A 72,089-nucleotide genomic window follows, 5' to 3' on the forward strand; every position below is an offset into this window, starting at 1 on the left:
AATTTTATAGGATGTTGTCTTTGGAGAAAAATGACATCCTACATCATGGAACTACTCCGAAAATTTATTGGTCTAGTTATTGTCAATACACTTGAGGAGGATTCCATTCATATCTTTTCTGAACAAAAGACCATCAAGTAATACATAAGGTACAAGTTGTAACTTTAAATACCTTTTCTTGGCTCTATCAAGCAATGTAGGACATTCCCTAGTTTGTAGAAAATGAATAATCTCTTGTAGTCAACTCTCTGATTGGTCTTGTTTAGGGTTATATTGATTAGCAAGGACAATTTTTGCTAAATCATCTATAGTTTGAGCTTTCTCATTCTCTATTTGTTCACATAAGCCTTTTCTTTTGATAAGCTTGGCCACCTAAATATCTACATCATATTCCATAACTCAGGTTATCTAACCAACCTTTTTCTCATTGAGATCCTTGCTTAACAAAAATTCCTTTACACTAGGATGAGCTACAATAAGATGAACCTTGTTAGAAATTAGATGTGTAATATTTTTTAGGATTTTTACCATAACAAGTACATGTTTTCAATGAAACTCTATATTTGTTCATACCTCTCTAAACCTCTATTGAAGAAAGCGATGGGTTGTTCTAAACATCGATCATTTTTTTGAACTAGTATTGCAGAAATTATATCTATACTACCATATGGATACAATATGAAGTCTTTTCAAAATTTAGAATTTACCAATGAGAAGCTAATAATGCCTCTTTTATTGCTCCAAAACTACATTTGGCTTCTTTTGACCAGTTGAATAAAATATTTTTCTTAAGAATTAATGTTAATGGTTTCAGTAACTTAGCAATATCTAGAATAAAATGTCTTACAAAATTGATTCTCCCAATGAAAATCTATAGTCCCCTCTTATGATGTAGTAAAGGCAACTCTAGGATGGTTGGAACACTTTTAGGATCAATAGTAATGCTTTGCTTGGATACAACATATACCAATAATTTACCCTCATGGACAAAAAACACAAATTTCTTTCGATTGAGAGATATACCAAATTCTTTACACCTTTCTAAGATTTTCATAAGATGTTCATTGTGATCTAGAGCATGCTTGGAGAAAATTGTGATATCATCCAGATAGACCAGCACAAATTTGTACATCAAAATATTGAAAACCATTTCCATGGTCTTTTGAAAAGTTTCCCCTATATTGGATAAGCCAAAAGGAATCCTTTTATATGCCATAGTACCCCATTTCATGATGAATGCAATTTTGAATTGATCTCCCTCCTTAACTAAAACTTGATTATAGCTAGAGTATCCATCAATAAGTGTAAACCTCTCAGAACTTGAAACATATTGGAGCATTCATTCCATAGATGGAAAAGAGTGGAAATCTATCAATGACACCTTATTAAGGTCTCTAAATTCAATGCATAATCTTTGCTACCCCTTTTTCTGATGGGAACCAGATTTGACACCCAACTGGTGTGCTTGATAGGGAATATTATACCACTCTTAATGAGCTTTAAAACCTCATTTTTCATTAAGGGTTCAAACTTTGGGTTAACCAACCTTTGTTTCTATCTTATGGGTTTGGAATTGGGTTCTAACTCAATAGTGTGTTGTGCAAGGTGTGGATCAAAACCCTTAAGATCTACATATTCCCAAGAAAAAACATCATTGAACTCTTGGAAAAGATGAATGTAAGATTGCCTTTCTTTAACAAGAATTGCCTTACCAAATTTTAAATTATTTCTCTTTGAAATCTCATGGTCTTCATAATGATCTTGTTGAACCAACAAGCTCATTTTATTTCTTTTGACTTGGTCATCTATGTTAAAGATGAATTCTAGAGTAACCAATCCCTCGGGTACTTTATTGGAATTCAGCTATATAATCTTATAACAATATTGTTGAAACACTTTATGTTGATTAGAGGTTGAGAGCATATCTTCTTCCAACAGAAAACTCAAAATTAGTTCATTAGTGTAAAAAACCTACCAATTAACATAATTTTTTGGTAGAGGGTTTGACCACAAGTTTCATATGCTTATATATATCTTCCTTGTTAATATTTTCAACTATATCAAATTGTGCTCCTACAACAGCTAATCTATTATCATGTTGATTTAATCTTCTAGGGATGATGACCATATTAAAAGCATTAAAATCTTCAATTATATCCCAAACTCTTAGTTTGTAGCATTTTAATTTGTCATTTTTGGTCATGTACAACCCTCTCACCTGGTTGACAACTAACTTGCTATCCTCAAATAATTCTATGCATTTGACACCCCTCATTTTAGCTCATTCCAAACCTTGAATTAGCCCATCACATTTACATGTATTGTTTGTGCATGCAAAACTAAAATGGAAAGCTGCATAATATTTATCTCCATGAGGAGAGATCAAAATTTCTCCCCCACCTAAACCATTTTTTCTCCTAGGGATATGAAAGTATAATTCCCAAACATCATTTTGCTGCTCAAAATGATCAGTTGTATCTTTGACAAGGTTTGGCATTACTAATCCAACCTCTTGGAAGACATAATTTCCTAGACCGACATTTGTAATATTCTTGGTCCCATCTGTTAAGGTGTTTTCTATTACCCACTCATCTAACAAGACATCTAGAATACTATCAACTTGAGTATTTGCAACTTGAACAACCAAGGTCTCCTTCTTGATCAAGTGCAATACAATTGACATTGATCACACTGGGTGTGTAAGGCTCAATGTGCTCTTTTGCAAGTAACTTAGACCTAATTGTTACTTTGATTCCATATCTAGTCCTAAATAACATGTGTGACTAATCTATAGATAAGTAGCCTCCTACCTTGGCTATGAATTCTCTTGACAAACAAAGGGAAAAAACATGGAGGCAAATCTATTACAAAGATATCTTGGGGAACAAAAAAGGTGGGACATGTATGGAGTGTCAAGCTTGCATTCTTTATGAGATTAACTATGCTAGCACATGAACCATCCAACTAGACTACACCTTTCTCTAAGGGTTCATACTTTAGACCTAGCTAGTCTGCTATCTTCTTGGGCATAACAGAGCTTGTGGCACCACTATCTACCATGCAATTATGAACCAACTTATTCCCCATAATCAATGAAACTTAAAATGGTGGAGGTTTTATGTCCTTACCTTGGATCTGATTTCCCTTCTTGATACTATCTTGAGTAAGAGCTCCTTGGTTTGTGAATATAGCCCTATGGGGTTCATCAGGAACTTGGTTTGGAATATCTATTGCCAAGGCCTCCTTTAACAAGTCACTTTGTCTTGGGATAGCTAAAGAATCCTACATAGACATTATGATACTCATCATTTTCATGTTTTCTACAATATTAAATGGTACAATAACGTGCACCATTGATTGGACCTTAGGAACATTGAGTTGTATTTGTTGTTGTGGATGTTCTTGACTAGAAATAAAATGGCTTCCTTGTTTCTCTCTCTATCCTTGAAGTGTGGATGGCTTCTTGATTGATATATCCTTGTCACCATTTCATTTCCTAGGGCCCTCTTCTTTAATCTAGTACATACACCACTTAAAGAATTATTTCTATTTACAACACAATGTTCTTCCTCTAGCTAGTTCATGAATGTAGCATCTACATGAGGAACTTGTTGTTGTTTCTTAGCTTCAACATCAGATGTAATTCATGTACTAGAAGCACCTTGAACCATTACATATTGATTCATTTACCCCATTGGAGCATGTAACTTGATTTTGCTATTGATTATAAGGGTAACACCAATCATAGTCTACTTCTATGTTATTTTGAGAATGAATATTATCTCTAATGGTATTTGAAGGAGGAGCAGTATTCAAAGGGGAAGGGTTAAAAGGCCTAAAATGTCTTTGGTTAAAACTATTTCTATTTGGTGGAAATTGACCTTAAAACTGTTGTTGGGTAGGTTGATTTGAAATCTAATTTTGAGATTGAGATGGCTACCTAGCCTGGAGTTGTTGCTTCTTACTTTTTACCATCTCATTGGAAAAATTATGCATGAGGTTTTCCATCTTAAGCTGACCATTTCTTATCTCTTCTAGTTCTTGTGAAGGGTTTATAGCTATGACTTCTTGGCTTGGAATAGCTAGCAATGGATTAAAAGGTGGTACAACCATAGGTACATTAGGATGAATATATATGGATATATGGACATTCGAGGCCTAGGGAAAATTTTACCCACTTGAATAAGACTATTCTTAGCTCTTATAGCAATGTCATAACCTTGTGGTAATGAAAAACCTCCTATATATTGTATCATAACAAAAATATCACTATTTAAGATTCTAAAATAATAAAGAAAAGCATGGTCTACTAAAGGCCTAACTGGATTTTGTATTTTGCTCCATGTTCTTTGAGATCTATAATTGCAATCCATCATCTTCTCATGAAGAGTGCATTTGATGGTTGTGAGCTGCTCAACGAGGGACACATAATCTTATCTTTGAAATACCTTTTCAAGACATCTCCCAATGATTCCCAAGAATTAATTGAACAAAAATAACAAGGCTTTGGAGCCATTGTAGAGATTTTTCCTTGAGTGAGGTTGCAAGAAGTTTCATAGAAACATCTTCCTCAATGATGTGATGCACATTACATAGTGTCTCAACATCTTTGATATGCTTGAAAGTTATCATTTGGCCTTCTACAGTGAAATCTAGAAATATTTTCAAAGCAACTAGAGGAATATCATGATGTTGAGAAAAAATTAGTTGAGTTCCTTGATTGAAAGGGATGAATGCAAATTGCCTTGCCATTGGTGCTTGGAAAATTCTTCTCCTTGAGATAGTGACTTGTTTTGCAATAGCAACAAGTCTTGCTAGTGGAGCAATGGATCTGATCCTCCTTGTATGAACAATAGTCTCTTGGACTCTATCAGATGTTCTACCTCTCCTTTTAGGGGGGAAAGTTTTCTATATTAAAAATTGCAAAACTACTTGTTTGCAATCTTCTCATAAGTCATATGCACTAATCTTTCTTTCTACATCTTAGAGGTGCTAGATGTGTATATTATTTTTACCTCTAAATAGGTTAATATATTGTCATACACACAAACAATAGCAAGGAAAATATAGAGAAAAGACTAAAAACCACTATTCTCAGACCCACTAAGTGTGCCAGAATTGTTATCTTTGAAAGCTTCACCTTGAATGTATCCTAAGATTCAGTCACTTCATGTGACATGGAAACATTCCTTAGGTAGTGAGTGTACCAAAGGTAGGAGTGAATCTCTAGGTTATAGGCCAGTTCCTTATGATGCTTCACCTATTTTCTCTTCAAACATGAAATTAAACTTGGGAGGGAAAATGATAGAAAGAGTATTGAAAAGAAAACCTAAGGCTACTATGATGCACCAAACATTAAGATGAAAACTCTATTGAGATGACACAAGGGAGCTTTCCTAAATAGTTAAGGGTGGCACAATATTGATCTTAGAAGACATTCACACATAAATATTTCAGAAGAAGGAAATTTTTTAGACAAGATAGTAAAGGGAATGATAGAATTCACAATTTGAAAACTTGAAAAAAAGCAAAAGTGTCACAACTCACAACTTGTATGAAGATTCCAAACCTCCCTTTCATATAAAGACTAAGACACAAACTTAGGGACTTAAAAATAAATCACAAGAGTATATTAGATCAATAGCTTACACTATACAAATAAACATAATAAGGGCCTTGAAAAATTCCTTTATTCAAGCTTCCAAGATAGTTCGAGAACATTCAATTTAGTGGTTACAAGTAAGCTATAGAAACATATGAAAGACTCCTAAGAGATCACAATACGATTACTTTTTGAAAAAGGTTTGAACATTTTCTATAGATTTACAATCGCCTTTTATAGAATTTAAGCATAACTCAAATATTACATTGAGTTCAAACTCTAACTAGGTAGAGTTGAGATTGTAGAGGAGCAATAACTGCTAAGTAGAAGAGATCATGATCAGATGAACATTCCCATGCTGGAAGATTTGACCTTTTATGTGCAAATCTAGTTCTGAATGATAGAAATAATGGCCATTACCATTATGATTTGGTAGATAGAGAAGCATAGCCATGGGAGAATATAACCACATTCTACAAGCATGGAGAACACAAAAAGAGTAGCTGTAGATGATCGAAGAGATTGATTTCCATTAAAGAGTTGTATCAGATCATGTTTTTGATGCCAAATAAGCCATGTTAGATGGTCAACTTGAAATGACCGTCAAACCTCACCATGTGGCCCTGTGACCTTAAAGTATCTTGCCACTTTGCCTAGTCTCCTATTTTCTTGTTGACATGTGGATAGCCAGTGTTTCATAGCTTCATAATTGATTTCCCTTATTAGATGTTTAATCATGCAGAACCATGAAGCCATGTCTTTCTATTTGATTACTACTTCATAGCTTGTCTTCATCTTTACGAACCTATGACCCTTGAGAAATAGTCATTTTGCACCATTGCATTCTATTATCACTTAAACCCCTTAGCTATTGTGACCTTGCACCTAACATGAAGTTGGCCCTTTGCACCATAGTCATAGTTTGGGGTTTATCATCTTTATCTTTTATGATTTTATGAATGCTTGAGAACATAACTATTTTATGTTGATCATAACCTTGCAATTGTTTGAATTAAATCATCCTCCAACCCTTCAAACAAAAGATCAAAGCATTTGCATCATTGCCACCCTAACCCTGAGTCAAGCTTAAGTCTTTGCAAGGATGCAATGTCCGTTACACTTTAACTTTAGATGCTTTCATGGCTTTTCAACTTGAAGTTGAGTGTAACATGAAATGTGTGCAACCTTGTGACATTACAGACTTGACCACTAATGTAGCCTTGCAATCCTCTTGATAGTTAAGCCATAACAACATGTGAAGATGATAAACTCTGAACTTTGACTAAGATATTAAATTCATAACTTCAAAACTTGACTCTAAAGCTTATTTCAATGGAATGATGTCAATTGAATTGACTAGTTTTTACTCGGTGCAGATATTTGGTCCTTGCAATAATGTGAAAAAGAATCCTTCGTGAACCTAGCCCATCATGACACACATCTCATGCTAGTATTCACACAGTGGCTAAAGTTTGAGCATTTTCAAAATGCAGGGATACACCAGACAGATCTACTGAGATCTGATGGTAGCAATATAGCTAAAGAATCAAAGCATTATTAGCACTTTTGATCAATCAGGTATCACGAATTTGTCAACCCTTTGACACATCCTTCATTTGTAGACCCCTACTAAGTTTTGTCCCACCCTACCCACATAGAAAATGCTTGCTTCCCTACTTTGATTAAAGTTTGAGCAACTTTGAAAAGTTTAAATATGTGAGCTATTGGTTATGGAAGATTTGATGGTCATGAAAAATGTTGGCTCTCTGCTAAGTTCAATCCCACCTTACCCACATGGAAAATGCTTGCTTCCTTTCTTTTATTAAAGTTTGAGAAACTTCAAAAAGAATGAATAAGCCATCCATCAATCTCAGAAGATGGTCATGAAAAATGTGGGCCCTTGCAACCATCTTAAGGCAGAACTTGACTTGTGACTGTGCAAACAAGGAAAATCACTCTATTAGAACCGCTTATTGATCTTCACTATTAACTGATGTGAAAAAGGAAAACCATTAGATTTAACCAACATCACACCATCACAGCTTAAAATCTTAACCTTACTATTAACTCTATGATGATGCACTCCAAATGTATCCCTACTTCATAACCTTAACCAAGGGTCTCATTCAACTCATTATGAGCATGTGACAAGACATTCTTTGTTCATTGTTTGCCTTTCATTCGCATGATTGGAACTTAAATTCTTACAAGCCTTCACTATCTTGCGATCATGCACACACCTCAGACTTCCTATCATGTGTCACTTCATCATATTTTCACTTTGGCTAAAAAGCTTGTAACTTATATTGTGAGAATATGATCATCATTTATCTATAAGATCTGATAGTGGGGAAGATTGTGGGCCCTTTTGTTATTGATTCAAATCTCGACCTATGATCATGCACTGACTGTTAGAGATAACTGTATCACACATTTGCAGTCTATGTGAAGGTTAAGCCATAACTGCTTGTGATCATGCAAACAAGGACATGATCACAAGACCACAACTTGAAATATTCATAAGACGTAACATGCAATATGAAGAGATTTGAAGACCTAGGGATGTAAAGAGTATGACCAATTTTTTATGTACCCTATCAAGTTTGCATGGCAAGTAGAAGAATATAATGGATGTGGACATGGCTATCATCCTGATTGTTTGAGACTGGTCAACCTTTCTACCAATTTGCATAGTGATAAAAATTGGTAACAAGAATATTTATGAATGGGAAAAAATAACAGTGAGACAAGATTTAAAAAAATCCCTCCACCAAAGCCCATATGATAGGGTAAGAACCAAGAATCCACAACACAACCATCATCATTGTACCCACCATCACCTTCTCAATTCTCTACCTCCTATATAACCTCCCCTCTATCAAAAACCCTAACACCACTCATCTTGCTCATCATTTTATTTAATTATATTATTATACTATAAATACAACTATTTTTAAACTATTGAATTAATATTCATTTAATATAAGTAGAATTTAGTGTCATTAGAAAATTAAATATAATACAAATAAAATAATGATAAATTAATATAAATTATTTATATATTTATTGAATTTAATAATGATTAAACAAGTTCTAATTATTTGATATAAGTAAGCTGTATGAAAGTCATATTCTTAGAGACAAGGGACTGTGTTACATTAAAACTTTTTTATTGTACATATCTATTAAAACTCCAATTAATATTAAACAACATTTATGTTAATGTATTTAATTTATAATCAAAATCAAGCCATGTGTGAGAAATCATTCTATTCTACTATACAAGAATAGTTGAAAAATGATCAAGGGGAATCTCTGAGCCGGAGAGAGCAAGGGAGAGACAGTGTGTTTGAAAGTTTTGAATATTGTCAAAAATGAAATGGTACAATATAAAATTATAAATTGGTATAACTTATTCTCATTGAATTTTCTCCACTTTTACAGCATTTTAGAGACTGATGATGAAAGTTAAATCAGTGCAAATTGTATTTTTCATACAACTGTGTACAATAATACCATTGTGTGAAGAATAGCTACGTCTGTGTTTAAGTGAGAAAAAATATGATAATAAGACGACAAGATGGCCAAATGCGATGGTTTTGAGTCATGGTTACGTAGTAACAGAGAGTATTTTATGTAAGAATAACGTTTTCAGTGACAAATTTAGATTGTGGGCTTACCGTTAGTTTTGGGTGGATCTGAATAAATAACCCCACAAAAAACAGTTGGGTCTATGTTGGAGTATTAAACTGTGGGGACCCAAATGTGAATTTTGAGTTACATGGGATGTCTTGAGTAGATTTGGCAGAGAGAAAGGCAGTCCGTATGTTATGTCTCTACACACACAATTATGTTACTGATGACAAGCTCTGCAACGCACCCACTGCTTGACAGTTCAGGAAATATCCAAGTGTGGGGTTAAGGATAAGAAATCCTCTGAAACAATATCTACGGCAAATCCATGGACATAGAGCCAACCGGTTGTATTGGAATAGATATCAAAAGTAAAGATGCCTTGAGTTGAGAGCTTTTTTTGTCTGAGGGATGCTGCCATTCTTGTAATTTTCAAGAGTTTACCCTATTAGTCAAGTTAAACAATCATTACCTCATCTGGATTACTAGAAGTATGTACAAATTTCTAGTCTAATTTCTTAAAATATAATGGGTATAGCTTCTTACAAGCATTGTAAAGTTTTTCCTTTGGCCATTTCTTATAATCCTTTGGTTTCTCTCTGATATAATAATGAAAGAATATCAAGATACATATCATTTGGTTTTATTCGAATTAAATAATAAAAATCATCAACAAAGACATTAAATGGGATCAAAGAATAAATGAGAATTTTTAGGTAGAGTGATATGAAGAAGTTTCAATAAGAATATTCTTATTGTACACAAAATTGTATTGCATAGATTGGTTTATGATATACATAAAAATGTTGTTGTTGTGTAGAAAGTGGTATGGTATGGTTTGTTTTAGGAAATGTACAATGTAATCTTGTTTGTTTAAGGTTGTATATGTTGTTATTGATGTTGAATCTTAAACACACAATGGAGCCAATTTAAAAAAGAGATGAGCATATTTTCAAATTATCTTACTATTAGTCAAGCCATTAGATGATAAGTACATAAATATGATGATACAATGTCATTATCAGATACACCTTTTATATTTTGTGTATCATTAAGATATGATTTTAAGTTCTTATGGATTTTTTTCACTTTTCTATATAATTTAGTTTAGATGGTTCTACCTAGTGTAGGAGCATTCAATCTTATAAGAAATCTTGCTTCACAAAAAGAATGGTACTTTCTTTTCTTTAGGATGTGATGTGTTTTGTTAAAGATTATTTTTGATGCAGGAGCATCCAGAGGTATAAGGGCAATCATGTGTCATCCAAAAAAAAATGTACTTGAACTTAGTTTCTAGTTCATGTGTTTTCATTTCTGGATACCCATTTGGTCAAATAAAGGTTCCAACTTTCATAGTTCCACTATTAGTGTTCTGTGTTAGAGTTTTTAATCACCTTAGGATACATGTAAATGCTATAAAAATAGGAGTATGTAATTGAGCCATCATTCTGGTGAACTAGAAGGTGTAAATTGGTTGGATGATTATCATTGTAATTTAGAGCATTCCAGAAAAAGAATCAAGTCAAAAGGCCCCATGGTTTGAAAGTTATCGCAGCTTTCTGATTTTTGGAGACATCCTAAGAATACTTCAAAATTAGGTTAGGGGCATTAAATGACCTTGAATAGGGCCAAAAAATGGAAGATGAGTGAATCTGTCTATAGGGCTATAGAGCACTTCGAGAGCTTTCCAAAAATGTAAATGGTTCGTCAATCGGAGCTACACTTCAAAAGTTATGCCTTCCGAAAGTTTGGTTACCATTTCTGGATTCTTCTAATTTTGTACCAACTTCTAATGTGACTTCTAGAGCCTTCTATTTGGTCGGTGGATGCCAAATAACACTTTCTAGAATGTATTCCTAATCCTTAACCCTCCGGTGTCTATTTAAGAACATTTCTAGCATTGTAAAAGGCAGTTCGGAGTGGAGTTTGGGAGAAGGTACTAGGAGAAGAATTTATCTCTAGATTTATGCTATTGTAAGCCCATAGGGCATGTTTTGAAGTCTGTTTCTCTGCACTAAGTGTACTAGCATATTTTCAGAGTTAATAAAAATTTTCCCTTTCCTATTGTGTCCATTTTGTGTTCGGGTTTTGTCCCCATCAATTTCCTAGATAGTTGTACTATACGTAAAGTTGCATTATATGGATTGATCTAGAAAGCTACTTATGCAATAGCATCTTAGGTGTAACAGAAATATTGCATAACCCAAAAATAATTCATTTATATTTCTTGAATAAGGGTTGTCTTAGTGCAGAGTTGTTGTTTGTTGAGGCTTGCTACTTGGTGTCATACGAGTTTAGAATGTGTTAATTTTAGAAATGAAAGTTCATCTTGAATATATCAACCTACTAGTTGAGGCTCACTATCATATCATGAGTATTTGAGAAGTTATTGTGAATATTTGATATTAGATTTTGGTAGATAAATTTCAAGAAAGGTTTTGAAGGTCTTAGAGGCTCTAGATGGGCTCTAAATTGAGGTGAGCTAGAGCTTGCATTAGTTTGGCCTTCTAGATCAAAATATGAAGATTTTGAAATGGGATTATAATAGTTAATTAGATCAATGGTTCAAAAGTTATGCTCTCCCAAAGTTGGGCCAGCCAAAATTTCTAAAATAAATATCATAATTAATTTGAGCCAACTCTATACATAACTTTAGGGTTGGTTGGCCTCAAGGGTTAGGATTTGATGTCTAGAAAGTTCTTGGCTCGTGTTCAATTTCCTATATAAGGAAGGACCATAGATTTTCTATGACACCTTTGGGGATATTTCATAGCTCTCTCTTGCAAATTATTGTAAGGAAGGGGCCCATGTGGGTTTGCATATTGTATTTCAAAATTATGTAACTTTGCATTTGTGGTGATAATAAGAAGCTCATATTTTATTCTCACATATTATTGTTTTTTTTTTTTTTTTTTAAAGTGTTAATGGTATTAAAGGGTGCACACTTCTTCAAGTGGTGCCAGAGCATGAGTTCCTTAATGTGTAAATAGATTTCCAATTGTGAGGTAGTTTGCACTAGGACTATAGTTTGGGTTGCATGTGTAGACAAACTACCAATTGTGAGGAAATTTAACATAAGTTTTCAAATTTTTTTGTGAAAATTCCTCAAGGAAGACAATGTGGTGGAAGAGCCATAGGTTTTATACTTGAGGATTTTCAAGCCCTCTAGAGATGATGACAATAATTAGAAGAAAAAAATGTATAGAGGAATAATTTTTGTTGTAAGAGATGAAAATGAGAATGAAGGAAAAGAAGAGGAATTATGAACCCATAAGAAGTGAGGATTTTTAAGGCTATTTCTAAGATTGGAAAAAGACCTAAGTTTTAGGTTTTCGCATGTTTATAAAATTTGAACTTAGAGGATTTGATCGATTAGATCGACGAATTAGAAGAATACTTTGAGTATGAAGATATTGAAGATCCAGATATTATCAAATTTGTGAAGGCCAAAGTGAAGATTCATAAGAAGATCTTATGGCAAGAGATTCAATTGAATCAAAATAGAAGAGGGAAAGCTAACATTACAAGATGGTATTGGATAGTAGTTCATTCCTATGGATTATGAGCTTGATTTTTAGAAGAAAATACAAGAGTTGAAGTAAGTGGGAATATATATTCAAGAGTAAACTGAAGATTTCTCTTGAGTTCTTACCAAAACAAGCCATTAAAAAGCTTACAAGAAGAAAGTTTCATGTTATCTTTTAAATAGATTAAGGTAGGGAATTTAGGAGGAATTGAGTCTAGTTCAAGTGATTAGAATTGAAGAGGCATACCAAATTTCCCTAAGAGTTGAGAAAAGGATGAACAAGAAGTTTTCTAACAAGAATAATGGTAGAAATCATAGTGGAAGATTTGGAAAACAATCTTATTGAGGCTGAAATAAAGATCAGAAGAAGAATGAGGAAAATAGTAGCAGTCAAAATTAGAGTGAAAACAATTCCAATCATTTCCATGATTAGAATAATAGAGATCAGAGGGGAAGAGGAAGAGGGAAAGGATCTAGTAGAGGAGGTTTTCATGGAACCCATTTTCACTATGGAGAAGAAGGACATGGGTCATTTGAGTGTCATCAATGCCAAGGAAGGATATATAGTAGAACTGAAGGTCAAGCTAGATTTGTGCATGTTAATGAAGATACACAATCATCACATTCTGAAGATGTGGAAAGAGGAGAATTCCTAGTTAATAGAAGATTCCTACTAAGTAGTGAGAATGTATCTGATCAAAGGAAGAGCTTATTTCATACAAGGTAAAAATCTGAATATAAATTTTTTTTTTCCCTTATGACAAGAAATATTTTCAATTACTGACAAAATACTTAAGTCATTCAAGAAGGTTAGTTAATACTACAACCAAGCTTTCCTCTAGTCAACATACTTCAATGTAGCCCAAGAAGATTGAGAGTATCTAGTGTTAACCAAGAACTACCATACGGAACAAGTTTGTAGTGTGAACTAAGTTAGCAATGTGAACCAAGTCATCTATGTTCATCGAGTGTTCGGTATGAATTGAGAATCCAACATAAGAAATAAAATATGGAATACAAGAAGAAGGTATATCATATTGATTTATAGGCTACCAAGTAGTATAAAGGGCATAGAAGAGACATAGCTATCACAATCAGGTGATTATAATATTCAAAGGATCTACATCAAAAAATCAAGTTACAAATAAGGATTATCCTACTGATACATCCTAATAGTAGCATTAGCTGAATCCTCTAATAAGGTGGACCTAGTAGTCCTTTGTAAAATCTCTTAACAGAGTACATACATCATTGTATTGTAAAATCCTTTCACAAGGTGAACCTAATAGTCCCTCATATTCCTAACATAGTAGATCGCTAGAGGTGATCAATTGTAAACCCTAACAAATCAACTATATTGCTAGAATACTGAAGCATTGTGGGTGTCATCCCCATGCCATTTTTACCTCTCATTGGAGAGTTTTTGGGTTACCAAATATTTTGTCAAAGTATTATGGTATTGATTTCTTTATTGCTTTATGTTTATCGATGAAAAAAAGATTAGACAATCTAATAAAGAAAGGCTAAAGAAATCTAAGAGAAAAGTTTTAAGTGGTTCCTGATTCACCCCTCCCACTCCTTAGTCACATTTCTATCATTACATCATTACATTTCTAAAAATTGGTATCAGAGAAAGGTTCTCTTATCAGAGGTTTAACATCTTAAGAGTAAATATATGAGGAAATCAAAGTGTATAAGTTAGAGAAAGCTATTGGGAATGACTAACTAGATCTAAATATGGCTATGGAACAAGTCAAGAAACTCAAGGAGAAACTCACTCATTATCTAAAATTAAGAAAAGAGTTAGCTATGTAGATGAATGACAATCTATACATAGAAGAAAGAATAGAAGAACTCTATAGAGAAAGAAGTTCAGAAGAAGAAGATGCAACCATAGAAGCTCTACTAGGAAGGAATATAATTCTATAAGATGAAGTAAGGAAATTGAAAAGAGAGTAGAAAAGTTACTTGATTAGGATAGGTGAATTCATGGAATAGAAGAAAAACATAGTAAAGGATAAAGAAATGGAAGATGAAGATAAAAGATTCATTACAACAAGACTAGAAGAAAAGACCAATGAAATATAATAACTATCACAACATGAGGCAAGCATGGAAAATTAGCTACATGATCCAAGAATGAATGAAGAGCTGAAAATGAACTCAATGAATGAAGGTTAAAATCACATGAAAGTGTGAATCAATTGTATGAACCAAATATAAATAGACCTAAAGCCACTACTGGCTTAGGGTATATGTAATGCCCCACCCAGAGATCCTAGAAACAAGGATTCAATTCAAGGCAAGATATTTTTCTTTTTAAAAGTATGAATATACATGAAAATAATACAAGGATCACAAAGATTGCAATGAAAGACTTCACCAACAATCCAAGAAACCAATGAATATCCAAATGTTACTACCAAAAAAAATGACAAATCATGCAAGAATGCAAATTATTCCAAATCCAAAACATTCCAAATCCTAAATCCAATTCCAAGATATTCAAGAACTTCAAAGAGGGTAGTTAAAAAACCTCATAAAAACTTTTGGACAAACCAAAAAGTTCTTGCTATCCACCTAGACATGTTTTTCCAAAATCCAAGTAGTATTTTAAATCATCATAGTACAATACTTTCTAGTATTGTACAAGCTGTTTAAAGAAGGTGTGTGATACAATCAGGGTTTGGGTGACACTTCTCAAGAAGGCATGTGATACTTTACCAGTATCATATGACCTTTATCCAAGAGGTGTATGATACAATAGAGTGTCAAATGATAGCGTTTACAAAGGCATGCAACACTTTTTAATATCGCATGATTCTTTTTCTTTAAAAACGAGATACTTTAAAGTATCACTCAATGCTGATGCATGATCATCCAAAGAAAGAAAGAATTACTCTAAGGGACAAAACAAGGGATAAAATGAGAAATCAAACCTCTAAACTAGGGAGTGTAGACACCTAAATTTGATTATACCCCTTTGGTAATCTAATTTAGCCATCTCTAAAGGCATCATTAATTAAATTCCTATTTAATTAATCCTTTGCCATCCCCTAGTTGATTAATTTAATTAATCATCTATAGTCCTAATTGATAAATCAAATAACCTATTATTTATCAATTAAAACCTATTCTTCTATCTAATTCCAAAAATCTCCATTTATTAAATAAATATATTTGATAAATAAAATCCTCAAATCCAAAAACCCCTAACTGATCCCTAATCTTCCATTTAGCCTAATCCACCCCATCCACCCATACTAACCAAGCTTAGCCACTAACTCACCCACCCTCATTAATGCCATCCACTTGCACATCTCTAACATCCCTAATCTAATCCTAAACCCAAGCCTAATCCACCCCTTAATGTTGTCACATTCCTTAAACAAGTTTAAGACTTTCCTAAACCAAACCAAAGTCTCCCCTCAAAAATCCCAACCACCAAGTCATGAGTGCTCTTACAAACCATAAAAGACTCTTACAAGCCCACTCATGACTTTGACATCCATCTTCCACACTCTTCCCTCTTCCACACTCATTCCTCTTACATTCTTCTTACATAATCAACCCCACTCAACATGCCTTTAACCAACCCTTTACCCTACCCTCTCACACTTATCCTCCTTGTGACAAGTGTCACCTTCCCATTGGTGCTAAACAAGCACAATCCATGTGCTCCCCTTTGAGTGCATCTTAGCGCTCCTTAACCATCTCCCCATCCTTGCATCTAAGCCCTCCATCCCTCTACCCCTTAGCCTATAAATTGAATCCCATCCCAAGCCATTTCATCAACAATCTTTGAGCTAAAGTTACCATGCCCTTTTGAGAACCAAAGCCATCAATCTTACCCTTATAATGCCAAATTGAGAGCTCACAAAGCTACCAATTTTCTATTATCTATCTCCACCATTGAAGTAACTTTGAGCAATTGAGCATACATCCACATCAAAGGACACATCTACAAAATCAAGAAAAGCATGGAGTGTTTTTTCTTTTGAGGTTTTTCACTTCTTATTTGTTTTTCTTTGTCTAAACATATATGTGAATTTAGTTTTAGTTTGTGAATGTTTACTTCATTTTTAATGTTCTTTGCATACTGAATCTTGTTCTACAGGGAGTACCAGATCCATGTAGATTGAGGAATGAACACTCGAATGCATAAAAAACAAGATGCCATGAAACAAGAAAGAGGAACATCTATCCATCTAAACCATATCAATAAAAATGATGTACTAAAAGAAACATCATAGTGTATAGAAGAAACATCACAATGCACAAAAATAACATCGCAATAACTAAACAACCAAACTATGTGCACGATTCCTCCCAACCGTAATAGCATCATAAGACCATCGTGGTTCCTTTCCATCCCCCAAACATAACATCCCAAACTACCGACTAGATCTTCAATGCTATCTTATGAGGATGTCATTACTAAAACAAGCTACAACATAAGAATAAGAAAATCCAACATGCTAAAAGTAAAGTATTAGATATTCCAATAAATCAACCACATCATCTATCATATGCTAAACATCATAATATAGGAATGCATCAAATAAACTAACATCATACTCTACAAACCAAAGTACCAAGTGAAAACATCTAGCAACAATTGCACTAGGATAGTAGACCTTTTCTATACACCAATGCCTAGTAGTGGTGAAGGTAGCTATGCCTCCCAACCACATGGAATCCATAGGTCCACTCCTAATGCACTAATGGAGATAATGGACCAATCAAAAACACACATAAAGAAAATTTCAATGGCTAACACTCACACTAGATAGTATGATGACTGAAACCAAGAACATAGACAATGCATAAACTACAGGTCCTAGTCAGACACTCAATGGTCTACTAAGTAGGAGCTGACATTAGAGAGATTTTCTTGGCATCGATAAGCCCAAGCTTAAATCATGCATTTGAACTCCTCAATGGAGGGCCCCACACACACATTTTATTACCTTAAGTTTTATTACCACTCACACATTTTATTTAGTTATCACTTGATTAAAATTCTTCTGCACTAAGGCTCAAAAAATAGACATTGAGCTGCAAAGAAGAAACCCCCTCCATATGCTACCCTACCCTACCCATTCTCATTGAATGATAAGTTCCCATAGGCATGCATATTCCCAACCCAATTCTAATGATCATAACTCCTAAAAGTAACACAAAAGATCAGGCCTCGCAAGTCACCCGACAAATGTACGTGCATATAATTGTGTTGGCGCACCACCATCATAAAGATCATAACACAAGGATTGGATGAGAAAACAATCAAAATATCTCTCAACCAAAAATAACTTAGGAGGATGGATTCTACATGAATTCAATAGACAATAAAACCAAACATCACGAAATCACTCAACCGACCTCAATCTGGGAGCATGGATTCTACAAAAATCCCAATGATGCAATAAGAAAAAACATCATGAACTCACTCAACTAACCTCAATCTAGGACTATGGATTCTACACAAATCCTAGTGTCCACAAAACCATAATAGGTTCCAAAAGAAATAATAACAATAGGTGTAAAATTACTCAATCAAACATGACATCGAGAGTATGGATGTGGCACACATTTCAAAGAAAACATAAAAGTGCAACAATGGTCTCATTGACATCCTATGAATAATAGAAATCCATGAGCAACACCATCTCAAAAAAAACTTGAGAAAACTGGGTGGCATGCAAACTGAGGCAAAAAGCCTCAAAACTCAAAAACTTCAAAATTAAAACCCATTTGGTCTTAGGGCACAAAAGCCAAAAATATGAATTAAAATATAAATTTGGAGTCCAAATGCAAAAATGGATAGCATAATGGTGCAAAACCCAAAACCCTTATCCCAAAAAATAGGAAAATGCTCATACTCACCCAACCAAGTAGAGCTAGCATACAAAAATGGAGGGGAACACTAGTTCTCATCCTCCTAACAAATGAATACCAAAAATAGAAGTTGAAACAATAAAATAAGAGAGCCCTACCTCACATCCAAAAGAGAAAATGAGTACCTGAACCATAAAATAAAAATCCCACAGAAGTAGCCAAGAACCACTTCAATCCAAGTTCTCCTCGAGCTAGATCCAATGAGACCAACCTCGCAATGATCCCATGCTCATAGCTCCCATAACAAACAAAACAATAAATTCTCATGTAGAGGATTTTGGGTTTTACTCTCAAAATTTCTAATTAAAAAGTGAGAAACAAGGAATTAAATTCCTTTTTCAATACGTATTCACTTTTGGAGAGAATAATCAATTAGGGAAAATAACCAGCCATCATACTTAAACCCCAAATCGATCCAAACAAAAATAGGCTATTTCTAGAAATAAGAATTCATCTATGGAAAAGCTACTAGAAATTAAATTCAATAAAGTTTACAGCCTAAAAACCCCAAAATCATAGAATTTCCTAAACAACCTTCATGACAATGCAAACCTCTAAATGCACAAACATGTTCATAGGTCTAATCATGCAATACAGATGAGTTTGGATTTAATAATCACCAAAAGGATTAATTAAACAATTAAAGTAATTATACATCGACTATACAAGGATGGCATTTATAAAATATGAATGGTTGAATCACTAACTCTGTGTGCCACTAGTAGGGATATAAATCCTACACACTAAATAACATGATCACGTGCAATTGCATATAATAACATAGCTAAAGAAATAAATGTATTAAATGACTAATTTAACCATTTACTCAATTATACCAAAATAGCACTTACATCACTCATGTTTACATATAGCATAATGAAGCTAGAATGAAGTAAATAACCATAGAATTAAATCTATCACATAACATAATCAAGGATATGTCCAAATATTGGATAACAAGATATCATCATGAAACACATTGTCATCTCAAAATGGCATCATCATGCAATATAATCAACTAAATGAAATAGTAGTCTAAAATTTGTGATAATGAAATCAAAGTACAATATCTGACCCTTAGGTCAGCTCAAATGTAAAACATAACATAAGTAAAAAATATCTCTCAGATCAAAACATAACAAGGTAAATATCTGCAACACAAAACTAGTGAATCCAACATGGACAATAATAATGGTTTTTTAAGCAACAACAAAAGGGTACTTAAAACATATAAGTGAACACAATAAAAAACATGACTAACCATTGCTATAGGAACCTAGTGTAGTGTATCACAATAATAGTACATAGTCAAATCTCTGCACACATCTTAGGGTAATCATGGAACAACCTCATGATACCATATCAATCTTGGTAACCAGTGGCACAAACCTTAGTGAACCATAAATCATATCATAATATCATAAATTAGCCATAATCATAAACAAAGAAACTTGTATAATAACCTAAATCAAATCATCTCAAGGGTGTAGACCACTCATTGTCCCAATCAAGATCCCTTCTCAAACAAGTTTTCATCCATTAGGATGACTTACAAAACTCAAATGGGAGAGGCACTACAATATACTAATCAAGATGAATCATCATAGAAAGGAGCAAAGAAAAATAAAAGGCCTACATGTAACAAAAATAGATCATACATTAAATATTTGCTAGATTAAAATTATTCAACCCAAACTCAAAGGTTATTTCTATAATTATAAAAAAATATGGGAACAACAAAAATGAATGTAGAACCAGATCAAAGTTTGAACGAAATTGGTTTTCATGTCACTAGCATGGTCACAAATCTTTAGATTTTAGATCAAAATGATGGAATCCAAATAATCAATAAAATGGAACTAGATGAGGAGAATTTATTGATTGGGATTGCAACACATGGGGAAGATGTCATCTATGTGGAGAATATGACCACATTGAAGAGAATTGTATATGAAATCACTTCAAGAAAAGATATACTAATGTTAGATTTTAAGTATGTAAAAGGGCTTGGAATTTGGAAAGAAATTGTATGAATTGAGCTAAAACAAATTTTGGAAAAGAAAATAAAGGGAAAATAAAGGTCAAGAAGAGATCAAAACTTAGATGAATCATACATGGGTAAGGAAATAAATAGAAAACACAAGGCAAGACAATTAAGCTTTTTTCATCAAAACCAATGCATTGGGTGAAGCATCCACATCCAACTAAGAATTCAAGGAGATGGATGAACTATGAATCCAAAGAAGATCCTACATCAGTTCTAGATAAGCAAGCAAGATTAGTCCAAATTTGCACACTAAGATACACTAGGACAAGTGGAGGAAACTATATTTTATGCTAGTTGAATTTAAGTTGTAACCAAGATATCAAGTATCACCAAGTAAAGTTAGGTTGGAAATCCATTCTAACCAAGGTTCATAATGGATAGTTCATGCTAAGATAAAGTTTGAAGATCCAACCAAGTCATCTCACATACCAAGTATAGAGAATTTATTAAGCCCTAAAAGTTAATTTTTTTTACAAAAGATGAAATCGAGAGTTTATTCTTTCACCATGAATTCAAAGATCAGTTTGAGTACAATGATTTTTGAGCCCTAAGAAATTAAGAGAAGGTTGCTGAGAAAATTTGTAGCAGTTTAGTTTCAGAAGGTTATATGTTAGTAAATTCATCATTCACTAAGAAAAATGGCATCCAGTACTAGCATGAAGGTGGAGAAGGGTGTTGAGATGTTGGTGAAGAATGCAATTTTTGATGTGCCAAAATTCAAGATTTATCATGCAATTCTGGAGCTCTCTCGATCATCTATCTAAAGGTAATATTAGTTCACAATATTAGGTCATTTTACCACTACATAATTCAAGATTTGGGTTCTTTCAATTTAAATGAAGAATTTGGTTCAATGTGAGAGGATAGAGAGTTGATACTTGAGCATAGACATTTGGAAGTCAAGGGTTTGACTCATGCATTGCATATACCATAGAATTTCCAAATAAAGTGAATCATATATGTTTTGAGTACGGTTCATGATATATTTTTTGGCTATTGCATATGTTTTGAGTACAATATTGAGTCATGAGTTACCCTATGCTAGATAGACCAAGAACCACCAAAGCCCTAGCTCGAGGCAAGCTTGTGAAGCAAACCCTAGATGAATGGGATGGTAGAGGAATGAAGTCAAGTAATGTTAGAGATAGGGCAATCAATTTTGGGATCCATGTAATTTCCCACAATGTCTACTACTCGAGTAGACCAAATAGTGTACCCTATGAGGCAATAGACATGCCATACAAGGTTGTGAAGAACAATCTATCTTTTGACCTAGTTGAGTTGCAACTAAGTCAATTAAGCAAGAACATGGAGCACATTTGGTCATCAAAGAAAAATATTTGGAATTTTGGCTCCTTACTAGTATGTTTATTTTTCTATGTGCAAAAGTTCTTTCCCTCCAAGAGTATTGTGGTTTGGAGGAAGGATGGACCTGTATATTGTCGAAGTTGATGAAAACCAACTTCACAGCTCACTAAGATCACTTGCATGCAAATAGCCTATCAAAGTAAAACCAAAAAAGGAAGAGGTGGAGCTTGGAAAAACACTAAATGGACTAAGATAGAAGATATTGCAAACTAAGAAAAAAGTATTGCTATTGAAAATGAGATATGAGTTACAATGAGAGAGACTGAATATAAAGGAATTAAGGAAGCTTGTAGAACAAGTTGGAAAGTGCTAGAAGATAAGGTTGACAACTAAGCATATGTCCACAAAAGGTGGAATCTCCTTGATCAAACTGAGGAGATAAGTATGACTTAGACAAGAACAAACTCCTGTGTTGGCAACAACTCATCAACTATAACTATTAAATAAATGCATTAACCTAAGTAAACTTAAGTAAAAGAATAAATAATTAATAAATAATTATTTACTCTAACACCCCCCCTTAAGTGAAACTTAGGGGAATTCCTTAAGCTCACAAAAATTAAGATGAAATGTAGAATGGGTCCTAGCAACAAGGCCATGTTAGGTACCCATGTACAAAGAAAAGAGATGCAACTTCTAAAAATGGGGAAAGAGAGATGAATCTCATGGGAAAAACCCTCCCCCAAAAAGAGGTAATTAAAAATCCAGTGAAGGACTGAAGAAGCATCCAACTAGAGGAATGTCCCATAAAATAGGAACAAAGAGAAGATGAAGAAGCTGCAAACTCTATCATCAGAAAGAAACTATGGATTTGAAGAACCTCCATGGAAGAAGAAGGCATGAACTGAGCATGTCTATATGGTAGATGATCCATCTCACCAAAATGCATAGGTAGTTAGCCACTGCAATCACCTAGTATATAGGATCAAATACTGAATACATAGCTCACACTATTGAACCATTGAACCAAGGAAGCATTAGAGGAATAGAATAACCCTCCCTTAATGCAAACAACATGAGATGATAGGAAACTAAAAACGTGAACTAAAATGCTTTGCAGAAAGAACCAAAAATGATGAGAGAGTTGAAGAGGTACAAACACCTATAAAGGCATGGTTACCAACATTGCATGAGGGAGAAAAAGGAAGAGGGCACAAAAGTGGCAAAAATCTATCCCCCCATGGTGCTTTATAAAATAGTGCAAGTACAACTGTCTCAAAACAACATTCATGAACTCGAAATGCAAGAGTGACACTTTATCTTAGTGCATTTGCATAAAGATTCTTACAAATGATAGCTACAATGATTAGAAAAGAAAAAAAAAGCTGATACAAAAGATAGTACAACCCAAAAAAAAATATCTCATGCTATGAAAATGATCCTCAGAGCTAGAACACCCAAGATATCCACCATAGAGAAAAAATGTAAAAAACATGATAGAAATCTAAAGGAAATGATAACATTTTTGAAAAGATGACAAAACTAGCTTTCCAAAAATATAATGTTTTCAAAAAATGGAGATGGAACACAAAAGAAAAACTTTCCAGAGTGAAAAATAGAACTTCAAACTTTTACTACAAAAATGAGCAATAAAATTACAACAAAACCTAAAAATACCTACATAGATGACTCTGTCTCAGAACCAACTTTATAGTGCTTCTTTTTTATTGGAAAAATACCTCTATATGCTCAAGTTATGGCCACAAAACTATGAGTAGGTCAAAAAGGGACCTAAAGTGCTGGCAGGGGTGTTGATGTGGGGTGACATCATTATGACATCAGCAAACCATGTCATTAAAATTGATGGCCTTGTAGCCATTATAGCAAAAAGGGGAGCCATGTGGTAGGAAGCTAATGTGGAGGGTGACATGGTAAGGTCCACCTAGCAGATGCCAACATGGCACCCATGCCACGTGTCTACTAGAAAATGTGCCAACTCTCATAGAATCTTCCATGTGGGCATAGGTACAGTCAAGTGGAGAAAAATAGAGTAGGGGGTAGTAGAGTTGGCTGCAAAGGGTGGTGGAGACAAGGGGCACCACTGCGAGGGCAGCGGGTCAGGCAGGCGACGATGGCTGCAGAGCAGTAGCCGCACAACGGTTGCCCCATGGTTGTGCTACTAGTAGCAGGAACACCTAAGTGGTGCATGGGTGGGGCTATAGTCATACAATAGTGGTCATTGGGTGGGCCTATGACCATGTAATTTTTTTTTAAAATCACCAAAAAATTGTCTGTACGACCTCCTAGATAATTTTTTTGGCATCCCGGAGCTCCTGTCACCAAAATCAACAAATTTTATATGAATTTTGACTATAACTGGCCTTTTGAACTCAATGACAATTTTTTAAAGTCCCAAAGTGCTCCAAAAAATGCTCCCCCCCAAAAAAAATTGAAGAAAAAATCACAAACAAACTAGGGTTTGTGTTTATGAATCATGGCTTCAAAAATCATTAAACAAAAAAGTAACAAGGAGGCTCTAATGTCATTTAAAAGTTGATGAAAGCCAACTTCACAACTCACCAAGATCACCTACATGCAAATAACTTGTCGAAGGGAAACCAAAGAAGGAAGAGGTGGAGCTTGGAAAAACACTAAACGGACTGAGAGAGAAGATATTGCAAACTAAGAAAAAAGTATTGCTATTGAAAATGAGATATGAGTTGCAATGGGAGAACCCGAATATAAAGGCCTCAAGGAAGCTTTTAGAACAAGCTAAAAAGTGCTAGAAGATAAGGTTGACAACTAAGCATACATCCACAAAAGGTGGAATATCCTCGATCAAGGTGAGGAGATAAGTATGACTTAGAGAGGAACAAACTCCTATGTTGTCAACAACTCATCAACTACAACTATTAAATAAATGCATTAACCTAAGTAAACTTAAGTAAAAGAATAAATAATTATTTACTCTAGCATATATACTAGATCAATGATTTAGGAGTAAATTATTATGGAATTATGGATGCATATTTTGAGAATTTTAAGGAAAAGATGTAGAATAGATGTAGGATTCCTCAACAACTGGTTGATCATTATGAGCAAGATATTTTCTTTCTAGCTGACTATGATAAAACTCATATTCAAGAAGTCATACCTACTGTATGGGTAAAACCATTGGGGCATGAAGTAAATATTGATATTAATAGGGATATCATTGAGGCTCTACTAAATGAGCCAACTGATCCTAAGGTTACTAATTTTGGCACCTCTAAAGAGGCTAAAACCATAATATCTTTAGAAATAGAGACTACACAAATATTGAAGAAAGGAAATAAAAGAATTAAAAATATTTGAAAGAATCTTGATAAGAAGAGAGACCCTCTTATTCTTACTAAAGGAAAAGGATAAGATTTAGGTGAAAAGGACAAAGAACATAAAGAAGAAGAGGAAGAATAACCTCTAAAGAAGAAGGGTAGGATAACACCCAAGAAAGATACACCTATGATTTCTACTTCCAAGAGACTAAGGGAAAAGGTAAAGTTGAATAGGATGATGATGAATAAGAAGAAGAAACCTAGAACATAAAAATGGAGAAGACCCCACCATCCTTTGAGAAACAATTAAAATTAATAAGGGAAAGAAGTGCCATGGCTAGGTTCAAATACTTTGTATATGAATCTAGGAGCAAGGAGGAGCAGCAATAGATAGAAGATGCTTTGGTTGAGAAGATGTCCAAATGGAAATATTATTTAAATGAATTAAAAGGCCAAGCTTCAGAGGCCTTACTTAAGTTAGTAACACATAGATGGACAAGTGTCGTAAAAATAGAAAGAGACATCAGAGAAAAAAAATTGAAAAGTGTCATGCCACAATTTACTAAAGAAGAAATCAAGGAGACAATGACCGAGCATGAAAAAGGGAAAACTTGTAGATGTAAATCTTTCCAAATTTTGTCAAATAAAATAGAAGAAGTTGTTCAATCCATTAAAAAAATTGTAGAGAACTATTTTTGAAGTAGAGAATAAGGAAGATAAAGATGTAACAATAGATTTACAAACCATTCAAGAATTAGATTCAGAGATGATGAAAACTATGGTAACAGCTTCCCTACCCACTTCTCCGAGCCAAGCCATTGTTATATAAAGTGTAGAGAAGGTAGAGATTGAAGATAAGGAGAAAGAAAGTTCTATATCCACCTAGGTTACAACCAAGCAACAAAATTTTACTACCTCTGGGCCAAGCACAACTAAGAAAAAATCAAATAAGGATGAGAACATGGTTGACAAATTAGGAATAAAAGTAGAATGGAAGAGTCAACCATGTGGTGAATTTTGGGGGATGTGATGCGCTCCCCTACCCATAGGTGGTTAATTATGTGGTGTTCCATGTTCACTAACAGTCATGGCTTTTTGGTGCAACAGAAAATGAGCCCAACAATTGGTATCAGAGCTTGGTTTTGGCCTGGTCATGGGTTCAAATCTCCCCGGTGCCTTCCCAACCCGCGTAAGCACCTGGTATTCACATCGAGGGGGAGATTGTTGGGTGATGTGATGCGCTCCCCTACCCACAGGTGGTTAATTATGTGGTGTTCCATGTTCACTAACAGTCATGGCTTTTTGGTGCAACGACAAATGGGCCCAACAGTGAAGAGATGAAGGATGAAGGAAAACAAAGGGAAATTATACTTTCTCCAAGTGCTAATAGAAAAGAGAAAGAAAAGGTTATAGAAGAGATTGACCTTGATAAAGATATTGTGATTCCAAATTGCAATCAATTGAATCTCTCTACTAAACAAATGGAGATTTTAAGTGAGCTATGGAGGAAAATGACTTAGCAATAGAAACTCAAAGAAGAAAGGGAGAGAGGAAAGGTTCTTGAAGACATCAAGGACATATGTTTGAATGTCATTCAAGTTGAGGTAAATGAGAAAGACCTTATCATTGAACATTTGATTGGAATTATACATAATTCAATAAACATCTAGATGGTCAGGAAAAACATCTACAAAGGATAGGAAAAAAAATTTAGAATAAAGTTTTTGAAATTGTAGCCAAGAAGATTATCATTGATCAAGTGGAATTGTCCACTCTTATTGCTACATTTGAAGAAGTTGTAAATAATATTGTATCTTTATTGTCAAAATTGTGTGATACATCAAATTTCACCAAAGAAATAAAGGGAAAACTGGCCAAGATTGATGAGTACTTGAAGAATAGTGTTAGTTAGTTGGTACTTGACCCAAGTATGATGTACAATCATTTTGTGAAGCTCAAACCTTTGACAGATTTACAGGCTCAACTACTGAGGGAAGAAGCCAAGATAAGAACATATTTAATAGATATTCAAAGTATGATGCTTCACCATATGGATGTAATGCATAAATACCTTACACATGAAAAGACATTGGTAAATGGTACATAATTCTCAATTATAGATCTCATGATGGAGTTATTAGTTGAACTTCAAATTGAGCTGCACATTTTGAAGGTATTGCAATAAAATTTGGATAAAACTATGTCTCTAATTTTGAGGGTGCATCATGATTTCCTCAATCTTTTTTGTATAAACTTGTAAAGATATGTTTATGGCATTTGTAACAAAAACAAGGGGAGAAATATAGAGTAAAATGTATAGGGGGATATATATACGTATATGTAGAGGAATATGAACAAGGGGAAACATATATGTATATGCATATATAAAGAAGATATATAGATGAAAAATAATAATTTTGAAAAACCAATTCATTCAGTTATGACTGAGCCATAGTTTTTCAGTTCAAACCAAGTTACTGACCAAGCATATGGGAAGGGGGAGTTTGACTAAAAATTTTGGTTAAGATTTTTTGGATTCATGAAAGAATAACATATGATAAGTGTTTTTGTCACTAATACTAAAGAGGGAGATTTTTGACCCTATGGAAAGACATATTATCAATTAATGACAAAAAACTTAAGTCATTCAGGAAGGTTAATTAATATGCAACTAATCTTTCCTTTAGTCAACATTCTTCAATCTAGCCTAAGCATAATGAGAGTATCTACTATTAACCAAGAACTACCATAAGGAACAAGTTTTCAATGTAAAGTGAGTGAGTAGTGTGAATCCAGTCATCTGTGTTAGCCAAGTGTTCAATATAAACCAAGCATCCAACATAACAAAGGGATCATAGTATTACCTAAGTGCAAGAGTATTACCAAAGTTCACTATTTTGCTTGAGCATCAACATAACACCTAAATACATAGTTTGACATGAGCATCAACATTCAGCTAACTTGAAGATACAATTTGATTATTGAAAATGTAATTTTCTTTTGTAGCCAACTTGAATTGAAAATAGTGTTTGATGTATACATAAGAAAGGTCAATTATTTTGTGGAAGGGGTTGATTCAAGAGACTTTGAGTCCATGTGTTGTACTAGAAGTATTAGCACCAAAGAAGAATAGAGAATGGAGGATGTGTATAGATTCTTAGGCTATCAACAAGATCAAAATCAAGTACACATTTATATTTCTATGGATGGATGATATAATAGATTATTTAAGTGGGGTTGTGTATTGTACAAAGATAGATCTAAAAATTGGATACCATCATATTTGGATCAAAGAAGGATATGAATGGAAGACTTCCTTCATGTGGATACCAACGTACTAAGCACTTTCATGCAACTCATTAATGAGGTACAAAAGGAATTTCTAGGTAAGTTTTGTAATTTTTACCTAGTTGATATTTTCATCTTCAGGAAAACATTGGAGGAGCATATCATGCATATAAGTAAGGTTTATAAGAAGTTGAGGGAACCAAAGTCTCTAATTAATTTGACTAAAGTGTAGCTTTATTAGGAAGGAATCGGTGTACATGATATTTATAGTTTTACCAAAAGGTCTAAAGATGGATCATAAGAATGTGAAGGCTATGCTCAAATGACCTACTCCATGAAGTTCTATACAAGAAAGACTTTTTCATGGACTAGCTAACTTTTACAAAAAATATATCACAAGTTTTAGTACTATTTTTGGAGCCTTGATTGAATAATAAGAGAGGATAAGAAAGAATTTAAGTGGGCTATATAAGAAGATAAAAGTTTTAATTTGTTGAAACAAAAAGTGAAAATAGCCTATTTTAGAACTTCCACATTTCAAAAAGGTGTTTCAAGTAGACTCTAATTCCATTGTTACTACAATAGGAATTTTTTTGATTCAAGAAGATAGACATGTTTCTTATGTTAGTTAAAGTTTAATGATGCAAAAAGATTTTATTTTTTTATGATCAAGAATTTTATGAAATATTTCAAGCATTGAAGAAGTGGAGACACTATCTTTTTCCTAAGGAGTTAGTTTTGTATACTTGTCATCAAGCTTCTTTAATATTTGAATAGTCAAGGAAAATTGAACCAAAGACATTTGGAATGGGTTGAGTTTTTTTAGTGTTATACATTTGTTTTGAAACACAAGAGTGGGAAGTCTAATAGAGTTACATATATTCTTAGCAAAAGATAAATTTTGGTGACAAAGATGCATTGGATCAACAATTGGAGCAATTATTATATTGTCATTGGTGTTAAACCTTATTGGTGAGACAGTTGCTACCTGAGTAGAGTGTCATATCAAGATGATTGATGAAAAGGATTTCAGAAGAAGAAATAACTAGAGAACCTAGTGGAATGGTTGAGTTATGTGGAAATACAATGCACACTTGATTAGTTGAACTTTGAGAAGATAATGTGTTGTTTAATCATAACTAAGTGGATAAGGTAGTAATGTTAAAGCCTAGAAGATATGCTTAAAGAATAACATATTCTTAGGCTTAATCAAGATTCAAAATAGAAGATTAAGGAACTTATAGTTTAAGTTGAGGTATACTAGTATAGATAGAGTGAATCATAGAAAACAAGAAAATTCAGTGTCCATTGAGCACTAGTAAAAGATAGAATAACAAGAAAGTTGGACCGAGTGCCCATAAATGGACCAAAAAAAGATAGTTTAAGTTGAGCAAGGAAAGAAAGTGATGGTCGAGTTATCTAGTTATGATCGAGATTGAGGAACATAGTCTTGGCCAAGTGACAACATTTTATAGTTTGTAAAGGAATTGAGATTTATTGCCAACATAGTTAAATTCTTGGAATATGGAAAGTATGTTGAAGATAAGGATCCATGAGTAGAAACATTTCAAGCAATAGAAATAGTATTTGAGTGTTTCTATTCAATGAAACAATGATCAATTTGGAAAAGTTTCTAGAAGAGGAAAGAGGAAATAAAAAGATGGAAGGATTCGATGAATCTGACCTAACCCTAAGATCAATGCTAGTGTTTAACTAAAAAAATATCAAGCTACCTATTTAAGGATGTATGAGGGCTAATCTAAAAATATTTGTGAAGGTGAGAAGACTTAAAAAGGTTGGAGTAGTTATTGATTCTATTGATTCAAAAATTTGAGAAGAATATTGAACACTAAAGTGTAGAGGTGATGAGTAATTGCTTGAAGGGATTCAAAGCGAATCAGTGAAGGAGATAACAATGGAGGCTAGTCAAAGAGTCAACTATTGAACTAAATTTGTACTTTCTATTTTCAAAGTGACTTTAATTTTTATGACCAATCTACTATTACTTTCTACCCATTGTATCAGTTCAAATCCTTTAATAAAGGTCGACCTAATAATTATTTGTAAATCTATTAATCAAGGTTACATTCTAATGGAATATTCTTAAGTCCTCAAAAAATGCCACTCCAAATAGGTTGATTAAATCCTTTAACATGGTCACACCTAACATTATGTATTATAACGTTTAACAGGTTTGGCCCCTACCAAAGCTCACTTTAGAAGAGTGAAAAAGTGGTGACATGGTTTTTCCTAAATTGGGTTTCCACATTAAATCTTTCTGTCATACTTATATGAATGTCAATTGAGATGTTTTATTGTTAATTTTTTACATTCTACAATTTTATTATTATTAGTACAATGATCCACAAGTTTATGTTATTGATATATTTTTGTAGAGACTAGGCTACTTAATGATTAGATCTAAGTTGTTTGAAATATTGAAAAATTTACTTAGTACATCTAAACCTAAGGATAACTGATTCACCCCCCTCCCTCACAGTTATTATAAATCATTCTAACAATTCATATCAAAGAACTTGTAAAATATAAAGAAAATTTTGAAGGGACTCAAAGCTAAAGATCAAGATGTACAGAAAAGAGATACTCAAGTTGAACAAGGACAACTTCCATACATGGAAATGTCTGATGAAGCTACATATTGATGCAAATGGAGATTCAATGGTATTCTATTTGGAGAATGAGAATGTAGTTGTACCTACACCTTTGACATCCCAATAGATAAAGGAGAAACAAGAGAACAACCAAGCAATGTTGGAGATTGCATCTACTCTAAGCTATTTAAAATTTGTTGATATTAAGGACTAGAACACTATAATGAAGATGTGGGAAAATATGGAAAAGATCCATGGAGGAGATAAGAATTTACTAAGAGACAAATTAGAAATATTTAGAGGAAATTTTGATGACATGAGAATGGTAGAAGGTGAGAACATTTCCCAATATGTTGGAAGAGTCAAAGAAGTTGTAAATGCTATCAGAGGAGCTAATGGAAAGATAAGTGATGAGACTCTAATTAGAAAGGTATTGGGAACTTTACTTTGGATTTATGCTATTAGAGTTTCTTTAATATATGAACTAAGATGTACTCCTGGTAATGACATAACATTGTATTGTCTAGTTGGAAACATTACAACTTTTTGATCTTGAAACTTTCATAATTTTAATGCCACTACTCTTGAGTCTTCTTTCAAGTCACAATTGGGTTTGCCTAAGTATAAGAAAAATAAAGGAAAGTATAAAATTAGTGAGAGTGAATCTTTTGATGATGATCTTGAGGACTTAAAGTATTAATGAATAGGAGACATCCAAGAGGATACTAAGGTAAACTCCCTATGATCTATTTTTTATGCAATAAAGTTGGTCATATTGCTACAAGATATTCTAATAGGGATGAAAAAGATGGGATGAAAGGTAAAAAGTTCAAAGGAATAAGATATGGGGAAAAAAAAAAAAAGATACAAAGACCACAAAGGAAAAGATAAGAAGTCTTGTTACTTTATTGAAGAAGAGAGTGATAGTGATTTTGATAGTAATGATGAAAAAGTTGTTTATGTTTCTATGAAAGATTAGTCTGATCAAGATTAGATTACTACACTTATTTCATATGTGATTAAAGGTGACAGACAAAAAATTGATAGTGGTTTCTCACATCACATGACTAGTGATAAAAGTAAGTTTGAAAACCTAGAACATTATAAAGGTGGAAGTAAGGTAAAGGATGAAAAAAAGACTAATAAGATCAGATGTGATTATTCTTATTGAGTTGAAGGACTTAACTACAATTTTTTGATTATGGAATAATTGAATAGTTCAAGCTAAAAATTGGAATTTTAGCACAAGAAGGCTAATATCTACAATAATTTAGGAGAATTGATTGGAAGTGGAGACCAAACTAGTGGTGATTTTTTCTATCTAAACCTATCTAATGATACTTGTTTGTTTCCACAAAGTGATGATACATGGTTATGAAATAAGAGGCTATGTCATGTGAACATTGATGATTTGGTAAGCATTAGTAAGATGAAGAAAGTAAGAGGGTTACCAAAATTGAAGAAACCTAATAATGTAATGTATGAACAATGTTAGTTGGAAAAAATGACAAAGTATAGTTTTAAGAGAAAGACCTATACTTTTGATGTTATTTTGGAGTTGGTTCATACTTACCTTTGTGGATCTAATGGTGTGCAAGTCTATTTTTGTGACAAATTTTTTATTCTATTTGTTGATGAATACTCTAGAATGATGAATATAATGTTTCTTAAAGATAAATATGATGCATTTCTAATGGTTAAGTGATATTTGGGTAGAGTTGAGAAAGGAACATATAAAAGATTGAAATGTTTGAGATCTAATAGAGTTGGTGACTTCAGATCTGGGGGATTTCAACACATTTTGCAATGATAGAGGAATTAAGAGACATATGTCTACACCTAGGACCCCTACATAGAATGGTATAGCTGAAAGGAGGAATAGATCAATCATGGACTATGGTAGGACTATGATGATGGAGAAGAATGATGAACCTAAATACTAGAGAGAAGCTATAAGTATAATTGTTTATAGCTTAAACAAAGTACAAGTCAAGAAAGGTACAAACCTTACACCTTTTGAGTTATGGTATGGACATGCACCTAATGTGAAATATTCAAAAGTTTTGGAAGCAAATACTACATATTTAAAGATAATAGATAATAGAAATGGAAAACATGATGCAAAAAGTGATGAAGGAATATTCTTCGGTTATTACATTAAGAGAAAAGCATATAAGTGTTTGAACTCTAATACTAACAAAGTTGTGGAAAGTGGAAATGTAAAAGTTGATGAATATACATAAAAGAATGAATTTTAATATAAAAAAGAACTTGAAGATTACAAAAGCTTTATATACATTGATGAAGGTGAGCCAAAAACCTTCCCAAAACTGAGAAGAAATTTGTCAGCTACAAACAACCAATGCATGTTGACTTACAACAACAATTTCCCAAGCATTAGATAGTTGGTGATGAGCATTAGGAAATGAATGCCAAGTCTCAGGCTGATCATGTTGAGCAACAACGAGTGAATGTTGAAAAACTAGAAGAACAAGAAAAAATACATGAAGTGCTCCCTATAATTAATCTATAAGATGAACATCAAGAAGAAAGAAGAAAAGAGATTACACTAGAAAAATATGTGAGAAGACATCATGCACCTAATCATATCATTCGAGACAAAGACTCTGGAGTTATGACAAGAAAAACATTGAGAAGTGACACATGTTTTCTATATGAATTTGGGACCAAATTATTGAAAGATGAATTAGATAATGAACATTGGATCTAGGAAATTAATGAAGAGACTGAGGAGATAGAGAAGAATAAAACCTAGTCATTGTTACCTATACTAAAAGGAAATAATATAATTGGAAAAAAGTAGGTATTTAGAAATAAGTTGAATGAGAAAGGTGAAGTCATGAGAAACAAATCAAGGATAATTTGTAAGAGATATACACAAGAAGAAGGTATTGACTATGTGGAGCCATTTTCTCCTATTTCAATTTTGGAAGGAGTGGGAACTTTTCTTGCATATGTTGCTTATAAAGAATTCAAAGTCTATTAGATGGATTTCAAGTCTGCATTTTGAATGGAATATAGGAAGAGTAGGTTTACATTGAAAAACCTAAAGGATTTGTTAACCAAAACAAAACTAATATGGTATGTAAGTTTCAGAATGATTTTTATGGATTGCCCCTAGAGCATGGTATGAAAGATTCTATACATATTTTGTGAAGATTAGTTTTGTAAGAACAAATGATAATGGAAAATTGGTGACATGTTGTTGGTGTTTGTTCCCAAATTGGGTTTCCATATTAAATCATGGTCTCATACTTTTGTGAATGTCATTTGAGATTTTTGATTGTTAATGTTTTACATTCTACAAGTCTTTTATTATTGGGGTAGTGGACTACAAGTTTATGTTACTAATATATTGCTATAGAGACCAAGCTACTTAATTATTAGACCTAAGTTATTTGAAGTGTTCAAAAGATTAATTGGTACATCTAGACCTAAGGATAATTGATTCACCTCCCTCTTAGTTATTATAAATTATTCTAAAATGTATATAATGAGGTGGTTAGATTCAATAAACTTAAGAATTTGTATTTGGAGGGTCCCAATTTTTGTGAAGCTTAGAAAGATTTTATAGAACCTCTTAAACTTGATTGGATGAAGTGGTTGGATTTCATAAGATCCAAGATGGCATGCTATTTAGAGGAATATATTTTTACAATACAAGAAGTTCTATGAGACAATATCATCAATGAGAAGCATAGTGGCCAATTGGGTAGAAATTTTGCTAGAGATAAAACCATTACTTTGGTTGTTGAGAATTATTACTAGCCAAAGTTGTAGCTATTAGAATAACTAAGAAGAGGGTGGGTGAATTAGTTATCCCAGGTCTAGATGTACCACCTAAAAAAACAAACACTTAAATAAACTCAAACCTTTACATCCATTAGCTTGGCTTATATAGTAAAATTTTAGTAACATTAACTAGTAGTCCATTGTCATAAATATATCAGACTTGCAAAATGTAAATAGTAATAGTAAATCATCAAAAATAACATCCACACAAGTTTGACACAAGGATTTAATGTGGAAACCCAATTTTGTAAAAACCACCAATAACATGTCACTAATATTTTCACTCTTTTGAAGTGAGATCTATTAGGAACCAACTGGATTAAAGGTTACAAACTACACTATTAAATGTGACCTTGTTAAAGGATTTAATCACCCTATTAGGAGTGGCCTTATTAGAGGATTTTATAACATTCTTTTAGAATGGCATCTTAATTAAAGGATTTACATATGATTTTTAGGTCAACCTTGATTAAAGGATTTCAATACTAATACAATAGTTAGAAAGTAATAACATATTTTGATATGAAAAATGCAACTTATTTTGCAAATACAAATTGCATTTCAGCTCAAATTTTGATCCACTGAATGGCCTTCATTATCAGCTCAATCTCTAATTTGCTTGAAAACCCTTCAAGAAATCACTCTTCACCTCTTCTCAACCATTCTCATGCATTTTTTTAGGTTCACCAATAAATAGTATCAACAACTACTCCAACCTTACTAGGTTAGCCCTTGTACCCCCTTAAATAGGTAATTATGATCTTTTGCCACCTAAACACAACCATAGATCTTAGGGTTAGGTCAGATTCATCAAATTATTCCAACATTTGATCACTTAGTTTTGCTTCTAGAAACTTTTCTAAACTTTTCCTTGAATCCTTGCATAGAAACATGCAAACATAGTTTCCCCCAATTTAAATATTCCAGCTCATCATTATTTATCTTCAACATGCTTTACATATTCCAAGAAATCAACTCTGTTGGCTAGAAATCATGATTTCCTTATCATTGGATTACTTGGGCAATTCTAACATTCTATTTGGCAATATATACCAACACTCAGTCAATATTGATGCTTTCTCAACACTAGTTATACTCAACATATATTGTAGCTCGGTTGGCACTAGCATCACTCACCACAAACTTCATGCACCTTAATATTCTACTCCGTTTCTCAATCAAACCTATGCATTTGGTCAATCTTTAATCACTTCTTCAAGGCTTCAATAAAATTGTCTTCTTTACTTGTAGAATAATTTGGACAATCACTTTAACTTGTCAAAGTTTAACTAATCAAGTTCCCATATGTAGTTTATTTTTATAACTCAACATTTCCTCTAGGTTCTTTTGTTATGACCAATTTCTCAAATCCTCTTCATCAATCATCTAGATATGACACTCAAATCAACTAGAAAACTATCTCATCAATAAGGTTTGACATAAATAATAACATAATAATTGTTCCAATTGTAGTTTCTAATAGTAGCAAGATGTCAAGAAGTTTTTATAGAGTTGTAGAGTATGTTAGATAGAGAAAGCAATTAAGTACAATATGAGGTTGTATCAACCATTACCTATAATAAAGTAGTTGTGGGAGAATGTCAACATGAATTCTATTCTTGGTTTGGCAAGGGCTCAATAAGAGGATGATTTAATTTTTTTACTAGTTGATGGGTTTTCTTGGAGGGTGCATTTTGTACCCTACAAGAAGAGTAGGGATGTTTTTCATATGGCATAATTATATTTTAGAGAAGTGAGGAGACTACAACATTTGCCAAAGAGCATAGCTTTAGATTGAGATACCAAGTTTTTTGGGTATTTTTGGTGTATATTATGGAAGAATTTTAATATATATTTGAAGTTTAGCTCATCACATTGTCAATAGACTGATGAATAGATAGAGGTTAGGAAGAGGAGTTTGGGGAACTTGTTGAGAATTCTAACTGGAGATAAGCCAAAGAGCTAGAATCTAATTTTAGCATATAGAGAATATGTATATAATAATTTTGACAACAAGAGTACTGGTAAATAACCATTCTATACACACTAAAATGCTCACCTTGACTATGTGCCCCAATTTCATAATTTATCTCAAGCTTGAATTGATACTTATATCACCATTTCCTTTGATCAAATTAAATTATTTGAATTATTCAATTTATTTGAATTATTTAATTAATCATTATTATTTTACATCAATTTCCTTGATTAAATTGGAGTTAATTTATTTAATTAATTTTAAATAAATGGTTGGACCATCTTGATTTTTGTATTCTTTAATTAAAGGAATTTTATCCCTTTTAATTAAATAAAACCCTTCCTCACTCAATTTTATGTGCAATAGTTATTATTTTAAAAGAAATAATTAGGAAAATGTCACACACTTTATTTTGTAATAAAAGGGATTATTTTACATTTAAATTAAATAGAAACACCCCTCATCTTATAATTTTTATGGAGTTTTACACACCACATCTCTCAATTAAGTGTTAATTGCACATTCTCTTATGTGGGTCACACCTTTTCATTTAATTTTCATTTTCCCTCCAATTTGGGAATGCCTCTTGCCTTTGGTATATAAGGAGACCTCCTTCCTTCATTTTGGAAGACACAATTTTACTATCACCATTATTTGGATATTTCCTTGAGGACTTGGAGCATTCTTATGAGAATATCATGACTTCTTATGCTATCATTATGATAGACATTTTTTAAAGCTTTCTTCGAGACTTGGAGATATCTTGCATGTTCATGATCATTTGAATCTTCCATTCATTTGATGTACTTGTGAAGACTAAGGCTAATGCTCATATGAGAGCCACCACTACAAACCTTTGAAGGTCCTTGCATACTAATGATAGGAAGCTATGAGTCAATTCTTGAGATCTTGCACTTTCATGGTGTTATGTTAAAGGATTTCAAGTATAAGGATTCATAAAAGTGTGTTTTCATATTTGTACTACAATTTTCACACACAACCATTTCATATATGGGAGTAGTCCTAGAAATTCTTATGAATTGACATAGTTGGATAACAGAGAGATAAGTAGTGCTGAAGCGGAGTTTTTAGTTGAATATTTGAATAACATCCATGAGGAGGTGAGGAAGCACATTTCAAAGATAAATACATAGTACAAGGCTAAGAAAAATGAGAAAGTGGGGTAAAAAGAATTTTAGGTTGGGGATGAAGTCATGGGCCATTTGAGGAAGGAGCATTTTCTAGTGGGTACATATAATAAGAGAAAAATGAATATGTTTGGGCCACAGAAAATATTGAAAAAATATTATTCTAGAAATGCCTATGAAGTAGAGTTACCTAATAAACTTACTATTTCACCAATTTCTAACATTTCAAATCTAACTAAATATCATGAAGGAGGTGATGGAGATGAGGTTACAGAAGTGTAGTGGAGTATTCCAACAACTACATTAGCTACAAAGGAGATTGAGGAGATATCAGATCATTATGTTAGAAGTATAAGGAACATAACCTATGAGTATCTAGTCAAGTAAAAAGGAATACTAGTAAAAGATTCATCAAGGATAGTAAGGGAGGAGGTTTTATGTCTGGGTTTTCCTTTGACTACTTGAGATGTGATGAGGCCACTTCTCAAATTACCTCAGGTGTCTGATGCAAGAGCATACTAGGAGTAAGAGGAATCTTGCATCACTCAAAAACATTTCCTTTATGTTTTTGAAATAAGGTTGTCTAAGTGCAAATTTTTTGTTTGTGGAGGCTTTCTATTTAGTAAGTCTATTATACAAGCACATAATGAATCACAAAGGGATTTGGTATGGATGAGAATCATAATGAAACTAAGGATATCATTAATTTACTCATACTTTTATCATTTTATTTTGACATGTTGCATTTCAATTAATGAAAAAGAGGGATAATGTTGAAAATAATTATTCAAATTGGATATTTCCATTTATGTTATAGAGATGTTAGTATTAACTAAGTAATGAAGAACATGCAGTGTTAATCAAGCATGTTCAATGTTGACTGAGCAGTCAAGTAATGAATCATATTTTGTGTTGACTAAATAGTCAAGTAGTGAAGAATATTCAATGTTAATAGACCATTAAGACAATGAACGGTATCCATCTTAGAGTGTTAGCTGAGTGTTTGGGCATCAAAGGACTTCAAGTGTTAACCAAGTGGTCAATCTTAGTATTTAGCAAGTGATAATAGAACACACTTGTCTAATAATTAACTAATTGAGGCTGACTATTAGGATGTTTAATTGGTATTTGAAAGGATATTCAAGCTGACTTATCAAAGCTTATGATATATAAGAAAGTTCAAGCAGCAAGGATAAAGAGTGCAAGTGAAATGTTAGAGTAATTAGAGATTTCCTAATTAACTCTAGTTTCTTAAGCTAAACTTTAGGCATCTAATAATTAATTCTTTATTAATTATTATTATGCAACCTAGGTCAGACCTTTTTAGGGTTTTGATCTCCTTTGTAAGGACAATCTCTCATTCTAAACATAAATTGAGATTAATTCATTTGTTTATTATAGCAATACTTTTTTCTCATCAATAATGTCTCATGTATGGATCTAACAATTTATGCTTCTATAGCTTTTTGCTTCTCTCTTCTGTAATAGGTGGTTGCAAGCAAGTGATTCTTAGGAGCTATGTGGTTGATCTCTCATCAAGTTCAACATGGTATCAGAGCTCTCGATCTCCATGTCCCTATTATGTTCTTGAGAATTTTGACATGAGCTTTTAGAGGATTTTGTATTGGATTTTGCGGGGACCTATTTTTCATAGTAGTATGAGCCCAAAAAAAATCACCATTGAGCTTAGAGTGCTTGAAAACCCCCATTTCTATATAAAATATGTCTAGTTTAGACACTTGAAATTTGAGGGTTTTTTTTGCACCCAAGCCCTATTAACTTAGGCAAGTAAATTGAAGAAGAGATAATTTTTATTATTAAAAAATATTCAAAAGTGAGTATGATTTTTTGTTTGTTTTTAAGAAGTAATTTTCCTCTAAGGGTCCTTGTTCTACATCTAAGGGTGGTAGTCTTCTTCACACCATGATTTTCTAACTACGGCTTTGTAATCCATAGTGCTCCTCTTCCTCAACTACTGAACATGCAATCATGCCTTATGTTTGCATGGTAGCTTATGGGTAAAAGCACAAAGCTCTGTCACCATTTGTGATATCTTGTACCGTTTTGGCTGGAACCCTTTCGACCATAACAGTTTTGGCTGTAACAAATCTGACCGTACACACGTGGCAGTTACACACGCCTATGTGGCGCATACTATTTTGGCCAAAACCGGTTCACCTAAAAGTGTTCCGGTCGAAACCCCGAGCCGCAGTAAAACTCGGCGCAAATCTCTAGCGGCTATCATTGTTACTGTTGCGATTTCTGAATGTTTGGAGAGTGGGTTAAGGGTTTCGGCCATAACTAGTTGGTGGTTTTTTCCTCCCCATTTTTAAATAGTTTGTAAATGTATTTTTTGATTAATAGATGTTAATCTTACTTAAAATAGTTGTTTTTGACGTATTTTGTTTGTGAAATGCTTTAAATTGTTTATTTTTTAATATGTTTAAATTATTTAAATTATTTTAGATTATTTTAGAATGGTATTCAAATTAATTTGTTAGCAAAAATGTAGTTAAACATGAGATAAAAATGTATAAAAACATTAATTAAAAGTGTAGAAAAATATTAGGAAAAACATTAGGGTAAAATATAGAAAAACATTAGTTAAAAGTGTAGAAAAACATTAGGTTAAAACATAGAAAAACATTAGGTTAAAATTTAGAAAAACATTAGGAAAAACATTAGGTTAAAATATAGAAAAATATTAGGTTATGAGGTAAACATGTAAACAAATATTAGTAAAAAATGTAGCAAACTTTTAGGGAACATTATTCAGTTTCTAACATAACCTGATGGATCTAGAGGTGAAACAATAATATCTTATGGTGAAATTAATTTTGACATTAAATACACCTTCTAACATAACCTTATATTAACTACAATCATAACCCATACCACATTCTAACCATAACATAGGCCCTCTACTAACCAAATGAACCACAATTAGATATTGATGATGTTCATTTTAACAACTAGTTATTGTTAGGTAATAATGATTCTTACATTACCAAATGACACATAACGATCTCCTGATACATTTCTAGGTATTTTTATCCATATATATGTAAAGGGGACCTAAGGACTCCTACTAGGTCATTACATCTGTTATAGGTTGTAATAGGTATTCATATGTTTACTAGCACATAATAGGTATTGTCAGGTAATAATGAGTCTTACATTACCAAACAACACATTACTCAAGATCACTTATGTCAACTGTGTTTTTCAATATGTTATCCATACATGTCTGTCTTAAGGGGACATAGGAGTCATAATAGGTCATACTATTTTTTATAGGTTCTAATAAATCTTAATATGTATTATTAGGATATAATAGGTCTTATTAGGTAATGATGATTCTTACATTACCATATGACACATAACAACCTCATGATACATTTTTAGACCTATTTTTATCCATATATATGTTAAGGGGTCCTAGGGACTCCTACTAGGTCGTTACGTCTATTATAGGTTGTAATAGGTATTCATATGTTTACTAGCACATAATAGGTATTGTAAAGTAATAATGATTCTTACATTATCAAACAACACATTACTTGATCACTTATGTCAACTGCATATTTCAATACGTTATCCATACATGTGTGTCTTAAGGGGACATAGGAGTCGTAATAGGTCATACTATTTTTTATAGGTTCTAATAAATCTTAATAAGTATTATTAGGATATAATAGGTCTTATTAGGTAATGATGATTCTTACATTACCAAATGACACATAATGACCTCATGATACATTTTTAGGTATTTTTATCCATATATATGTTAAGGGGACCTAGGGACTCCTACTAGGTCATTACGTCTGTTATAGGTTGTAATAGGTATTCATATGTTTACTAGCACATCATAGGTATTTTTAGGTAATAATGAGTCTTACATTACCAAACAACACATTACTTGATCACTTATGTCAACTGTGTTTTTCAATACGTTATCCATACATGTGTGTCTTAAGGGGACATAGGAGTTGTAATAGGACATAGTATTTTTTATAGGTTCTAATAAATCTTAATATGTATTATTATGATATAATAGGTCTTATTAGGTAATTATGATTCTTACATTACCAAATGACACATAATGACCTCATGATACATTTTTAGGTATTTTTATCCATATATATTTTAAGGGGACCTAGGGACTCCTATTAGGTCATTACATTTGTTATAGGTTGTAATAGGTATTCATATGTTTAATAGAACATAATAGGTATTTTCAAGTAATAACGAGTCTTACATTACCAAACAACACATTACTTGATCACTTATGTCAACTGCATTTTTCAATACGTTATCCATACATGTGTGTCTTAAGGGGACATAGGAGTCGTAATAGGTCATACTATTTTTTATAGGTTCTAATAAATATTAATATGTATTATTAGGATATAATAGGTCTTATTAGGTAATGATGATTCTTACATTACCAAATGACACATAATGACCTCATGATACATTTTTAGGTATTTTTATCCATATATATGTTAGGGGGACCTAGGGACTCCTACTAGGTCATTACGTCTATTATAGGTTGTAATAGGTATTCATATGTTTACTAGCACATAATAGGTATTGTTAGGTTATAATGAGTCTTACATTACCAAACAACACATTACTTGATCACTTATGTCAACTGCATTTTTCAATACGTTATCCATACATGTGTGTCTTAAGGGGACACAGGAGTCGTAATAGGTCATACTATTGTTTATAGGTTCTAATAAATCTTAATATGTATTATTAGGATATAATAGGTCTTATTAGGTAATGATGATTCTTACATTACCAAATGACACATAATGACCTCATGATACATTTTTAGGTATTTTTATCCATATATATGTTAAGGGGACCTAGGGACTCCTACTAGGTCATTACGTCAGTTATAGGTTGTAATAGGTATTCATATGTTTACTAGCACATAATAGGTATTGTGAGGTAATAATGAGTCTTACATTACCAAACAACACATTAAGATCACTTATGTCAACTGCGTTTTTCAATACGTTATCCTTACATGTGTGTCTTAAGGGGACATAGGAATCGTAATAGGTCATACTATTTTTTTTAGGTTCTAATAACTCTTAATATGTATTATTAGGATATAATAGGTCTTATTAGGTAATTATGATTCTTACATTATCAAATGACACATAACGACCTCATGATACATTTCTAGGTATTTTTATCCATATATATGTTAAGCGGACCTAGGGACTCCTACTAGGTCATTACGTCTGTTATAGGTTGTAATAGGTATTCATATGTTTACTAGCACATAATAGGTATTGTCAGGTAATAATGAGTCTTACATTACCAAACAACACATTAAGATCACTTATGTCAACTGCATTTTTCAATACGTTATCCATACATGTGTGTCTTAAGGGGACATAGGAGTCGTAATAGGTCATACTATTTTTTTTAGGTTCTAATAACTCTTAATATGTATTATTAGGATATAATAGGTCTTATTAGGTAATGATGATTCTTACATTATCAAATGACACATAATGACCTCATGATACATTTCTAGGTATTTTTATCCATATATATGTTAAGGGGACCTAGGGACTCCTACTAGGTCATTACGTCTATTATAGGTTGTAATAGGTATTCATATGTTTAAACTAGCACATAATAGACTGACCTTACTATCAACCTTAATAAAACTATATCCCATTTACTTTATTAACATTCTTAACTCTAATTCAAACTACTAAATTAAGTCATGAGTTGTAAATTGTAAATTAACATTTGCTAACTAAACTCATTTACTTATCTAGTAAAAAAAATTTCTATCCCTATGTTGTTGTAGACATACCCTCTCCTGTAGACATTTCTGTAGTCTTAGAGGTGGATGCATTGCATCATTTGGCATCATATTTAGCGTCTGATCTTTTAGATGCATATCGAGCATTATCTACACTCTCAAGGATTCCACTTCGTGACATGAGCTCTCAGATTAGACATATTTTGTCACGTACAACAGTCCCAGAGGATTCACAGAGGCAGGAGGACATTCCTGCACCTTCTACTACTCCTACTGCTACACAGGCGCAGGCTATAGCACCAGCCCCAGCTACTAAGGACCCTACAACACCCCCCCTACTCAGGATCTCAGTGGCACCATACAGCCTGGTCTATTTACTTCCATGCTTTCAGATCAGGGCTGCTCTATTGACTTGGATGCTGATACTATTTTTTCATTACATGATTCAGATATCAGTCAGATTGGCAGAGCATTACATAATGCTATGGTAAATATCTCTATATGTTTAGATTTATTTTTATTATAGTAAATAATATGTCTATATGTTTAAATTAATGTATATGTGTGTGTTTGTGTATGTGTTATAAGGTTTGAGTGAGAGTATGTTACGTTTTGCTAATCTACAGACACTGATAGATCCTACACGTCGTGAGTCCCAGGTATGTTACAATCTATATATATATATATATATATATGATTTATATACATGTAGATCTTGATATAATTTGTCTGTACACATAATTAAATGGCTCACTTGTTATCATTTGACATAGGGTTTAGATGCAGCTGATAGACCCTTTTGGGGACAAGGCCCAGGATCAGGAGGGGGGATGTAGCTAATTAGATCATATGTGGCCTTTTATTTTATTACACACATGTTATGTCTAGATACATATTTATATGGATAGTTTGATGTTTTATATGTTATTTCCATATGCATACATTTTATATCCAGACACTTTGATGTCTTATATGTTATTTTCAGATACATGGTTTATATGGACACTTTGATGTTTTATATGTTATTTCTAGATACATGTTTATATGGAGATTTTGATGTTTTATATATTTTATTTCCAAACATTTGATCTACATGATCTATTTTTTATACATTTAATATGGGTACATTATATTCTCCAGATATATGCACGTGTATGTTATTGATCTTTTAATGTAGACATCTATTTTATTGATCTTTTGATGTCTTCATCTTTTATGTAACTTATGTATGTGTTATGCACATGTTTCTATATGTTATTCATATTTTCAATATTCAAGTTTACATGTATATGTATAGTTATTCATCTTAATGCGTTAATCTAAGTGTAATTAACTATATAATTTTAATGGTCGATGTACATAACAATATAACATATATTTAATGACATGTCTTAATTAACTGTATAATTAACTATATTTAGTCTAATTATATTTAATGTAGATCATGTATTAAGTATATTTAATGACATGCCTTAATTAACTATAATTAACTATATTTAACCTAATTAACTATAACTAACTATATTTAATCCTATTAACTATATTTAATCTAATTATATTTAATGTCTTACTAATTAACTCTATTTAATGGTATGCCTTAACTAACTATAATTAACTATATTTAACCTAATTAACTATAACTGACTATATTTAATCTAATTATATTTAATGTCTTAATAATTAACTCTATTTAATGACTTAATTAACTCTATTTAATGACATGCCTTAATTAACTATATTTAACCTTTAAATTAACTATATTTAATCTAATTATATTTAATGTCTTAATAATTAACTCTATTTAATGACTTAATCAACTATATTTAATGACATACATTCTTAATTAACTATAATTAACAGCATTTAATTAATAAAATATAATGTACATGTAATATGTAACATAGTTCATATAACATATACATGTAAGAACATAATGATTATATACAAACATAAAGAATGTATCATATAAGAACATATAAAGATTGTATGTACATACAAATACATACAAATACTAAAAAGGTTGTGTTAAGGGGAGGTCCTAAGAGACCTGGTCTTAAGTGAGATATCCATGTCGAATTTAAATAAAAATAACAATACATGTCTAATTTTGCATATGCAAGATAAATGATCCAATGTACAAAAATTTACATAAAACAAATATCCTATCAATATTAAATATGAAAGTATAAGAGCTATATAGGCATAACTCAACTAGAGCTCCACAATAAGTACATAGGTAAACTAGAGCTCCACAAACAATGTATTGTTAGGATCCTCTCTAATTTTTATTATCTCTAGAAGTTTTTCATGTTCTTCAATAGGCAATTTCCACTTTTGATTTCCACGACGTCGTTTTCTTTGTACTACTTCAAATTGTAATTTGGTTGCTATAACATGGTTACTATAGTGTAAAACCTTTTCTCTAGGCTTGTATTCAATAAACTCAATACCACTAGCAATTACCCTTGTTTGTTGATAATATGTTCCTTCAATAACAACTGATCCAATTGGATATGACTATTCATCAGCATCTATAGTTCCTTCTAGCAACTTGTGTTTTGCTTTTGTGCATCTTAAAAGATAATAGTCCACATTTTCTGCATTATTGGGTAAGGCTTGAACTACAAAAATATCTCCTGCATGTATATAAAAAGAGAAATATAAATTAATTTTAAAACAAATATACATGTATATTAATTTATATATATGTATATATGCACACAAACCTACCACAACTAAATCAGAAATGCGCTCATAATCAGCTTAATATACATGATCATGAATGTCAATGTCAATTTCAACATCTTCAAAAGGAGGCTTTCTAACTATCTCCTTCAAATCCCAGTGTGAAACATATCCATTCTCAATATTTTCACATGCACTCACTACATTGTCCTTAATCTAGTCATCACAAAAACATGTTTTCTCTCTTACTTTAAGTACTGGAGGTTTATGATTTCCTATAGTCATCACTTGATGTAAACTTCTAATTCCAGGAATCATTTGACAATTGTAAGGATTAGATCAATCTATATCTGTTACAAATACAAAAACTAATTGTCATATTTCAAAATAAATATTTAATTAAAAACTCAACTTGATTTGAAAAAGACATTAAAAATAAATATAACTTAGTTCACCTTTCACCTCCCAAAAGTAACGCTTATTGTATTCAGTATGTGAAGTAGCAAAATGAACTTTGCACCATTCAACAATTTGATTTGTGCTCTCTATCCTATTCCCTATATGTACATAAAATATGCATTTATATATAAAATTTAAAATATATGCTATTAGAGTATTAAACATGTACATTTAAAAAATGCATATATTTACCTACAATTTCATGTTGTCAAAGCGCACATTTTATACATGCTCCTGCTCCATCATGCTCCCCTTTTTCGTGTCCACTTTCAAAGAAATTCCATAAAAACTTAAGATTGGTTCTAGCATGTTGTATTGCTAACCAATTAAATGCTTTTGCAGATTTGAATTGTCCTGTGAACATGAAACATGATAAGTATCTACAATTATCCAAGTACACATATTAAATAGAAGTAGACATGTCCAAATAAATACAAGTTAAAATAAAGTTATATAAATGTGTAACTGTTTCATGTATACTAACCTGCACATCCATCAGACCAAATCTAGTGCTCTGAAACATTTATTCCATGATTTCTGAGATCTTCAGAGAACATTGCAAAACAATGAGCCACATAACTCCTATCATGAACTTTATCATCACTAATATAGAAATGAACCTCTTTGATGATGATGCATTCATTTTCATCCAATATTTCTATCTGATCCACCTCAAATTGTGCATGTCTATAGGTCACTTGCACAAATATTGCAACTTGTTCAGAATGATAATATTGGCTTTGGAGCTCTGTATGAGGTGCAAATGTATAATTCTTAGAAAAATCTATAATTGAAAGTATACAACCAGGTGGAAAACAATTTTTGGAATCACAAAACTATTTAGCTTGCCATCGTGCACCATGACAATGTTGGATATGTGGATATATCAATGGACGAAACTTGGCCATGAACTCATCATAATGCAATTCACTCTCCTTCAATACAATTTTTTTGGATTCATCCCCTCTATTATTTTGGTATGTCTCATATTCATATCTCATCCATGAAACTGGTGTGGATTCATTAATATTCTCAACTTGCATAATTTGAGAAAATTTGTGTAAATCTGCACAAACTTCACACTAATTTTTGATGCATTGCACTTTGAATTCATCTGAATCTTCTAATTTATCACATAATATGGACCTCACAAATTGTGTTGTACTGCTAGGGATGACCAAATTAGGATCAAGTATTGCCATAACTTTTTTAAATGATTGCAAGTGTAGACCAAATTCAACATGATTTCTACAACAACAAGTTTCTCGCATCTTATTTATGTGTACAAAGGAAGGACGTAAACTCTCAAACATTCTCTGACATATTTTGACATTTGAAAATTCTTGTTTGAATGCTTCAAAAAGTTCACTTTGAGTTATATCTATGAAATGTTTTGGATGTTCAATTTTGGCCCCTGTTTCTTGATCTTTAATTTGTATAGTATCATGCTTGTTGTAAGAAACACAAGAATGTGTGGTCCAAAACTCAATAACTTGTCTTTTTACTTCTTCAAAAATCCTATCTTTTCGAGGAACTCTACAAATATTCACCCAGTTATGCTCAATGTTATCATCTAGCATATTTCTCCTCTTGATGTATCTCTGGATAGTTCTTCTAGATATATGTAGTACATCAGAAATTGCATGTACCTATTTTCTATGTGTCAATTTTCTACTAGATATAGTAGTCATCAATGCTCTACGTGCATTACTCAAATCACATCCTTGAGTTGTGTTGTCAATTTTGTTATAAGCATTTTGAAAATTTTCAACTATTGTTTTATTAATATTATGAGCATGGCTTTTCCTGTTATCAACACCCAACAACTCGAAGACAGGTCTCATATCTCTTCTTCTAAATAACTTGACAAATAATTGTGCATGTCCAAATATACTTTTATCTTTGAAATATTCATCCCACATGTTCTGACAATGCTTTTTGATAGTGTTATCATTTATCATATCTTTAGATGGAATTTGGTTAAAAAGTAGTTCTTCATCCAAATCCATCAAATTTTTTATGCTTTCTAATTTGTCTCTATCAATAGAACTGCCAATTTCTTCCTCTTCATTACTTTCATTTTCTTCATGAATCTCATCATGTTCAGGAATTTCAGTAGGTTGGTTTTGAGCATGTTTTGTATGGCCTTTCATTTTGTCATCTCTTTTTCTATCATATTTCCTTGATCTTTTCCTTTTACTACCCATTGAATAATTCAACCTATAGAAATAAAAAATAAAAAATTTAGATTTCACTAAATATCAGCTAATGGTTCAATATATAATACATAAAAATAAAAATAATTAGAAGAGAAAAAAAGCACCTTCAAAATATTCGATCCTTTGCAATATTGATTAAATCCACAAAATAGTTGTTGAAAATTGCTTCAAAATTAATTGATTTTCACAAATCTTCTTCCAATTTTTGTTGTCCCTATATATTTAATTATTTAAAAAAGATAAAACAATATTTTTTTATATCAAAATGTCACACTAACCGCTAGCAGTTTCTCAAGCTGACTGGGGGTTTTGGCCGAAACTATTTCGGCCGAAACGGTTACGGCCGAACAGTCTATGTGGCAGCCTATGTGGTAGCCAAACAAGCAAAAATAAGAACTTCTATAAACATCTCACTTTGAAGGCCAATTTGACCTACTAAATTGAAGTATTTTTTAAAACTAAAAATATACTTTTGTAGTTCTCGAAGTCACGATTATGATTGTATAATTTTTTTAAAGTTTTGATTATGAATAATATTTTATAATTTAAAAATATTACAAGTAGGTATCTTAAGATTCAGGAAGATGTCTATTCAAAAATAAGAAAAAAATAGTAAATCATGTTAATTTATTTTTTATTTTTAATGGTGCACTAGAGGAGAGAGTCTTCTTCAAAAATATGTAATTTAAAAAAAAAAAATGTAGATTTGATGGAAAAAGTTTGATGGGAGAAAAAAACTGTCTATTTTTGATAACTTTGACTTTAACTTGTTATAACTTCAAAAATATTAGCCGAATTTCAATTTTTATTTTTTGGTGCACCAGGTATACATGCTAACTCTGACATATTCCAAAATCAAACCAAAATATGAATATTTGCATATATTTGTTTGACGGGAAAAAAACTCTATATTTTTAGTATTTTTAAAAAATTAAAAAATACACTTTAAAAATTCAAAAATAAATAAAATTTTCACTCGATTTTTTTTTAAAAAATTATAGATATAAACTTCAGCCAATTTTACACATTTCATTGGTTTACATCATCTTCAAATTCTAAGCACAAATGCCACTTTTATTTCGTTAAAGTTGAAGACTTTAAATTTTGATATCACTTCTCCTTTATAAAAGGTGACACAGGTTTGTGTTTTTACCCTTATTTTTCACCTTATGTTTAAATGGAAGCTTGTTTTTTGATGCTATGTTTTTCTATATAGACCATTGCACAAGTTTTTTTGTAAAATGTAGTCGACAGTGCAAACCCATTATTGATATCATGTAACTTTTGGGAATCAAAGTAGTCCAATAGAACATGTAAACTTTGAATGTTCTTCATCCTAGAAAGGCCTAGATTCTTCCAAGTAATGGCCCCCATGGCATCATTGTTTAGCTCCAGGATAGTGATGGCCTTCAACTTAGTCACCATAAACCTCCATCTAGTTATCTTAATTTCACCTTCCTCTTCTCTATCTCTTCACCAAAGAGTAGCATGTCCCTTTAGCTTAGTTTGTGCCAACCTTACTCTGAGGGAATCCTCAATATCCTCAAGCTCAAATTAGTCTTCCAATTAACCAATCCAATCAATCAGGTCTTCAAGATTCAAAGTGCATGAAAAATTAGAAACCTCCATCTTATGCTTCAACTTCAACAAAGATCCAAGTAAAGCAAACTAACCAACCCTAATTCTAGTAGGTCTCTCCACATGATTAGATCTATCCTCACCACTAGATCCAACAAAGTTTCAAATTTTCCAGCAACTTCCTCATAACTACCTTCAGTACCCATATGCCTAGGTATTCCACCTAAAGCACTCACAATTTTATCAATCATGTCACTCTTCTTTAATGCTATTTGAGATCTAAATTCTTCTCTAGCATCCTCCATCTCAGATTTGAAATTTTCTTTAACCTTCTCTAAAATCCATTCTTCTACAACATCAGTAAGATCAATAATTGCCATAGGGTCCAATATTTTTGGAGGCATCTTCCCTAAGTAATAAATCCACTAACCAAAAGATCAATTAGCTACAAGATCAACCTCTGTCACCTGAATTCTTTGTGCAAACTACCTTAGCTTCAATGATTTATCTACACGCTCAAGAACAACCTTCGCTCTGATACCACTTGACATAGTGCAAGGCAAGAGTATCCCCAACTGAGATGTCCTAGCCCCCAAAAAATAACCATATAGTGGAAACACAACAATAAGAATGAATAATGCAAGATCTATTACCAATTTATAATTATATATTCATAAAATATAACTGATTACATGCAATGTGCCAAGCTGTAAGGCCTTCCCAGTTATGGCCAAATACAAAGCAAGTAATAGTTCTACAAGATCCCTTAGGATCCGAATCAAACTCTATCTAGTCCATATACACAATCTGGTAGAAACCCACAATGAAGATCTCAACTTATGCGCAAGCCCACCAAGCGACCTCCTTGTTTTCCAAGCTGCAACTACTAGTCCTTATCAAAATTCCCTTTTCCAAGCTCCTCCTCTTCTCCATGATGGATGAATAATGTCTAAAGACTTCCCTAAAACCCCTAATTATACCAATCTAAGCCACAAGTTGGCCCATAACACAAACTAAATACAAATACATAAATTAAATGCCAGAAGTAGTCCTACAATAATAATTAAATGCCAGAAGTAGTCCTACAATAATAATTAAATGCCCAAAATTAATTTTTGAGTAAAATTTCAATATCTCCTAGCTCCAGATAGATTAGAACTTGTGCTTCGAACTGTAGGTAGAAATCTAGGCTCTCTTCAGTGCTTGAATTTTTCATCATCTAACTCATTTTGGAAAATTATTTATATGGCCTGAAATAGACACCAAATTCTTGAACCATGCCAAGCAATCAAAGACCATGCCAAGCTCCAAGACCATCTTGAGCTCTACAAACCATGTCGAGCTCTAAGGCCATGCTGAGCTCCAAAGACCATGTTTAATTCCAAGACCATGTTGAGCTCCAAGACAATGCCAAGCTCTAAAGACCATGCCAAGCTCTATAGACTGTGCCGAGCTCCAAGACCATGCTGAGCTCCTAGACCACATCGAGCTCCATAGACCATTCTAAGCTCCCAGTGTATGCTAAGTACCAGTACTTACAAAGCTCTATAATAATTAACCAAAATTCTCCTACACACATTTAGGATTGTAAGGGAACCCAAGATGCTCCTACATTAGCTTGGAATTAGATAACCCATAGGATGACTAACCTAAAAGTTAACACTTGAACATCTCAAAATACAGGAATCAAAGATGGGTGAAAATAGGGCTTCATCAGGAGCCCATTATGCCCTTAATTGGACCATTAGGGAAAATATGAATCCCTATTTGGATAGGGCCACACTGCTCACCTAATGATGAGTTGCAAAAACCCCTAGGGTTGTCTAGGATTCCAAAAAAGGCCTTGAGATCCAAAAATTAGTTCCATATGCCAAGGAAATCTCATTTTGGTGGAAGGAGTCAATTCTAAGTGGATAGATGAATGAAAATGAGGGAACTTAGGGAAATTGACCCTACCTTCATCTTAACACAATAAAAATAGAAACTTTAAAGAGGATCTACTAGGTTTTACCCCAATTCCACCTAGGCAGATGGGTAGAAAAGGGAAGAAGAGATGAAAGAGAAATAGATTGATGATCTTGCATTAAATAGGACCTAACCTTCATTAAATTAGAGCGCTTCTAATTTAAGATGGTACATCTATCCCCATCTTTAGTGAAAGGGTTAGTTTTGGTGAAGAAGAAGAAGAAGAAGAAGGACTAGAAAATATCAACGAGATAGGATGTCATTTAGTCAAAGAAGATAACAATACTTTAAGACCAAGGGTCCTAACTCCACATACATGCATGAGGGTGCAAAGAAAAACAAAAGAAAATGAAAATGAAAAAGAAGACAAAGACACAATAAAAAGGCTATTGCTAAACAAGCCCAAATCAACTAGTGAGAGAAATATCAACTAAAAAAACATCCCTCCCACTAATGTCATATTTTGAAATTCATTACAAGAGCATTAGTATTGACATAAGAAATCCAAGAGAAATACCATTAACCAACATAGCTTCTAGATCCATCTCTACTAGCATGAAATTAAAAGAAAAAGAAAGAAATTTATTACCTCACCCAGTAGAGTTCCCACCCCATTGTGAATCATCAAGAGGGTTGTTATGAAAGATGACCTTGAAATAGTCTAAAAGGGTTGTAAGCCACTAGTCAACCAACAAAAGTTCCATCCATAGATCAACACCCATTGTATCACCATGTTATGGCATTATGTAAAATATGTGCTACCCATGTATGTGACTTAGCCTACTATGTTTGAATGTGTAACCTATATTGGGACTTTTCAAGTTCTTGTGTGTTACTAAAATGTAAGATTTAGCATATATGTATCTAGATTTGTTACCCATGAATGATATTTAGGAAGCTTGTCTATTTTAACCATTATAAGATTTAACATATGTTTTTGTATGTGCAAAATAAGGATGAAGTGACTATTCATAACTTTTAGATGAATTAGAAAGAATATCTAGCGTATAGGGCTAAAGTAATCCAAACCATGGTCAAAATATATGTTTTCTACCCGATGCAAGAAAACACTATGTACAAGGATGTCTTATGTATGCCTCCCTCCTTTCTTTGAAATATAGCAGGAGTAACTAATAGAGGAGGGTTGAATAAGTTACCACAAAAATAAATCCTAGATCCATTAGATGTCAATATAAATCAAAACTGAACTCTGTTCAAACTCAGTAAAAATACAAGAAAAATCCTATAACTCGATAAACACTGAAATAACTTGGCAAATACTTAACATGAAAATATTAAAATATTATATATTATTGATATTACTTTGTCCTAGTTGCAAACACATAATAGAAATAACATTAACACAAGATTTTAACGTGGAAACCCAATTTGGGAAAAACTACCAATTACAACTAGTTAGTAATTTTCACTCTTCTGAAGTGAGCCCTATTAGGAGCCAACCCTATTAAAGGTTTAAAAAAAAAAGTTAGGTGTGACCCTATTAGAGGATTTAATCACCCTATCAAGAGTGATTTTATTAGAGGTCTTTAGACAATTTAATAGAAATGCCACCTTGTTAGAGGATTTACAAATAGTTGTTAAGCCAACTCTATTAAGAGATTTAGATCATTACTACAATGGGTAGAACGTAAAAATTAGATGACCTAATTCCTAATGCAACTAAATTATTGATTACAGATCTCAATTATGAGTTGAATGTTTGATCCTTCCTAATTGAATGTATCTTTGCATCTCAATAAGGATATTCTACTTATCCTTTTTATTTGTTTCTTCTAAGTATCATAAAATCTTCAATTATGTTCCACTTATGCTTCTTCTTTCTTATCCTCAACCTAACCTTATATTTGTATCTTAAACATTATCAAGCTAGCTTGAACACAACTTAGATTAATTAATATTCATCTTCACAATTAGCTAGAACTAACAAACAATTCCATTGAACTCAATATGCCAAGATAGGAAAATCCTTCCTTAGCCGATCTTGCTTGATAGATACTAACTCAGAGCAATTTTCCTATGTTAACCAAGTGAAATAAATTAACACTACATATTCAAAAAGTTCCTTTGGTAACTAAGTGAGATCAATTAACATTGGTTCCATCAAACATTTCCTTCATTAATCAAGTGAGCTCAGTTAACACTCAACTTTCTACATGTTTTACTTTTTCATGTAAGTGAACTCAATAGACACTATATTTTGAACTAGGAAAAATTTGGAATGCTTAGAAAACTTACAAAACTATCCTCAATGTTTGAGTGAGCTTAGCATACATTAACTAGCAATGATATGACATTTTGTGCAACATCAAAGACAATACACAATTAAGTAATTGTACCCAACAATCTCCCTCTTTGGCATTGGTGGGAACACAACATGTCATAATGCAATGAAATTCTAGAGCTAGAGTAAAGTAAAGAACATATCCTTAGTTTCATTCTAATTCTCATCCATGAGAACTCCCTCTACCTTCAATTTCTCCCGATATCAATAAACTTCTCTCTATGATATCTCCTTCTTTGTCATTAAAATTTCTATGAGATATGAAATCAAACCTCTCCCTTTTTGACATCTCATGCCAAAGCCAATATTTAGTGAATATTAATGTACCTCATGTACTAATTCATTTTCAATATTCCCTTGTCAATACTACATCAACTGACTAACTTTCAACATGCTCTGGTTGATGCATCACTAAACTGCATTTAGTGAGCTTTACATAGGGGAATAACTCCTAGCTTACCTCTTAGATACAAAAATGCATCCTTAGGTAATGGCTTAGTGAGTATGTCTGCAATTTTTTCTTTAGCATTCACATATTCTAATATTACCTCTTTATCTGATACCAATTCTCTCAAAAAATGGTATTTTACATAAATGTGTTTTGTTTTGGTATGCATCACTAGATTCTTTGACATATTAGTTGTATTGGTGTTATAATAATATATAACAACATCATCCTTGATCTCTATCTTCATACCTACCAATAGTTGTTTGACCCAAACAATATTAAAAAAATTAACTATTGCTACCATATAGTATGCCTCTGCTATGGACTGAGAAATACAATTTTATTTCTTCCTTGTCTAAGACACTAGTCTTTTATTAGGAAAAAATGCTCCACCACTGATGCTCTTTGTATCATCAACACTTCCTTCCTAATTAGTACCTATGAATACTTTCAAATCTAGATTGCCTCCATTTTTTTGACATATCAATCAAGTTTTTTATTAGTGACACACACGTATTTCAAATTTTGTATGGTTACCAAGCTCATTGAACAATCTACAGTATTTGCCATGTAATTGAGTAGCCACTAAGCTCTGTAGTTGCCACTAAGTCTTTAGGACTAATTCCAAGTGGTCATTAAGAATTCCAATGGTTACCAAGGGAATTTAGTTAGTGTGAAGTGCAATAGTTCAAATCGAGCAGAATCAAGCAGTGTGAAGTCTAGCAGTTCAATCTGAGCACTTCAATGGTTACCAAGCTTTGCATTTTCTACCAAGCTAGTAGTTCATGTGATGTGAAGCTTGTGTTAACAGAGCCATGTGTGAAGTTATTTTTTACTAAGCGATTTAGTTTATGACAAGTTACATAGTATCTACCAAGTCACCAGTGTAAACCAAGTTCAAGAATACTTTGAGGTGATTAGTATGGACCAAACTTCTACTTCTAGTAAGTGCATGATGATGCTGAGTAATGACAGTGGGCACCAAGTATCAAAACTTCACCAAGTTAGTCTTTAGAACCTAGGTGTCTTCATATGGGCTGACTTTGTAATATTAGTGTTAACTTGTATAATGGCCAACTTTGTAAATTGGATTAGTATATATATGTAATGTATTGTATCATATCCAAAGTAATAGAATGAGATGTAATGAAAGTACATGAATGCAAATGTAAGCAACAGATAAATATTTTGAAGGCCATATCAAAAAAGGAGCAGTAGAGACATATCCATCATAAAAGATGATTAGTACTTCAAAGAATCTCTATCAAAAATTCAGTTGTAAGTTAGAGATATATTGTTTCACTCTAACAAGTGAATTAGTCTAAATCCTTTAATAAGGTAGACTTAATAGTCTTTCTGAAAATCTCTTTACTGAGTGCATACTTTATTGTGTGTTTTTAAATCTTTTAACAAGGTGGACTTGGCAATCCTAATTTCCCCTAACATGGTAGGTCATCAGAAGTGATCAATATAAGACTTAACAGGCCAACTTTATGATACAGTATTCAAGTTTTGTGGGTATCATCCCCACCTTAGTTTTACTTTCTATTTGTAAGGTTTTTAGGTCACCAAATTATCATGTTCAAGTTTTATGAATGTTTAATGTTTTTAGTTTCTCATGCATGCAATTAGATCAATAAAATGATAATTGGAATATTTCTATAAAGTGCTGAAATTGATAAAGTTTTAGAGGTTACTAATTCACCCCTCCCCTCTTAGTAACCTAGCATAGTCTTGAATATTTCAAACACCTTTTTGTACCATAAATCATAGTCTTTCATACCTTTTAGATATCTCATGATTATTTTAATTTTCATCATGTAATTTTCTTTAGGATTTGCTGAGAATCTTGCCACCATACTAACTGCTAATGCAATATCAGACCTTGTATGCAATACATACTTCAATTTTCCAATCATTGATCTATATGTGGTCTAATCTACCTCTTGGAATCATCATTTTTGAAAATTTTATGTCCAGTTGACATAGGAGTTCCAACTAGTCTTGAGTCTTCCATTCAAAATTTCTTTAGTATTTCCTTGATATATTTAGATTGACTAATGTAGATACCATCTTCCTTCTACTAGATCTGTATTCCAACAAAGAATTTTATCTTTGAAAACATATACATCTTAAACTCTTTACTAATTTCTTTCAAAAATTCCTTGCATAACTCATCATTTCCTATAAATAAAGTGTTATCCATGGTTATTTCTGCCAATACAATATTCTTGTCTAGTCCTTCTTTGATATACATACTATTGTTATCATTGGTTGTTTAAAAACTAATCTTTATCAAGTAGTTATGAAGTTTTTCATACCAAACTCTAGGAGCTTGCTTGAGACCATATAATACATTGTGTAATTTGTAGAATATATCTCTTTTTCTAGGATCTACAAAACCTTCAAGTTCTTCAATGTACACTTCCTCATCAACAATTCCATTCAAGAATGTAGATTTTACATCCATTTGATAAACTTTAAATCTTTTGTGACTCAAACATCCTAGTAAAGTTCTAACACCTTCTAATCATGTAATAGGAGCAAAAGTTTCACCATAATCAATACCTTCTTCTTGAGAATAATCTTTACATACTAACCTTGCTTTGTTTCTGGAAACTTCTCCATCTTCATTTATCTTATTTATTGTAACAAGATTCCAAGTTTTTTTCCTTGCGCCAATTAAATTTTTATCCTTGTTTCTTGGAAAAAGAGTCCAATTTTTTTCCTTCTCTATCTGTTTTATCCCCTCATTCATTGTTTTTGAACTTTCCTCTACCTTTGGAATATTTCCTTGCAAGCATAGCTTCAACAACTTCAAGATCACTGTATGAACTTTCTTATTCATTTTCTTCTTCTAATTGACTGGCTTTTGATTTCTTACCATTTTTCTTTAGTCTAAGCTTGGGTTTGAATGTAGACTCAATACCTTTGGAACTAGGGATATAGTTATCATAGTTATCCAACTCAAAAGTCATCACTTTTCCAACTAGAGCATCCAAAGTTATACTACTATTTGAAACACATCTCATTTCTTGAATAACAGACACTCTAATTGCATATATAGGAAGAAGGGTTCTAAGTACCTTTTTTAAAATTGTTTTTTCATTAATGTATCCTCCAAATGCTTTGATTGCACTCACACATTCTTTAATTCACTCAACATATTTTATAATGTTTTCATCTAATCAAATTGTCCTCTGAGACTTTTGGCTTTGGCTCTTCTTACATTATCATCTCCTCTATAGATGGCTTTTAGTTCAATCTACATGTCATAAGTTGTAGTGAAATTTTTGACTTCATCAAATTCAACATAATTAAGAGTAGAAGCAATCTCAATCATCATGATGTTATGATTTTTATTTTTAGTGATATCTTCAACTGATAATGTTCCAATAGGACCATTGTATTTATTATCAAGATATTTACAATCTGAATCGTTGATAATTGCCTAATGTTCCTTGACATGTTGCAAAGTTGTTGTAGTTCAACTTGGGAATCTCTCTTCTATAAGACATCTCGATCTTTAGATTTGGTCCTTGAAACCTTCTCTACAAGCACCAAAAGCTTTGATACCAATTGTTGGCAATATAGGAGGAGTAACTAAGAGGGGAGGGGTGAATCAATTACCACAAAAATAAATCCTAGATCCCTTAGATGTCAATATAAATTAAAACTAAACTAGATTCAAACTTGGTAAACATACAAGAAAATTTTTGTAACTCGATAAACATTGAAATAGCTCAACAAATGCTCAACATGAAAATCATAAGATATTATCTATTATTGATATTACTTTGACCTAGTTGCAAACACATAAAATAAATAGCATGAACACAATATTTTAATGTGGAAACAAAATTTGGGAAAACCACCAATTGGAACTAGTTACTAACTTTCATTCTTATGAAGTGAGCCATGTTAGGAGTCAAGCATGTTAAAGGTTACAAAACACATTGTTAGGTGTGACCTTATTAGAGGATTTCATCACCTTGTTAGGAGTGGCCTTGTTAGAGTTCTTTAGATAATTCAATAAAAATGACACCTTGTTAGAGGATTTACAAATAGTTGTTAAGCCAACTCTATTAAGAAATTTAGATCATTGCTACAATGGTTAGAGAGTAACAATGAGATGAACTGATTCCTATTGGAACTAAATTTTTGATTACAGATCTCAATTCTGGCTTGTATACTTGATCCTTCCTCATCAAATGTATATTTGCATGTCAACAAGGATATTTTGCTTATCCTTCTGATTCACTTCCTCTAAGCATCATCAAATCTTCAATTATGTTCCACTTATGTTTCTTCTTTCTTATCCTCAACTTTACCTTATATTTATATCTTACACATTGTCAAGTCAGCTTGAACACAACATAGAATAATTAATATTCATCTTCTCTGCTAGCTAGAACAAACAAACAATTCAATTTAACTCAATATGCCAAGACAAGAAAATCCTTCATTAGCTGATCCTACTAGGTAGATACTAACTCAAAGAAATTTTCCTATTTTAACCAAGTTAACTCAGTTAACACTGCATATTCACAAAGTTCCTTTGGTAACTAAGTGAGCTAGGTTAACAATGGTCTCATCGAATGCTTCCTTCATTAACTAAGTGAGCTTGGTTAACACTCAACTTTTTGCATGCTTTACTTTGTTATGTGAGTGAGCTTGGTAGACATTATCTTCTAAATTAGGAAAACTCTAGATTTCTCAAAAGACTTAGGAAACTATCTTTAATTCTTGAGTGAGCTCAGCATACACTAATGGGGAATGATATGACATTTTTTAAAACATCAAAAACAATACACAATTAATCAATTGTATCCAACACTTATCATGCCTATTTAAAATTTTCATGAGAATGAAGAGAAATATGATACCTATTTATATGACAAAGAGGTATCTTTATAGGAAAAACTAAACTACATTCCTAGTGAGGAGTCATAACTCCTATAATCTAAGAATATAGATAATTGTGGAAAAGATATATTGATTATGGAAAGAGGATCCTCAAAAAGGGAGAAATCTTAATAATAAGATGTCCACCTAAGAGGAGTTCTTAATTAAGATAAAATATCCTCTTTGAAGGGAAGAAGAAAAAGAATACACCTATTCAACCCCCCATATATAGGGGAAATAGTGATAATTACATGAAGGATAATAATAATCTCCAAACAAGAGAAAGTGTGCATAATGAACATAGATTTACTTAATAAAGAAGAGGTGATGACCTAGGTGTTGGAAATGAAGAGATTAAATGAGAGGGGAGGGGTACATTTCTTACTACAAAATAGTTCCTAGTCCCTACATGTCGAATAAAAATTTTCTCTAATAATGCAATACTATCTAGCTTGGTTAAAACTAAGTAGTTGTAACTCAGTTAACAAAGAAATATTATGAATATTATTCTATTTTAACCTTTAGTAAATTTATTTTTAGAAACATAAAAGATAAAGAAAATAACATCAATATAGATGACACCAAGATTTAACATGAAAACCCAATATGGGAAAACCACCATGCAACTAGTTACAATATTTCTCACTCTTTTGAAGTGAGCCATGTTACGAGACAACCATGTTAAAGGTTACAAAATGTACTATTAAGTATGACCTTTTTAGGAGTGTCCTAGTTAGAGGTCTTCAAACACTTCAATCTTGAAATGTCATCTTGTTAAAGGATTTACTATATGATATTTAAGTCAACTCTATTAAGAGATTTCTTCACCGTAACAATGGTTAGAAGGTAATAGTAATGTGACTTGATTTATGAAGCAACTTCCTTTTAAAATTCAAATATTTTTTCTATCTTCACCTCTAGATCCTTAATGATCAAAATATTCTTTGTAGCTTATGTTTGACACACTCTTGATGAGCAAAAAAGTAGATCACTATAATCAAAAAATGAATTAATCTTAATTTATGTTTACAATGAGAGATCATTCTTATAAAGGAGATCAAAACCCTAAAAAGGTCTAACCTAAGTTACATAATAATAATTAATTATTAGATGCCTAAATTTTAGCTTAAGAAACAAGACTTAATTAGAAAATATCTAATTACTCTAACACCCCCCCCTTAAGATAAACTTGGGGAGTAGCTAAAAACCTAGAAAACTACTACTAAAAGTAGATTTGGATCCTAGTAACAAAGCCTGATGAGGTACCCTAGCACAACCAAATCTCTGAAAAGAGAAGAAATAGAGAAACCCACATGGGAAAATCCCGACTCCAAAAAAAAGATGGAAAAATGTGCTAAAAAAAAGTAGTCAAGGACTAAAGAATCCTCCAAACTAAGGAACATCCTAGAAGATAGGAACAACAAATGATCATAAAGAGCACCATTGAATCATGTAGAAGGTAAAGAGCTCTGTCAAAAGTAACTATTGATCTAAAAAAAATTCACTATAATAGAACCTAACTAGGTAGAGAAGATTGTAATCTGCATTGAATCAGAGATACATAAAGGCAAACAACTAAATTTGAAGATAAAGATAGCATGAAACACCAAGGCCTAAAGAGATAATCCATCGAACCAAGGAAGCATGATAAACAACAAAAGAACCCCCCTAATGTAGACAAGGGTAAGGTGATAGAAAACTAGAAAAGTGGAACAAAAGAACTGCATGTCAAGGAAACATGATGAAGATGCATGAAAGAGTACATGTGTGTGTACTAAGGTGATTAATCTCAAAAACATCATGAGGCTACTATCATAGAAGGGACACTCACTAGACAAACAAATATGGAAAAAAAAAGTTAAACATTAACCCCCATGGCACTTTAATTATAGTAGTGCATGTATAATAAGGCACATATATGCAAAATCATATGGATACAATAATCTGCATGAGTATCCTTAGATGACATTGCTTGAATTAGAAGGCAAAAAAAGGAAAACAACTAAAACAAAAGTATAGATTTAGTATGGCACTTTGTCTCAGTACCTATGCAAGAATACATAACAATGATGTCTAAATAGACTAGTAGAGACATAAGAATAATACAATATATAGTACAAGTCATGATGAATCATGTGAAGTAATGAAATTGATCCACAAACCTAAAACAACCAAGATATCTACTAGAATGAAAAATATTGAATAGAGAGTACCTGGAGAAGAATCTAAAAAAACAACTAGTTGTTGGACTAACTACCAATATTCCCCTTTAGGATTAATGGCATGGCTTAACCTCCTACTATGTTCTATAAGTCTGGTGGTTGTATCAAGCATTGATAGGTTGATCTTTTGGTGCAATGATAACTCTAGCTTGTAGCAAGTGGTATCAAAGCTTGGTCATAGTTTTGAATCCCCTTCTGTAATACTGAGGGGGGGAGTGTTGGACTAACCATCAATGTTCCCCTTTAGGATTTGTGTCATGGTTTAACCACCTCCTATATTCTATAAGTCTAGTGGTTGTATCAGGCATTGACAGGTCAATCTTTTGGTGCACTGACAACTCTAGCTTGTAACACTAGCATCACAAGAGCCTTTCCAAAGATATAAAAAATTCCCAAATCAAAGATTGGATGCTCAAGATATGTCTCCCAAAGTGAAAAAGTATACCCCTAACTGTGATAGCAAAAGGAGCTATCAAAAAGGCATAAAAAATGAATACTAACTATACCATAGTGATGCAATCAAAACCATATTTTTGGTGATATCTCATTTTTAGAAAATAGAGTCTGTATGTCTAAGATATGAGAAAAAAATAGAAGGTAGGTCAAAATAGAGCCTAAGGATGTGATAGTAACACTGATACAGTGTTGACATGGCACTAATTTCAGTAAGTGATGAGCGCAAATTTGACAGTCAAATGACCTTTGAGGAAAAAAAAGTCTAGAAAATGACCCCTACTAGAGAAAAAATCCAGCCTCTAAAAAAAAGACAAAGATTACAAAATTTATTGTCATCAGTCAAGGGGCTAGTGCCAAAAAAAAAAATTCTAGTGGCCAACAATTTGACATGTGATAGAAAATAAAAATAAAATCACCTTGACCACCAAAAAAAACTTCATGTGATCTCCAAACTAAACATCTCCCAATCAAATCCTCTCACAACTCAAGAAGAGCATGGATGCGCAAGTAAAAGACTTGTTTGTGATGATGTAATAGAGTCATGGGAAATGAATCCCATGGAAAAAAAATCTCATTTATTCCCACCAAAGAAAAGGTGACATGTCTATAAGCTATGTGGCAAGGGCCAGTTTGTAGATGTGTGGGATCCCAAAAAAAGAACTTCATCCAACACCAGTCAAAAATTTGCTCCAATTAGCTCTGTTATAAGACCAAATGGATTTCACGATATCATTCAAGTAGCTCATGAATGCTGAAGGACAAGTAGAGTGGCACAAAAATTAGAAAGAAAAACCTCTATCAAAGCGCATGCGTGATTGGTGGGACATATCCCTACATCTTTCATGTAAATTGTGTTGACTCCCAAGATCCAAGTTGAACCCATAAAGTTGGTGCCATGGGATAAAGGTGCATTCCAATGTAAAAAAGTGTACCTCCACAAATTGTGGGAAACATAGAAGGAGAGAACAAGGAGTCCAAACCAAGACTCATAGTACAAGGAATTAAGAGGGGACCCATGAGCTACACCATCTTCAAAGCTAAAGTGCCCAATCAAAGCAAGCTATCAAAGATGATAGAGAAGTAACTAAGTGTAGCCAAGAATTACACCAATACACTACCAATTATCCTTTTGTACCAAAGATCATGCCCATCAATATGTTAAAACTACAAAAAACCAAGAGAAAATAACCAAAGAATATTGAAATCACCATAAAAAAGGCCAAAACCACTACTAATATTACATTTCAAGGTATGAGGTCACCAAAAATAGGCATTATAACCACAGATAGAGGTTGTGCACTCCAAAACATAGTGCTAAAATTAACTTCAAAACTTCCACATCTCCCACAACTCTCTAACTTGTGCAAACAAAATCAAATGGATGATAGAATGGATAGGTCTTTTCAAGGGAGACATGCTTTAGAGGCCACATATGGGAGTGTTTAGTTACATGATTACCTTGCAAGCATACGATGATGTGGCCTATGTGTTAGATACATTCCAATGTGTTGATGGTGGAGAGAAAGCCTACCATATTGCACACAAAGGTGGACTTCAACATTTATTTTTTTATAGGTTGAAGTAGGGGTTTTGGGGAAGTCTTTAGTCATTATTCATGCATCGTGGAGAAGAGGAGGAGCTTGGAAAAGGAATTTTGAGAAGGGCTAGTAGTTGTGGCTTGGAAAACAAGGAGTTTGCTTGGTGGGCTTGCAAGCACAAGTTGAGATCTTCCTTGGGGGTTTCTACTAGAGTGTGGATCTAGACTAGCTAGGGTTTGATTTGGATCCTGAGGGATCTTGAGAAACTATTACTTGCTTTGTATTTGGCCATAACCAAGAAGGCCTTACAACCTAGCACATTGCATGTAATCATATATATTTTATGAATATATAATTGTAAATTGGTATTAGATCTTGCATTTTTGCTTCTTGTTGTTGTGTTTCCACTATGTGGTTATTTTCTAGGGGCTAGGACATCTCCTTTGGGGATACCCTTGCCTTGCACTGCATCAAAAGCTCTATATAAACCCTCTATTTGCTTTATTTTTCATAAATCTCAATCCATCAATCCAAAAGATTAAGTATTCAACCATTCAAGCATCACCTTTCAAGTTCTTCCTCAAGCATTCAAGCCATTCAAACTTTCCTCCATTAAATATCAAGGATTTATGCATTCAATCCATTGTAGGATTTCATCGTAGATCTTCTTTGACATTTTAAACATACAACATCTCCCTTGATATATTCAAAGTCTTTTATTGCATCTTATACATGATTTACAAAGACACATTTCAAGAACATACTTCTAAGAAGGTTTTTGTTTCGCTTTAATTTCCTTCCTAGGATTTATGAGGTTGAGTCAAAGCTATTAAAATTTACATACTCAATCACATTTCAAGTTCAAGAGAACATTCATAGATTTGCATTGCTTTATCTTAGATCTATTGCTAATACTTTCTAGCATTTCATATAAATTATTTTAATCTAAGGTTAATTCCTAAATTGGGGTTTGACTAAGGCAACCACTCACCCCCACCCCCCACTAAGAACAAAAAATAAATCCCTTTTCTTTTTAGGTCTCAAATCGTGCATTTGAGAATAGGTTACATATCTAGATACCCTTCTAAATTTTTTTAAAAACTTTGAAATATGAACCAACATCATACCCCTTTCATCTATGGCACACTACACTTGTAATTATCCATATCACCCCTAAAGATCTAGTTCACCCTTGAGAGATTGCAAAAATATCTTGGAGTTTTGTTCGCCTTGTAGATCTCAACCTATATCTTATATTACAATAGCTTCTTACATCATTCAACAATATATTTTAAGGTTTATGTTCTATAAGGTATTCTATTCTCCTTTCTATTTTGATACTTCCCATTTGAACATTTACATATATTTACCTAAATCCTCTTAAGATGGGGTTAAGGGGGAAGTAAATTTGAGTTATTAATTTCTTTGTCTATTAGGGTTTTCATTGATACTTCTCCTTGTATCAATAAAATCTAATAAAAATGGGTGGATCTTGGTATTCCCCCTATCATTTATGTATATTTTGTTTTCTTTCATTTTCCAACCATAAAAATATATTCTTATAATTGTTTCCTTAACTAGTGTTTTTCATAATATAGAGCTCAGTAAGCTATCCTTTTGATGTCACAAATTTAAATTTATGTTGTGTTATTGTTTCTCAATATAAAGGTTATTTTGGCTTTTTTGTTTGAGATGTGGAGAATCTTTATGATATTATTCATGCTTCTTTATAGTTTTCTTAGAAAAGCTTATGATCATGTTGATGGTTTGCTTTGGTAATAATGATCTCATGTGGTGATTTTATAACACATAGGTATTTCTTCATTCATGTCCGAGTAAAAATTGTAAGGTAGCATGTTCCAATTCTTTGTATGGTTTAAATGATGTTATTGCATGTCAAAGGTTGATAGTTTAGGCCCTATATCCATTTCTTGAGAGACATGATTTGGATTTATTTTGAGTCTTTCCATAATGTTTGTATCAGTTATAGTTATAGGTATTGTCCAACATTGTTTTTATCCATTAATTCTAATACATACAAATGATAGATCATTTTTTTTAATTGAAAGGGTTTAATGAGTTGGGTATCATGGAAAAAAGGTGAAGAGAGCTATTGTATGTAATTTATAACTGAGCTAGAAATATATTCCATTGGAATTGTATTGGCATTGAAGATGCTCTAAATCACTTAAATTATATTAAATTATTTGTCCAACATGTAAATTGTAATCATAAATTGATTGGTGGACCTAAGTAAGGGATAAATCATAATCTTATATTGCTACTATTGTGCTCTATGCATTAAGGCTATAAATAAATCTACATCCTCTTTTATCTCTCAATTTATCTTATGACTCCCACCGAAGTTTTCCCTTACCTATATTTCCTTGAGGGCATATCTAATAATTTAATGTATTTTATGTTATGCATCTTGCATTAATATTTAACATTCAAACATATAATTGGTTTAAATTATTTTAAGTGAATTACACATATTCATTGAAAATAAGAGTGACTTGCATAATGTGTTAAGTGTTTCTATTATACATGAATTTTGAGTGATGTACTATGATGCTAAGTTTATGAAAACACCTATTTGAGTGAGAATTTGAGAACGTCATGAGGAAAAGATTAAAATTGGGTAACTATTGAGGTAGTCAATGATGAATAGTTGAATGATTTGAATGTTTCTTCAAATATGTAAGGAATTAGTTGAGTACATCATTGGATATGATTCATGATGATATCAAAATGATATGGTTAAGATAAAACCATTTAATATTTGTAGGTAAAGTTAATTTGAAGACTCAAAACTAATATAGACAAAAGAAGGAAATTAGGTGAAAAATGTGGTTGAATAGGTAAATATGGTCTTATTGATGAAATAAGTGCTAGATACAGACAATACTAAGGGAGGGGGTGAATTAGTTTTACACAAAAAATTTCCCACAACTAAATATTGTTAATTACTTTATAACATGAATATGAAATTAAACTAGCAATGCTAAACAATAAATTAAACCATAATTTTCTAACTAGAGAAACCCTAGCCAAGGGAAAACACTAGTGGGGATTGTACCCATAAAATGATCCACTAAACAAAAGAATATGGTTAAGGATATTGACCCTATTAGGAGTATACGAAACACATATAGTTTGTCGATCCTTGTTAGAGGACTAGGCCCTATTAATATCCTAAAACTTGTTACAAGTTTCTCCAACCCTATTATGAGTTATTATTACAAAATGTATGAAAGATGAGCCCACTTCCCGAACATGAAATTATACAGTGGAGCTATTATATACAAAGGAGATAGATACAAAACCCTCTTTACTATTGTCTATTGTACTTTTCATATCTTTGATCATACATCCAAATTTGTATCACATATACCTTGCATAGCCTTGACATAATTTTTCATATCATAACTAGAACATTTTTCATATTACATGTATTTCCTCTCTACTTCACATAATTCAATCTTTTACTTATACCTTTCCTTTTTAGAAAACTTTCCCTATTGGCCTTCAAGCATTCACACACTTGGCATAATAAAATAATTAATTCTTGCTAACATAGGGTTAACATCTAGGATTTCATCCCTTATTATTTAAGTAATTATTTTGTCACAAAAAATATTCCTTAACCTATAAACACCACATAACTAATGTGCTCTATTCTATTCTATTCACTACCTTTATTGATAAAATTATTATTTTTGATGTCAAACTATTCATACCATACTACACTCTTGCACAAATCACCATGACACTTTTTACTATCTGCATCTAATTTCACATGTGCCAAATGACTCTGTACTATGCATAAAACAATCTCATACATATACAATTTTTTGTATTTGACTATGAGATATTTATCTAAAAGCTATGTCATCTCATCTTGATACATATGTTTCCATAAATGAAAACTCTAATGTTGCAAGATTTTTGAAAGCATGAATACTGATGATATTCCTATGGGGGGGTATTTTATATATGTTACTGATGATATGTTACATTCATGACTAAGTTTGTCATTGATGTCAACATAGCAGTTTTCTATGGTACCTGACAAAAGAAAAAAGGAAAGATCAAGTTGGTATAGATAGCTAGTTGAGTATTCTAACTATCCGAGGTTATGGGAGATATTTCTGAGTATCTATTACATGTAATTAACATTAGAAGAATAAATTATAGGTTTGGAAGAAGTTATATAAGTTTTGGTAATATCTACTCTAAGATAGAGTTTACAAAGACCTGTTCTAGTAAACTTCTTATATCTCTTAGCAGATTTTTTATCTTGAGAATTGAGGTTGAGGATGTGAAGAATATGTGTTGGTAATAATGTGGCTAAGGTCTCTTGTCATAATATTATGTTTATGAAAATTTATTCAAGTTGCAAGGTGGAATATTGATGTTATCACTAAGTGTAATCTATTCTTAATGTGGTCCTATAATGATTAATTAAGAAGGTCTAACTATCAACTCAAAAAATTGTTTTATGGACTTGCGATAAAGGAAGGAAATTTTTATTTATCATGATGATATGGTATGAAATGAAAAAGGAAAAAATTTAAGTAGCACAAGAGTGGAATGCAAAGTTGAGTAGAGTAGAGCAGAAGTGAAGAAAACTTCATTGTCGAGGTTTTCCTGAGTGATCTGAGGTTTGATATTTGGATTTGAGATTTGTGGCTTGATCTACAAGGTCTGACAGTGTTTGGTTTGGGTGATCGAACAAATAAAAGAACAAAAATAATAGTGAATTACTTTCTTGAGCAGTGAGTTGTTCTTGTAGTTAAAATTGCATGTTTGGGCAATGGGTTGTTCTTGCATACATTGTACTACAACTCCTAACAAGGTTGGAATCTTCTAATAGGGATTCAAAGTCTCCTAACATGAACTCTATATAGACTCCTAACAAGATCCATCCTCTAACAAGGAATATTTATATTAGTACATCATCTTGTGGGTATCATTCCCACTGGGGTTTTCCCTCTAATCAAGGGTTTCCTTAGTTAATATATCTGGTGTAATTGTCTATGTGCATCTTATTATGGTTGTTGCTTAACTTGGTTTAATTGTTTTTTTTTTTTAAAGAAGATAAGAATTTTAATTATTGGATAACTAATTCCTTCCCGCCCCACCCCCCTCCCCCCCCCCCCCCCCCCCTGCCCTAGTTATCTTGGTGGACTATTGTCTCTAACAATTGGTATCAGAGCATCAAGTCCTTGCAGATAAAGTTTAACAAATTTGGGAGATATATGGTGAGCATGTTTAGGAAAGATAGTTTGAATTTTAATGGAACAAATTATGATAGCTAGAAGGAAAAGATGAAGACACATCTATTGTGTATGGGTCTAGGATAGTGGATCTTGACAAAATCAGTGAAGACAATCATTGCTGAAAAGGATTTGGAAACTTGTACCAAAGTAGAAAGAGATCTTTTTATGTGCAACATGAGAGCTAGAGAATCCCTATTGAGTATACTTCCTAAAATTGAATACAATTAGGTAAATTCACTTGCTACTTTAGATTTGATCTAGAAATCTTTGGAAATATTTTTTGAAGGTGATGAATATTATAAGAAATTATGGCTACAAAGTTAGATTTGTGCATTTCAAGATGCTAAAATGATGGTATATGAATCTATAGGTACATTTGTAGGTAGAATATTAGAGATTACTAGAAGAATTAGATCTCAAAGAGGAACCAAAGAAGATGATCAGGTTATATGGAAGATATTAAAAAGCTTAAAACCACCATTTAAGCCAACAATTCAAATGATACAGTTGATATCTTGTACCAAAGATTTCACAAATGAGACATTTCTTGGAAGAATTGAAGCAATTGAGAAGAGCTTAACTAAAATAGATTTTAGTGCCCTAAATATTCGACCTAGGTTATCAAGGATCAAAAGTGCTAGAGGAGACTTTAGTAGCAATAGCAGATTTGAGGAAGACATAAAGATTGAAGAATGAGTAGCCCTTCTTGTAAGAAGAGAAAAAGGAGGTAAGAAAGTCTTTAAATTTTGGACTTGTGATGAATATGGTCATTATTCATCTAAGTCTCCTAAAAGAGAGAAAATTTATAAAGGAAACTAAAAACCTAGAAAAAATAGAGAGTGTTTGTATGCAAATGAAGAAAATGAATTTGATGATAAAGTAGTAAGTGCTAGTGATGATGAAATTAGATTTGTGAAAATTAAAGAAGAAAGTCCAAAAAAAGTAGCATTGGTGTGATAGGTTGAGAAGAAATATGATTGGATAATTGACATTGGTTTTTCATATCATATGACTAGTAATATGAATAAGATTGTTGACTTCAAAAGTCAAGATGGAGGCATTGTTAGAGTCAGAAACAATGTAGCATGCCAAGTTGAAGGTATTGGATCTATAACTCTTAATGGTAAAACTAACATTGAGGATGTATATTTTGTTGATGGTTTGAATCACAACCTTTTGAGTTTTGGACAACTAGTGGAAAAAGGTTATTAGTTGTAGTTCACAAAAAATACATGCATGATTACAGAAAAAGATGGAAAGGTAATTGGAATAGGAACTAGATCTAGAGGTAATGTGTTTTAGTTGAATCCTACTAAAATGACATGTTTGGTTGCTAAGGTAGATGACAATTGGTTATGGCATAAGAGATTTTGTCATATAAAATATGACAGTATTGTGAAGACTAGTAGTATGTTTGTAGTTAGACATTTTCCTAAGATTGTAAAGCCTACTAACATAATTTGCAAGGGATATGTGTTGGAAAAGCATAACACAACTTCTTTTCCCCACAAAAAGTTTACTACTATAGAAAATTTGGAGATTATACACATAAATCTCAATGGTCCTATGAAGACTACAGGGTTCTATGATGAAATTTATTTTATGATTCTAGTTGATGACTTTTCTAGAATGATGTGGGTTGCATTTCTTAAAGAGAAATTAGAGGCATTTTATAAGTTTAAGATATTCAAGAATAGAGTTGAGAATGAATCTGGTATGAAGATTAAATGTTTAAGATCAGATAGAGAAGGATAATTTACTTCAAATGAATTTAACATGTTTTGTGAATAAAATGAAATCAAAAGATAGTTATTAGCTCTGAGAACCCTTGAAAAAAATGACATTGGAGAAAGAAGGAACAAATTAGTTACAAAAGTTGCAAGAGCTATGTTATCTGAGAATGATGTATCCAATAGATTTTGGAGAGAAGCTATGAGTACAACAATCTACACTATGAATAGTGTGCAAGTCAAGAAAAATACAAACAAGACCCCTTATGAATTATGGTTTGGTCATTCACCTACATTTAAGTGTTTTAGAAATTTTGGAAGTCCTATATCAAAAGAGAT

Source organism: Cupressus sempervirens, chromosome 8 (genome assembly GCF_028749045.1).
Source record: "Cupressus sempervirens isolate cs-2001-9-10 chromosome 8, ASM2874904v1, whole genome shotgun sequence".
Taxonomy (NCBI): Eukaryota; Viridiplantae; Streptophyta; class Pinopsida; order Cupressales; family Cupressaceae; genus Cupressus; species Cupressus sempervirens.